Source organism: Mus musculus, chromosome 17, assembly GCF_000001635.26.
Source record: "Mus musculus strain C57BL/6J chromosome 17, GRCm38.p6 C57BL/6J".
In the NCBI taxonomy this organism is placed as follows: domain Eukaryota; kingdom Metazoa; phylum Chordata; class Mammalia; order Rodentia; family Muridae; genus Mus; species Mus musculus.
In genome coordinates, this window is record NC_000083.6 from 18,077,350 (window position 1) to 18,149,438 (window position 72,089).

General features: G+C 37.8%; 1 protein-coding gene across 2 annotated transcripts; it reads left to right on the forward strand.

Moving 5' to 3' along the window:
- The first annotated feature begins 7,707 nt into the window (after positions 1-7,707).
- On the forward strand, positions 7,708-59,294 carry Vmn2r91 (vomeronasal 2, receptor 91). Of its 2 annotated transcripts, none has more exons than NM_001104540.1 (6): positions 7,708-7,928; positions 27,994-28,288; positions 28,622-29,413; positions 30,105-30,320; positions 32,631-32,754; positions 58,372-59,294. In NM_001104540.1, the coding sequence occupies exons 1-6, from the start codon at positions 7,708-7,710 to the stop codon at positions 59,292-59,294; spliced, it is 2,571 nt and encodes an 856-aa protein (NP_001098010.1). The 2 variants fall into 2 exon arrangements, with proteins under 2 accessions (NP_001098010.1, XP_030105846.1); XM_030249986.1 differs by having other exon boundaries at positions 58,375-59,294.
- The last annotated feature ends 12,795 nt before the right edge of the window (positions 59,295-72,089 follow it).

Here is a 72,089-nt window from a genome sequence, read left to right on the forward strand (position 1 = left end):
TTGGAGGATTCTCTGCAATTGTGATTAATGTGTTTGGGAAATGATAATGTGCTTTTTATTCTATGATTGTAGCTAGAAAAATTAATATTCTCTTATTGGTCTAAATGTAACTGCTTCATTTGTTTTTGTTTTTTTTTTTATTGGTAATGTGCTCTGAGTGTTTTCACAATCAGCTCATAAGTTATTGGTTAAGATTAAATAATTGCTACATTGCTAACAGATGGTTAGCCTTAAAATTGGTAACTCAGGTTTGGAGTCTTTCCAACACATGGCATAAGGCAGACCAAGAGTCTGGGTCTCTAAGGATACTTCTAGTTGAGATAACAATTAATGTGATTCTTGTCCTAGAAAGTAGAATTAAAGATAAAATTTAAAACAATGTCTCTTTAATGAAGCATTATAGCTTGCATGTATACATACGTATTAATTGGCAGCCAAACTTCGTAATATGATAGTAATGCTTCTAATATTAATTCTATAAGTGATAAATTGTTTTAAAGTTGGGTTTTACTTTTCCAAAGTTAATGTTGCAAAAGAAACTTAGTAATTCTTTACAGATCTAGCCAGATGCTGTTTTAATAAAGTTCAAATTCATAGTTTATAAAGAGTCAAGCAGACCGTAAAATTTATCAAGGCATTACAATCTGGCTTGCCTACCTTTTATATAGTTATTATAGATCTAAAAGTTTGTTTCCTTTTTTCTCTCTCTTAGCATCTTAATGGTTGTAAAGGTTTTGCTTTTAGTGAGTTTGTAATAACTGGAGTATTTTGTCTCTAGTATGGCTAAATATTGATCTACATTATGTGAAAATTTTTTATCATTTCTGCTTCTATACAAGAAGCCAAGAGTTTTAATCTTTCAATGTATATTTTTTTCCTAAGTGGAAAATATTTTATTAGCTAATGCTTCTCAAGGGAAGTTTACTTTAAATCCTTGCTCTCACCCAGAAATTCAGAGGCAATATCCTTTTATTACTTAGGGTTTTAGTTTACTACAGAAGTCTTTACAGAAAATAAAGAAAGCTTTTACAATTGTTATTAATTATAATCAATGATTATTAAATATTAGCTGTGCCCAAAACAATTCTTTGGCAAGAAAAATCATTATTGTAAAGTCATTTTTCTCACCCTCCCAGCCGATCGTTGGCCCATGAGGAGCCAGCTAGCTGCTGGCTACTGTGGGATAGGGCCTTAGGGCACACAGGACTTCGAAACTGCCACTTAACATCACACACACTGCTTCCGTTTCAGAGATGCGGGGTTCAACAGCAGGTTAAAATCCACAGTACTTTTCAGAGTAACTCTGCATGCCAGGGTGGCAGGTGGCCAGGGCTGAGGAGGACTTAAGACATACAGACCCCTCCGAGGTACCCTGTGGGTGACAGGCCCAAGGCCTTGGAGCCACAACAAGGCTGAGGGTAAACTAGGTTGAGGTGGCTTTCACCTCAAAACACAGTTTCAACGTCCCATTAGAACCACTGTGGTACTAATAAAGAATTGTAAAGTATATTCGTGTATTTTTAGAAAACTTATAACAAAAACTGTGTCTTAAAAGCCTGACTGTATATGTTCCTTGTTCAAAACAGCAATTTATTTGGCTATTACAAAATATTAATAATTGACCTATTACATACCATCATTTTAAATAGATTGACAATCAATATCCCAAAGACGAATTAAAAATTGTTTTTATGCATGATTTTATATCTTCTATAAATTCATACTTACATACATCCCAGTTATTGTGTTTGAAAACAACCCCTATATGAGAAGTAAGTACATGTGAATTAGATCACATGCTTATTCTTTTGAGTTTCCCCTGTTTCAGCACAGATAATCTAGTTGTGTGCTGTAGGTGGTGTTTTAAAATGCTGAACAATCAAACCTTACATTGTATATTAATAGTCAAAGTTATATCTCAGAGCTCACAATTACTTAAGATTATTCGTCCCTCAGATGCTGTTAATTCTCAAATTTGCAATTGCTTATACAACTTATACGTATACAACTTATACGTATACTTATGCGTATACAACTCATAGAAAAAATGCTGTCCTTTTAAGAAGGCGGTTTTTAGACATTTATTAAATTGTTCTAGATTGCCTGGACATCTTAAAACAATGCCATTTATATGCTAGATTTATATCTCAGGCAGTCTATAAGTCGTACATATAAGATAGATTGGATATATAACCTCGTTATTTGTATATTCAAAACAGTTATGGTTTAAAATAATATTTTAGTATTCTTGAAAATTGTGCATGTATAATTCTTTCCTTTTAGTGTCCTCAGTTACTACTTGTTTCCACATAATAGTTTTAATTCTTGAGGACTTTTACTTAATAAATTGCTACAAATAAATGCTCTTATTTCTAGATAATAAATAAATAAATAAATTATGCACATGTGACTCTTAATAACTTTTCAAGCTTTCTAGTTACAACCTCTCCTTAAAAGAAACATTTGAAAGTGCAATTAGTCACTGCCCCTTTTTACATGAATACAGTCAAGTATTTGAAATGTTTTGTCAACAAGTTATTAATTCTAAGGATTAGATATTGTCAAACTTTAAAACTTTAACTTCTTAAAAGACAAAGAAGGGGAAATTATATCCCTGTGCATACTAATAAGTGCATTCTCATGCACACTATTTAAATCATACTTTATTTTCGAATTTTGAAATGTAGATGTCAAAAAATTTAAGAAATGCTTTATAATATCTTAAAAGGATATACTTATTGGCTTATGATTTGATCCTAAACAGCTACCTTATTAGGGAAGGGAAAAACATAGGTTCTCTCCACAGAATGCTGCAGAAGCATGATGGTTAATTCGTGCAACAAGCTGGCAGGTGAGTTGACTCAGTGCCCTGATTGAAGTGAGTAGGAAACTAAATTGGGTACATGTTTTAGATCCATCCTTGCTTGTCATTTTACCAGTTTGGACTAGCTTCAGGCCTTTTAACTTTATGGCAAAACAATATCAGAGACTGTATATTCTGACTTAGTAAAATTAGTCATTTAATAGAGTCATAATGATTTTTCTCTTTTCTTCAATGTGACCAGTTATTCTAACTCAATCTTAGACTGGTCTAATATTTAGTCCAATATTAGAGATTCCAATTGTAGATATCTAAAATTCTTAATTACCTACCAAAGTTAATTCAGAGCACAGCCTCCTCTTCCAGAGAATCTCTGGCCTTTTTACTAATCCTAAAACTCAGGAATTCAAAGAACATACCTAAACATAATAAAGGCAATCTATAGCAAACCAGTAGCCAACATCAAATTAAATGGAGTGAAGCTGGAAGCAATCCCACTAAAATCAGGGACTAGATAAGGCTGCCCACTTTCTCCCTACCTATTCAATATAGTACTTGAAGTCCTAGCCAGAACAATTTCTCAACAAAAGGAGGTCAAAGGGATACAAATTGGAAAGGATGAAGTCAAAATATCGTTATTTGCAGATGATATGATAGTATATATATATATATATATATATATATATATATATATATATATATATATGACTCAAAAATCTCACCAGAGAAAACCTAAACCTTATAAACAGCTTCAGGGAAGTAGCTGGATATAAAATTAACTCAAACAAATCAATGGACTTTCTCTACACAAAGGATAAACAGGCTGAGAAAGAAATTAGGGAAACAACACCATTCACAATAGTCACAAATAATATAAAATACGTTAGTATGACTCTAACTAAGAAAGTAAAGATCTAAATGACAAGAACTTCAAGTCTCTGAAGAAAGAACATGAAGAAGATCTCAGGAAATGGAAAGATCTCCAATGTTCATGGATTGGCAGGATTAATATAATTAAAATAGCTATTCTTCTGATAGCAATCTACAGATTCAATGCAATCCTTTTCAAAATTCCAAGTCAATTCTTCATTTAGTTAGAAAGGGCAATTTGCAAATTCATCTGGATTAATAAAAAACCTATGATAGCAAAAACTATTCTCAACAATAAAAGAACCTCTGGTAGAATCACCATGCCTGACCTCAAGCTGTACTATAGAGCAATTGTGATAAAAACTGCATGCAAAAGCTCAAGAAGCTAGACTCCAGAAATTCAAATAACCCCATTAAAATGGGGTGCAGAGCTAAAAAAGGAATTTTCAATTGAGGAATACCGAATCGCTGAGAAGCACCTTAAAAAATGTTCAACATACTTAATCATCAGGGAAATGCAAATCAAAACAACCTCATACCAGCCAGAATGGCTAAGATCAAAAATTCAGGTGACAGCAGATGCTGGTGAGGATGTGGAGAAAGAGGAACACTCCTTCATTGCTGGTAGGATTGCAAGCTTGTACAACCACTCTGGAAGTCTGTCTGGAGGTTCCTCAGAAAATTGGACATAGTCCTAGTGGAAGATCCAGCAATACCTCTCCTGGACATATACCCAGAAGATGTTCCAACTGGTAATAAGAACACATGTTCCACTATGTTCTTAGAAGCCTTATTTATAATAAGCAGAAGCTGGAAAGAACCCAGATGTCCCTCAACAGAGGAATGGGTATAGAAAATGTGGTACAATTACACAATGGAATACTACTCAGCTATTAATAACAATGAATTTTTGAAATACTTTGGCAAATGGATGGATGTGGAGGATATCATCCTGAGTGAGGTAACCCAACAGAAAAGAAGTAATTTGATATGCACTCACTGATAAGTGGATATTAGCCCAGAATCTTAGAATAAATACCCAAGATACAATTTGCTAAACACAAGAAAATCAAGAAGGAAGACCAATGTTTGAATACTTCATTCCTCCTTTATCCCGAGCTTTTGTCCCTGCCGGCCAGAACACACTCAGGACAACCGGAATCTTCTGGGGCAAAGCTTTTATTGCTTACTTATCAGGAGGGAAGACCCTGAACTGGGAAAATGGAGCTGCTTATATAGCCCGCAGCGTGACTTTTCAGCACCTGATGTGGCATGACAGCTCGTGATTCGTTGCTAGCCCATCACCCCATTACTAAGCCACAAGATAGGCAGTGACTAGGCGTGAGTTCACTCTTGCACTTGCGCATAAGGCTTATTTACTAGTTAGGCGCAGTGGAAGCCAGCACCCTCTTATAATGGCGATTGCTCACGGCAGGCACGTGATTGCTCGCAGCACTGCTCTCCCTGCTCTCCACACTCCTTAGAATAGGGAACAAAATACCCATGGAAGGAGTTACATAGACAAATTTTGGAGCTAAGAGGAAAGGATCGACCAGCCAGAGACTACCCCACCCAGGGATCCATCCCATAATCAGCCACCAAACCCAGACACTATTGTGTATTCCAGAAAGATTTTGCTGAAAGGACCCTGACATAGCTGTTTTGTGTGAGGCTATGTCAGTGCCTGGCAAACACAGAAGTGGATGCTCACAGTCATCTATAGGATGGAACACAGGGCCCCCAATGGAGGAGCTCGAGAAAGTAGCCAACAGCTGAAGGGGTCTGCAACCCTATAGGTGGAACAACAATATGAACTAACCAGTACCCCCAGAGCTGGTGTATCTAGCTGCATATCTAGCAGAAGATGGCCTAGTCGGCCCCTTGGTCTTGCAAACTTCATATACCCCAGTATAGGGGAATGCCGGGGCCAAGAAGTGGGAGTGGGTGGGTAGTGGATCAGGGCTGGGAGAGGGTATAGGGAACTCTTGGGATAGCATTTGGAATGCAAATAAAGAAAATATCTAATAAAAATATAATTAAAAGAAAAAGAAGGGTGCTGCTTGCTAAAAAGGGAGTAATTCTCTCAACTCTGGGAAGAGGAACTTGTACCCCTTCTATTAATATAGGACTGGTATCGATTGCCATGTTAAAGTCAATGCTGGTTACTAGAACTTCTCCTGGAAGACCGTTTTTGCAAATTAAAAATACCCTTTCCCCTTTAACTCATGTAGTGATTATTTTTATTTCTTTATTGTGCCTTTTTTTCATGTTCAGTTAAGTGGCATGTCTCATTATGGACTATGCCAATGATTCAATGTTTAATTTGATAATAAAGTATCTTGAATTTAAAATCCTTATTTTAAATATATACACTTAAAAAAGCTACTCTTATAAATTGTTAGTAATAATTACGATATTCACGTTGGAAGTCCCTCACCTTATAAACAATCAAATCCTTTAGTGCATTCAGAATTATTATTGTTGCTATGCTTAGAATTGATGCACTTAATTATGAGAATAAGACTAACTCCGTCTGCTGTATATGTTTTGAAGTTTAAGCTTAGAATGACCTAAAAGAAACAAGCACAGTTTTTCTATTTCGATAGACTTTAGACAGATACGTATTTCTCACAAACTTCATAGATATTGAGAATGTGGCATTTAAGGTATTTTAATGAAAATGCTTTTTGTGATAGAGAGTCACATTAAGGAAGGCAAAACTCTCAATCTCTTCCAAAGAAGATGATGGGCAAAAATCAGTCTTCACATTAAGTTTGCTAGAAGTATGTTAAAACTGGCCACTAGGCGATAAAGTACCCTTTAACTTTACTGACATCAGTAGAGTCCAAACTGTTTACAAGGAAGATACTAGATAGGCAATTACCCCACATTTCCTAGACAAGGTAAGAGATTCCTTCAAATTTCTGCTTCATTGTCAGAACTTCTGGGCATCATTGCCAAAATGGATGTCTCCACTGACACGGATACACTTTTGGTGACTTTCCCAGGAACCAGTATGTATTTGTCTTTTTATTTAAAACAGAAGCTTCTTAGTATGTATATCTTGTTTACTCAGGTGAAATGTTTCTCTCTCAGATATTTGATGGGTATGAAAAGTACATTGATGATAGTGATTCCTAATTCCAGAGCTTAACATTACTTAGCAACGTTCTGATAATTTTATCTTAGTCACAAACCCCAAACCAAACATTTCCTTAGGTTGTCTTTTAAGTATCAATTTAAATGCACTCTTCCTTGTGCTTTTTTGGCATAAAACCTTTAGAGAACTTTGGACTAAATAAGATAGAATAGAAGTAATTTATTAAAAGTTGTAAATACAAATGAACTAGACATTGTAATAACAATCCTTACCCTGAAAATTCTCTTAAGTGTTCTTATTGTATAAAGCTTACAGATATTAGAAATAAAGTCTCTTTCTTGGAATAAAAGCAGGAAATGTTGGTATAATGTACTCTAATGTATATTGTATAAACTTGATTGGTAGTTGTTTCCTATAACTCACACTTGTTAATTGCCAACTAAAGCGCTGCAATATATAAATTTTGAGTGGTCAGTCCTTCAGTGCTTTCTTTTTAGCCTTTTCCTTTTCCACTTAGTTTGCCTCCTCTGATGTAACCTGTAGGGTTACATCAGCCTAAATTGTTTTTCATATTAAAAGTTTCTTGTTTCACATGGTTAGCCAATTCATCCCAAGAGAAGATCAAACTTGAGCTCTTGCTGTTTGTAGTCTTTGCTGAAGTCATAGGGCCTTTGGGTAGTGAAGAATATGAAGAAACATATTTCCTAACTTGTTTTTCACTTGAATAGAGGGCTTCAGAAGCAGAGTCCATGGGAAGGATAGTTTTAAAATTCCCAATTGGATTCTCAATCCCTTGGAATAATTAGTGTGACAGACTGAGTCATCAACAAATACAAATCATGGTCACAAAAATAAGAACCAAGCATACATGTACTGGACACAGTTTTTTCTGCATCAAGCAGATCCATGTAATAATATGATGTCCTCCTGGATTTTAATCTTCTGGCTCTTGCAAGTTCCAAAATTTTTCTCTGCTATTATGTTTAATATCAGTAGATGTTATTACATAATTACTGAAGAATTTCATCATGAAGGAGATGTTCTGATTGGTGCATTTTTCCCTCTTCATACTTTCTACACTGGGAAGAAAATGCCAAATTCAGCTGTACCATATCAATATTTGGATAATTACATACAGTAAGTAAAATTATTTATATTTTTAGTTCAGAATTCTTATGACTTTGAGGGTAAAATCATTTAAACTTACTTATTTTTTTTGACAAATTCACTCTTAGAGTTTCTAAAATTTTTTCATCAGTTTTATTTTCTTCTTGGATTATTTTCCTCACTGAGGGTGGGGGAGGTAGGCAGGAGTAAATAGAAACTTTGACTGTATTCACTTTAGTTTTCTCATTTTATAATTAACAATAACCTCTTATTGGCTATTCTTATTATGCCGCAATATCTGAATATATTAAAGTGTTATGATTTCAAGGAAGGATGATTTATTCTAAGCCTTACCTTGTTGTTTTTGGTGATTTGGAGGTACTCACCTGCAGTATTAGACGTTGTCATGAAATGCAGTAAGTTCTTTGTGTTCGTTGGGATTTTTCAGTGAAGAAAGAGGCTATGTGTGTTACATGCATCTGTTTCCAGTTTTAACAGTGTCACAATTAGAAGTTGTGAATACTTCTGCTCTCCTAAGATATTTCATCTATCTCACTTTTATTATAAGTGGTTGTCTGAGGTGTTTGTTTGTTTGTTTTTCAAGACAGCGTTTCTCTGAGGAACTCTGGATGTCCAGGAACTCACTCTGTAGACCAGGCTGGCCTCAAACTCAGATATCTGCCTGCCTCTGCCTCTGCCTCTGCCTCTCTGCCCCTCTGCCCCTCTGCCCCTCTGCCCCTCTGCCCTTCTGCCCCTCTGCCCCTCTGCCCCTCTGCCCCTCTGCCCCTCTGCCCCTCTGCCCCTCTCCCCCTCTCCCTCTCTCCCCCTCTGCCCCCCTGCCCCTCTGCCCTCCCACTCTGCCTCTCTGCCTCTGCCTCTCTGCTTCTGTCTCTCTGCCTCTGCCTCTCTGCTTCTGCCTCTCTGCCTCTGCCTCTGCCTCTGCCTCTGCCTCTGCCAAGTGCTGGAATTGAAGGCATGTGCCACCGCCGCCCGGCTTATAAGTGGTTGTTGATAATTTACTTTTTATTTTCACACAGCTTTCTGGTGTTTCCACATTTACTCCATTGGTTTGTAGTATGTATTCTTATTTTATATATGTGTCTACCAAGTCTTAGTGACTATGAGAGTTTTATCTTGGTGCTGTTTCTTAGCTTTAATTAAATAATCCAGGTTAATGGATTGTGTCAGACAGGTATTGCTGAGTTGGACAGAAATATTCATGTATGTTTCTTAATAAAGTAAATACATTGTTTTTATCCAAGTCTGACTTTCCTTTCCCAAGAATACTTTCTAATATCTGTATGGAGTAGTTAGTATGGCATGGAAATAGAACAATAACTTATAAATTCCTGTGAATACATGAAGACATGTGTTAGAAATCAACAAGCAGACAATGTTCCAAAGAAATACCTGAAAAATTTTAGAATCTCTAAAATTATATTGTCAAAATAACAATAAAAAAACAAATAAAGTATAAAGGTGAATTACGCTCTATGAGATAATACTCTGTGCTTGGTAAAATCTTTTGTGGTATTAAGGCATTAAATCAAAGACAGTAGAGTTGAAAAATGTTTAGATATATATTAAAACTTAATGGTTAATTTGTTTGACAATTTATTTTGAATTTTAAAAACATCAAATGTAAGTGTATAAAATTTGTTATTTGGATAAATATTTAATGTTATTTTTAAATTTTTAGGGAATCATATTTTGACTCAATTGAAATCATAGTACATTTTCATGTGCTGAGTAGATGGGGCAACTTTGGTTGTTGGGCAGGGCCTCTTATATTTCATTATAATTAATGCTCCATATAAATGAACTTTTCTGATGCCCTCCCTCTCAGCAGTTCAGGTATCAATGTGTATGTGTGTTTCTCTTTATTTTGTACAGCAACAAACCATTCGTTGCAAAGTCTGTACTTGCTGATATGTGAAAAACTAGTCCGGTTTAGTCATTATAAATAAGAGGATTGATTCCTATGAAAAACAATGAACTTGCATAAAATCAGAAAAACTAAGCTAAGTTAATGTCAAAATTCAGTCACTTTTATTATAATGTATTAAGCATATTTGTTGTATAGTGTGTTCCTTATGAGTGTGGAATACTTTTAAGAGAAAGGTGGCTTATTTTATACTCACATTCATAGTACAGTCTTTTCACATTTCTTATCACATCCATTATTTGCATGTGTGGACATACTTTTGTAGTAGCCCACATTTGCAAGTGAAGGTAAAACTGTTCAAACAAATGTTGTCATCCTCAATGTGTGTGCAAAGATCAAGATCAGATTCCCAGGTCCATCATTAGGATTCTGAAATGCATAAGTCATACTATTGGCCAATATGTTCAATCCTTTGGTTGATGTATCTTGAATCTTTCCCAGTCAAATTCAAAATTTTCTCTATGGGTTTATGAGAGAGAATTATTTTCCTTTATAGCAAGTAAAATATGGGTTTGAACATATACATCGAAATTAATTTCATCAAATATCTATTCAATTTTACTCTTCATAGTTTGATAAAATTGATGTATCATCAGAATTCAGTTCAAGGCAATTTTGTTTTTAATGTACTTTGCTATTTTACTGGAGCTATGCACCATTGCAAGCAATTTTACATAGTAAATGACAAACTCATTTTCTAGAACATTTCTCATGTATATAATGCCATTCTGGATTCTTTCTACCATGTCTTCCCTCATGTATATTAGCAGTGAATATGGCTCCATTCTTAATTCTGTTGTGATTCTGGAATGGCTTTATAATTGATCTCATCCTTTCTTTGAATTTCAACAATGCAGTTTTTCAGTACAAAAACACTGACTGATTTTGAATGCAAACACAAATATTTCATGGCCTTATTTTTGTTTGAATTAACTACAAAAGTTCTTCCTTGGTGTCTACCCTGTTGTAACCACTGACCATCTTTCATTCCATTTGCACTTTTCATTGGCACTAATGTCTTTTTTTTTTGTGAGATCCCCTTTTATCTGTGTGTATTCAAAGGAAGACATAATCTTCAGAGGTAGAGTCGATCAAATTTAAAAATACAAACAAAAGCAGCTCATAGCATGTACTGCAGGTGTTGTTGCATACATTTGTTTGGCAAATTCTCACTGTGGTATTGACTGATGGTCCTTATTGTCAGCACTGTATGGATTATTTTACCATTCATCTTATAGTGGTGGATGTATGCATCCAGCTAAAGTATTAATATTCTGGAAGTAATAAGACAGATATAGATTAATTTTATATAAATCCTTACTGGGGAAAATTATAATCTTTCCTATGGAAGAATATTACACCTAGGGTAACATGTTTCACAGCATTCATTAGTTACCAGCAATTGTGTGTATGTGTGTATGTGTGTGTGTGTGTGTGTGTGTGTTTGTGTGTGTGTGTGTGTGTCTGTTGTGTAAGTTTAAGTCCTGCTGGGCAATTAATTCAAGTTGAGTCCCTGAAATTAAAATGAGAAAGGAAGTGCATAAGAATTTGCATAAAGAATGGAAGAGGAAAATGATACAATCATTTTAGAATCTTAAGAAACAAATGATATAGTTTTCATTTTCAAAATATATTTACTAAAAGCATGAACTTTAAAAATTTGGTTTGCAAAAAAGATTGAGCAAATCTGTTTTTTTATTAGATATTTTCTTCATTTACATTTCAAATGCTATCCCCAAAGCCCCTTACACTCCCCCACACTCCCTCCTGCCCTGCTCCTCAACCCACCCACTCCTGCTTCCTGGCCCTAGCAGTCCCCTATACTGAGACATATAATCTTCGCAAGACCGAGGGCCTCTCGTCCCATTGATGGCCGACTAGGCCATCCTCTGCTACTTATGCAACTAGAGACACAGCTCTGGGGGGTACTGGTTAGTTCATATTGTTGTTCCTCCTATAGGGTTGCAGACCCCTTTAGCTCCTTGGGTACTTTCTCTAGCTCCTTCATTGCCTTTGATCATTGTTCCATGACTGTAGATTTTGAGTTCCTCTGCTCTATTACTAGTGATTATTACTTAATTCCTCACATGTATGGAATCCTCAAAAATCATATGTATCCTTAAATGTTTATATGTATTTATTTGAATATATAATATTTATACATGAGAAAATATCATTGATCTTATTTCTGAAATTAAACATCCTAATTATCAATTCTTTTCCTTTGGACTATATTATTTCATTTATATTTTTATCTATCCTCTTTCATTTAAAATTAATATTTGTCATTTCAGATTGTGATATCAAAGAACTTTATTAATCATTCAAGTAAAACTTTCAGTTAATTCCAAATACAGGCATGTATTCACAATGTATCATTATAATTAATTTCATAGATATACTCAGGTAGGTACAATAAGCAATTTTCCTACTGCCAAGTTGCCATCTTGTTGACCTTGCTTTTTATGTTTTAACATATCTATTGCTTGACATTATACTGATATTATTATAATTACCCTTTCTCTTTCTTTTTGTGGGTATTTATGTATGACTATATTAGCCTATCATGTTTGTATGTATTGAGTCCAATACTTGTATTAGATTCTCAAGGTTTGGATGTTTGTGAGCTGCCTACTTATATTTCTGAGAATCAAACTTAGATTCTCTGGAAAAATCACACCCTTAATTGCTGAGCAAGTCCTCCTCCCCACCATAAAAATTTTTCCTTGAAAATCTTAATAATGATAATATATTTACACTTATTAGAAATTCAGTGCATTTATCATATTCTCCAAAGCCCCCAACCTAGTTCAGTATCCACCCTCTCAGCCCATATCTCTCATCCCCAACTTTAAGTATGGTCAGGAGCTATCATAGGCCAAGCTAATAAGTAATAGGTGATCTTCCTGAAATGACTTTGCTTTAGATTATATCTATAACAAAGCTCCAATAGGCAAGGAATAGGAATAAGTCTTTTAGGAAAGACTCCTGCTGTAAATATGCTTTTCCTTTTATTTTTGAACACAAATAACAATCAGTAGGTATTTTCCCACTTCTTTGAGCAGATCTCTGCAGATCCAGAAAGATGTATGTCTAATGCTATAGAGACAAATGGATGGCTTCTTAATTCTTAATGATGATCCTATAAGAATCCCTAAATTTATTTTCGTGTTTATAAAGCTTTTTTTTTAATAGTTGAACTCCTATTAGGTCCTTTTATGACGGTCATAACTGCACTGAGAATTCTGCCAAACTCTCATTTGTCACCAGTTTATTGCTTCTAGATAGTAACCAGACTTTCTAATACTCATAGCCTGTTCCAAGAGGTTGTAAAACAATTAAGCAAAGGTATAAGAGGGCAACTATGATTTATTATAGGTGATAGGACAGAAGATAAAATATTGAATGAATTTATTTATACAAAACATCACTAATAACTTAGTTATGCTTTTAAACTTTTCAAGGAACCTATGGAGCTGTGACAGGTGATGAATGTTTAGGCAGATAGTTACTTTTAAAGGATACATATGTAAATATTTTCTGCTGTAAACGTGTATTTCAATTTATGGTTTGATTTTTTTTTCCATTTTTTATTAGGTATTTAGCTCATTCACATTTCCAATTCTATACCAAAAGTCCCCCATATCCACCCACCCCCACACCCCTGCCCACCCACTCCCCCTTTTTGGCCCTGGTGTTCCCCTGTACTGGGGCATATAAAGTTTGCAAGTCCAATGGGCCTCTCTTTCCAGTGATGGCCGACTAGGCCATCCTTTGATATATATGCGGCTAGAGTCAAGAGCTCCGGGGTACTGGTTAGTTCATAATGTTGTTCCACCTATAGGGTTGCAGATCCCTTTAGCTCCTTGGCTACTTTCTCTAGCTCCTCCATTGGGAGCCCTATGATCCATCCATTAGCTGACTGTGAGCATCCACTTCTGTGTTATGGTTTGATTTTATGTGTGAACTTGTGATTAAGTTTTTACCATGAGATCATGTACCTTGAAAGATGTATACGTGCTGAGTACCAAGAGACATGGCAGAGGAACTGAGATGAGGAGATTTTTTTTGGATAGAACACTTCTTAGACAAAGAGGAGGAGAAGGAAGAAAAAATTTTCACTTGGACACTTAGGACCTTTATGTTTTTCCGGATTTTTAGATAAATTTCATCAGTATCCCTTTTTCTTCCTGAGACATCCAACTTGGAGAGTGAAAGTTAGGGATGAGCAGTTCATGTTGAGATAGATCAAAGGCCACATTACTTAATCTCTAATTGCCAGGCAATAGATGTCAATCTCCTAAACCAGCTCTTTCTTGCTCTTTCACCCTCAGAAAGAGCAAGAAAAATTTTAGGACATTTTAGAAGTTATCATCAGCATTTCAGTATATTTGGAAAGCTAGAATGTCCAGAGACCCTCAGATTTAAAGCCACACTAGAGTACTACTCTGTACCCTGTCTCTACCTTCTCTAGTTTGGGAGGCTTGCAGAACCTAAAATGTCACCCTGGAAGAGGATCTTTGAATAATGTATATCTACACAGATAGGACTCTCACCTGGACCTTGCAAAACCATTGGCCAGGGAGTGCTTGTTTATGGAGGGTGATAATTAGGAGTCGATATTGCCTACTGCCATCAGCTGAAGCTGATATTTGGTACCATCAGCACCTGATTTACACCAGAAGCCATTAGTTCTGTCTTGAAATTGCCTGCTGACATCAGCAGAGGCCAATAGTAGGAGCCATCAACACCTGGTTTGCTTGATAGAATACAGTCAGTGCTCAAGGTAGGTCAGGAGCCATCAGCTTTAATTGGCTTTAATTACCTGCTGTCAACAGTCAATTCTCCCAGCAGTTCTGTTGGGAGCTTTCAGCATCAACCTTTGATCAGGAGCCATCAGCTTTGGGTTGTGTGCATTTTGTGTTATCACTTACGATGGGATAAAGTTATTCTGCAGACAGAGAGTTCTTTTTTTTTTTTTTTTTCCATTTTTTATTAGGTATTTAACTCATTTACATTTCCAATGCTATACCAAAAGTCCCCCATATCCACCCACCCCCACTCCCCTGCCCACCCACTCCCCCTTTTTGGCCCTGGTGTTCCCCTGTACTGGGGCATATAAAGTTTGCAAGTCCAATGGGCCTCTCTTTCCAGTGATGGCCGACTAGGCCATCTTTTGATATATATGCAGCTAGAGTCAAGAGCTCCGGGGTATTGGTTAGTTCATAATGTTGTTCCACAGAGAGTTCTTTACAGATGTTATTAAGCATACTCTTAAAGAATATAGTCATTAAGATTAGCACTAGCCAGCTGACTGACTGACTTCAGTTTTTACAAATGGTCAGTCCTTGGTTTCTGGAGAAAAGAACTTTAGATATGGACCCATGGGAGAAAACAGGGTTAGATATTAACAATTTGATTACAGAGAGTAGAGGATTAGGCTTGCCCCTTACAGTGTTTGCTATTTGGACTGTGATTAGGAAGGCATTGGGTGATAAAAACAAACAAACAAACAAACAACCCCCCAAAAAACCCAAAACAAACAAACAAAAAACATATGTGTGTAGAAGACAGTAGATTCACCTCATTGTTTGGGGAATCCTTTAGTACTGTCTCAAATAGAATCTAAGAACAAAGTTTATTCTTCAACCTAAATATCTGAGAAAAGTAACTCAGAAGAAGTTAGTGGTAAATAAAAACAGTAAATATCAACCTGGGAGGTAAGAGACTCTTAGGTGAAATGCCCAGCAGTAGGGAGAGGGGATTTATAGAGCCTACCTCTCTAGGAAGAACAATCAAGTGAGAGAGTGTGTTTCCAACCCACAGTCACAATTCTGACCCATAATTGTTCCTTTATGAAAGAATTACAGGGATAGAAATGGAGAGGATCCTGGGGAAAAGAAGGTTCAGTGACAGGCCCAAAGGGGGATCCAGCTCAAGGGAAGGTCCCAAGGCCTCACAGTATTTCTGAGACTATGAAGTGCCCACAAAAAGGGGCCTAGCATGAACGCACTCTGGAACAACAAGCAGCTGAAAGAGTCAGATACAGATATTTGCACCCAACCAATGGACAGAAGCTGCTGACCTCTTGTTTAATTAGGGAAGGCTGAAAGAAGCTGAGGAAAATGGTGATCCTGCAGGAGGACCCACAGTCTCAATTAATCTGGACCCCCAAGATTTCTCAAACACTGAACCACCAAACAGGCAGCATATACCAGCTGATATGTGGCCCTCAACACACATACCGTAGAGGACTGCAGGGTCTGTGTTCATTCAAAGATGATGCACTCATCCCTCAAGAGACTGGATGCCCCAGGGAGTTTAGAGGTTAGGTGGGGTGGGAGGTGGGGACATCCACGTGGACACAGGAGAGTGGGAAGGAGTTATGGGATATGGAACAGTCTGAGGGAGGTGGGGGATAAAATATGGAGTGTAAAAAAATTATTTAATAAAAAATTAGCAGCCTCAACTCTAGAAGCATGGAGATTCTTGCCCAGTAGTGATACAAATACCAAAAGCCTTGCTAATATAATACAGAAAGTAAAAAAAATATTTGAGGACTCTTGCTCAGCTGATAGAGGCTCTGAAGCAAAAGATACTGTTGTAAAACATCTGGCCTTTGAGAATGCTACACCCACTTGTCAATCTCTTCTAAAGACAATTTAAAAATCTGGAAATGTATTTAAAGCATGTGTTTACTACTTCATATTTTCAAGGAATATCCATTACAACAACCTCTCAAGACCAGAACACTATCCGAAATCTTAGTCGTCAAGGACAGAAAAAAATTAATTAGGCTTGGCTCACAAAATTATTCAAGTAACAAGTCTGGACATATCAGAAAACAATGTCCCAGAATGGTAAGAGGTGCCATAAATTTCAATGCTCCTTTCCCTCTCAGAGCAGAAATCTAACTGTATCTTCCTTGTCTGAAAGGGTCTTACTGTAATTAAGATTTCCAAACTATCTATCATAAAAATGGCACTGCTTTATCTGGTGCTACTGTAAACCGTAATAATACAGGAACCTTATCAAACCAGGGATACTGTATAATGAACCTACCTCAGGCCTCTCAAACAATAGAGATAATACAACAGCCTCAGGCAATCAATTTATTTGTCAATGGAGAACTATAAAACAGTTGTTGCAGCAGGCAACCACTGGCAGTACAGGATTTAAGCTCCACTGAAATATGTGTACTTGACTTCTTCACAAACAAGTTACCTTAATTATTAAGACCTAAAAGTGATGTTTTTTACATAAGAAACATTTGCATAACAAATGAAGCTAATGACAATTATTATTGTCTTTTCAGAGAGAGAGACAGGGAGAGAGACAGAGAGAGAGACAGAGAGAGAGACAGAGAGACAGAAAGAGAGACAGGGAGAGAGACAGGGAGAGAGACAGAGAGAGAGAGACAGAGAGAGAGAGAGACAGAGAGAGCCATAACATACCAATTAGAGAAGCATTGGGGTGATTTCATGGGAAAATGTTATTGATATATTTATTTAGTATTTTTAAATGTTGGCAGTATTTTTAGTGAAGTACAAGAAAAAACAATCCTTCCTCACTAGGAACATATTTTCAGACCTTAAGAACAAACAGTTTCTTTGTTGACTGCATCTCATTTTTTGTGGCAATGATTGCTTTATGCAAATTTATGAGGAAACAGCATCAATAAAATGTGTGTGGTAACATCTGCCTGAAAAAAAATTATTATTGTCTTTTAAATACTAAGGACAAACCACTTTTAAAAACTCTGTGTCACTCCTTTCCATAGATATTTTATCCCCAACTCTCAGAATTACAAATCTTGCTTCAATTTAGAAATTTCCCAGTCTTCCTGCAGAGGTGGGCTTTATCAGTTCCCTGTCCCTACTTCCTGGCATTTCATCTAAGGTCCCTCTCTTTGAGTTCTGAGAGCTCCTAGGTCTCTGGTGCATTCTGGAGGGTTTCCCCAACCTCCTACCTCCCAAGGTTGCCTGTTTCCATTCTTTCTGCTGGCCCTCAGGCCTTCAGTCCTTTTTCATCAGAATCTGCTCTCCATGCTCCCCTCCACTTTCCCTCCTAGGTCTCTCCCTCTCACCCCACTTGTCATTGTTTTCTTCTCTCTCCCAAGTGAGGCTGAGGAATCCTTACTTGGGCACTTCAGCTTGTTGAACTTTTTGAGTTCTGTGTCCTGTATCTTGGGTATTCTGCACTTTTTGGGCTACTATTCATTTATTAGTGAGTACATACCATGCATGTCCTTTTGGTTCTGAGTTACCTCACTCAGGATGATATTTTCTAGATCCATCCATTTGCCTGTAAACTCAGGATGTCCTCATTCTTCACAGGTGAGCAGTAGTCCATTGTGTAAGTGAACTACATTTTCTGTATCCGTTCTTCTGTTGTGGGACATGTAAGTTGTTTTGAACTTCTGGCTATCACAAATAAGGCTACTATGAACATAGTGGAACACTTGACCCTGTGGCATTGTGGTATATCTTTTGGGTATATTCCCAAGATTGGTATTGCTGGGTCTTCAGGTAGATCTATTTTCAATTTTCTGAGGAGCATATTGTTCTTCAGATTGATTGTGTCAGTTTGTCATCACACCAGCAATGGAGGAGTGTTCTTCATTTTCCACATCCTCTTCGACATGTGTTGTCACCTGAGGTTTTGATCTTAGCCATTGTGGTTGGTATAAACTGAAATCTCAGGGTTGTGTTGATTTGCATTTCTCTGATCACTAAGGACTTTGAACATTTCTTTAGGTATTTCTCAGGCATTTGAGATTTCTAGTTGTGAATTCTTGGTTTAGTTCTATATCCCATTTTTTTCATTGGGTTGTTTGTCTTTTAGTGATTAACATCTTGAGTTCTTTATATATTTAATATATTAGCCCTCTATCAGATTCGGGGTTAGTGAAGATTTTTCCCAATCTGTAGGTTGCTGATTTGTCTTATTGACTATGCCCTTTGCTTTACAGTTTCATAAGATTCCATTTATCAATTCTTGATCTTAGAACATGAGCAATTGGAGTTCTGTTTGGTAAATTTCCCCTGTGCCAATGACTTCAAGGCTCTTTCTCACTTTCTCTTCTATTAGATTCAGTGGATTTGGTTTTATGTTGAGGCCCTTGATCCATGTTGCCTTTTCTCTATTGGACATGTTCAAGTTCCTTCTATTCTTTCTGTTCCTATGCATGAAGAAGGTAAGGTTAAATTTAACTCACTGACAAAATATTGTTGCTTTTTCTAGGAAGGTAACTTAGCAAAATCTTACAAAAACATCAAATCACCTCTGCACTCAGATAAACTTTTCCTGACAAAGTTTAATACAATTCTCAATCAAGATCATTTTGTGTTGCCTTAGTAATTTTGAGGTGGGGCCATCCCAGAATATGACTTGTCCAGAAGAAATCACATTATTTAGGAAACCTGACTTTTCTTCTAGAAGTTATCAAATTAAATAAAAATATAAATAAATAGCAAGATTTTTGTGCTTTTAGTAGAAACGGGCACCATAGACTCTTATGTGTGAATGCCTGGGCATATTGAGTAGCATTGTTGGAGTAGCTGTGGACTTGGTAGAGTTAGTGTGTCCCTATGCAAGGGTGGTTTAGAACTCTAAGAAGCTCAATTTTGCTCAGGTTCTTCACTTCTGTTTCTTGTGGACAAAAATGTAGAACTCTCAAGTTCCTTGTCCAAGACCGTTTCTGCCTGCACACTGCAATGCTTCCCACTATGCTGAAATGGACAAGATCTATGAAATTGAAAGTTTTCCTTCATAATACTTTTTATGGTCATTGTGGTTCTTCACATCCACTAAACATAAGGAAGACAGAAGTTGAAATTAAAGAAAGGCTTATTCCTTTGTTTTTGTGTTTATTGGACTATTGATTTTGTGACTTTTTTTTTTTTTAGAAAAGCAGTTAAACCTGTAAAGTGTTGCTTAATGAGCCAACCATGGAAGAATGTGGAAAAAAGTCTTGCTGAGTGTAATTTGATCTTTGCAATCCTCCTCCATTGGACAGAGGATATGAATATTAGTGTTTTCCAGAGATTGCTCTTTAGTTATCTTGGAAAAGAATGATGCTACATTTTTTTTATGGGGTATTTATTTCATTTACATTTCCGATGCTATCCCAATAGTCTCCCACACGCTCCTCCACCCACTCCCCTACCCACCCACACCCACTTCTTGGCCCTGGCTTTCCCCTGTACTGAGGCATATAAAGTTTGCATGACCAATGGGCCTCTCTTTCCACTGATGGAGGACTAGGCCATCTTCTGATTCATATGCAGCTAGAGACACAAGCTCGGGGGGGGGGGCGGGCATATTGGTTAGTTAAGATTGTTGTTCCACCTATATGATTGCAGTTCCCTTCAGCTCCTTGGGTACTTTCTCTAGCTCCTCCATTGATGGCCCTGTGATCCATCCAATAGCTGACTGTAGCATCCACTTATGTGTTTGCTAGGCCCCTGCCTAGTCTCACAAGAGACAGCTATATCTGGGTCCTTTCAGTAAAATCTTGCTAGTGTATGCAGTGGTGTCAGCATTTGGAATCTGATAATGGGGTGGATTCCTAGATAAGGCAGTCTCTAGATGATACATCCTTTTGTCGCAGCTCCAAACTTTGTCTCTGTAACTTCTTCCATGGGTGTTTTGTTCCCAATTCTAAGAAGGGGCAAAGTGTCCACTCTTTGGTCTTTGTTCTTCTTGAGTTTCATGCGTTTAGCAAATTGTATCTTATATCTTCGGTATTCTATGTTTCTGGGCTAATTTCCACTTATCAGAGAGTACATATTGTGAGAGTTCTTTTGTGATTGGGTTACCTCACTCAGGATGATGCCCTCCAGGTCCATCCATTTGGCTAGGAATTTCATAAAATCATTCTTTTTAATAGATGAGCTGTACTCCATTGTGTAACTGTATCACATTTTCTGTATCCATTCCTCTGTTGATGAGCATCTGGGTTCTTTCCAGCTTCTGGCTATTATAAATAAGGCTGCTATGAACATAGTGGAGCATGTGTTCTTCTTACCAGTGGGAATATCTTCTGGATATATGCCCAGAAGAAGTATTGCAGGATCCTCCGATAGTACTATGTCCAATTTTCTGAGGAACTACCAGACTGGTTTCCAGCGTGGGTGTACAAGCTTGCAATCCCACCAACAATGGAGGAGTGTTCCTCTTTCTCCACATCCTCGCCAGCATCTGCTCTCACCTGAATTTTTGATCTTATCCATTCTGACTGGTGTGAAGTAGAATCTCAGGGTTATTTTGATTTGTATTTCCCTGATGATTAAGGATGTTGAACATTTTTTCAGGTGCTTCTCAGGCATTCAGTATTCCTCAGGTAAGAATTCTTTGTTTAGCTCTGAGCCCCATTTTTTAATTGGATTATTTGATTTTCTGGAGTCTACCTTCTTGAGTTCTTTATATATATTGGATATTAGTCCCCAATCTGATTTAGGATAGGTAAAGGTCCTTTCCCAATCTGTTGGTGGTGTCTTTTGCCTTGCAGAAGCTTTGCAATTTTATAAGGTCCCATTTATGGATTCTCAGTCTTACAGCACTAGCCATTGCAGTTCTATTCAGGAATTTTTCCCCTCTACCCATATCTTCGAGGATTTCCCTACTTTCTCCTCTATAAATTTCAGTATCTCTGGTTTTATATGGAGTTCCATAATCCACTTAGATTTGACCTTAGTACAAGGAGATAGGAATGGATCAATTCACAATCTTCTCCATGATTACCTCCAGTTGTGCCAGCACCATTTGTTGAAAATGTTGTCTTTTTTCCACTGGATGGTTTTGGCTGCCTTGTCAAAGATCAAGTGACCATAGGTGTGTGGGTTCATTTCTTGGTCTTCAATTCTATTCCATTGGTCTACTTGTCTGTCTCTATACCAGTAACATGCAGTTTTTATCACAATTGCTCTGTAGTACAGCTTTAGGTCAGGCATGGTGATGCCACAAGAGGTTCTTTTATCCTTGAGAAGAGTTTATGCTATCCTAGGTTTTTTGTTATTCCAGATGAATTTGCAAATTGCCCTTTCTAATTCATTGAAGAATTGAGTTGGAATTTTGATGAGGATTGCATTGAATGTATAGATTGCTTTTGGCAAGATATCCATTTTTACTATATTTATCCTGCCAATCCATGAGCATGGGAGATCTTTCCATCTTCTGAGATCATCTTTAATTTCTTTCTTTAGAGACTTGAAGTTCTTATCATATAGATCTTTTACTTACTTAGTTAGAGTCACGCCAAGGTATTTTATATTATTTGTGACTATTGAGAAGGGTGTTGTTTCCCTAATTTCTTTCTCAGCCTGTTTATCTTTTGTGTAGAGAAAGGCCATTGACTTGTTTGAGTTAATTTTATATCCAGCTACTTCACTGAAGGTGTTTATAAGGATTGGGAGTTCTCTGGTGGAATTTTTAGGGTCACTTATATATACTATCATAGGATCTGCAAAAGTGATATTTTGACTTCTTTCTTTCCAATTTGTATCCCTGAGGTGTTCTTTTGTTGTCAAATTGCTCTGGCTAGGACTTCAATAGAATGTTGAATAGGTAGGGAAAAAGTGGGCAGCCTTGTCTAGTCCCTGATTTTAGTGTGATTGCTTCCAGCTTCTCAAAATTTACTTTAATGTTTGCTCCTGGTTTGCTGTAGATTGCTTTTATCATGTTCAGGTATGGGCCTTGAATTCCTGATCTTTCCAACACGTTGATCATGAATGGGTGTTGGATTTTGTCAAATGCTTTCTCTGCATCTAACAAAATGATAATGTGGTTTTTGACTTTGAGTTTGTTTATATACTGGATTACTTTCATGGATTTCCTTATATTGAACCATCCCAGAATCCCTGGGATGAAAGCTACTTGGTCAGGATAGATGATTGTTTTGATGTGTTCTTGGATTCGGTTAGCGAGAACTTTATTGTGGATTTTTGCATCGATATTCATAAGGGAAATTGGTCTGAAGTTCTCTATCTTTGTTGGGTATTTTTGTGGTCTAGGTATCAGAGTAATTGTGGCTTCTTAGAGTGACTTCGGTAGAGTACCTTTTGTTTCTATTTTGTGGAATAGTTTGTGAAGAACTGGGATTAGATCTTCTTTTAAGGTCTGGTAGAACTCTCCACTAAACCCATCTGGTCCTGGGATGTTTTGTTTGGGAGCCTATTAATGACTGCTTCTATTTCTTTAGGGGATATAGGACTGTTTAGATCATTAACCTCATTTTGATTTAACATTGGTACCTGGTATCTGTCTAGAAACTTGTCCATTTCATTCAGGTTCTCCAGTTTTGTTGAGTATAGCCTTTTGTAGAAGGATCTGATGGTGTTTTGGATTTCTTCAGGATCTGTTGTTATGTCTCCCTTTTCATTTCTGGTTTTGTTAATTAGGATGCTTTCCCTGTGCCCTCTAGTGAGTCTGGCTAAGGGTTTATCTATCTTGATGATTTTCACAAAGAACCAGATCCTCCTTTGGTTGATTCTTTGAATAATCTCCTTGTTTCCACTTGGTTGATTTCACCCCTGAGTTTGATTATTTCCTGCTCTCTACTCCTCTTGGGTGAATTTGCTTCCTTTTGTTCTAGAGCTTTTAGATGTGTTGTCAAGCTGCTTATGTGAGCTCTCTCTAGTTTCTTTTTGGAGGTACTCAGAGCTATGAGATTTCCTCTTAGAAATGCTTTCATTGTGTTCCATAAGTTTGGGTATGTTGTGGCTTCATTTTCAATAAACTCTAAAAAGTCCTTAATGTCTTTCTTTATTCCTTCCTTGACCAAGGTATCATTGAGAAGAGTGTTGTTCAGTTTGCACGTTAATGTTGGATTTCTATTATTTATTTTGTTATTGAAGATCAGCCTTAGTCCATGGTGATCTGATAGGATGCATGGGACAGTTTCAATATTTTTGTATATGTTGAGGCTTGTTTTGTAACCAATTATGTGGTCAATTTTGGAGAAGGTACCATGAGGTTCTGAGAAGAAGGTGTATCCTTTTGTTTTAGGATAAATTGTTCTATAGTTATCTGTTAGATCCATTTGTTTCATCACTTCTGTTAGTTTCACTGTGTCCCTGTTTAGTTTCTGTTTCCATGATCTGTCCATTGGTGTAAGTGGTATGTTGAAGTCTCCCACTATTATTGTGTGAGGTGCAATGTGTGCTTTGAGTTTTACTAAAGTTTCTTTAATGAATGTGCCTGTCCTTGTATTTGGAGCATAGATATTCAGAATTGAGAGTTCCTCTTGGAAGATTTTACCGTTGATGAGTATGAAGTGCCTCTCCTTGTCTTTTTTTGATGACTTTGGGTTGGAAGTCGATTTTATTAGATATTACAATGGCTACTCCAGATTGTTTCTTCAGACTATTTCCTTGAAAAAATGTTTTCCAGCCTTTCATTCTGAGGTAGTGTCTATCTTTTTCCCTGAGATGGGTTTCCTGTAAGCAGCAAAATGCTGGGTCCTGTTTGTGTGGCCAGTCTGTTAGTCTATGTCTTTTTATTGGGGAGTTGAGTCCATTGATATTAAGGAAAAGTAATTGTTGCTTCCTATTATTTTTATTGTCAAAGTTGGCATTCTGTTCTTGTGGCTGTCTTCTTTTAGGTTTGTCGTGGGATTACCTTATTGCTTTTTCTAGGACGTGGTCTCTGTCCTTGTATTGGTTTTTTTTTTTTTTTCTGTTATTATCCTTTGAAGTGTGGGATTCGTGGAAAGATAATGTGTGAATTTGGATCTGTCATGGAATACTTTTTTTTTCTCCATCTAAGGTAATTGAAAGTTTGGCTGGGTTTAGTAGCCTTGGTTGGCATTTGTGTTCTATTAGTGTCTGTATAACATCTGTCTAGGGTCTTCTGGCTTTCATAGTCTGTGGTGAAAAATCTGGTGTAATTCTGATAGGCTTGCCTTTATATGTTACTTGATCTTTTTCCCTTAGTGCTTTTAATATTCTATCTTTATTTAGTGCATTTGTTGTTCTGATCATTATGTGTCTTGAGGAATTTCTTTTTTGGTCCAGTCTATTTGGAGTTCTGTAGGCTTCTTGTATGTTCATGGGCATCTCCTTTTTTTATGTTTGGGAAGTTTTCTTCTATACTTTTGTTGAAGATATTTGCTGGCCCTTTGAGTTGAAAATCTTCAGTCTCATCTACTCCTATTATCTGAAAGTTTGGTCTTCTCATTGTGTCCTGGATTTCCTGGATGTTTTGAGTTAGGATCTTTTTTCATTTTCCATTTTCTTTGATTTTTGTGCCAATCGATGTTCTCTATGGAATCTTCTGCACCTGAGATTCTCTCTTCCATCTCTTGTATTCTGTTGCTGATGCTCATATCTATGATTCCATATTTCTTTCCTAGGGTTTCTATCTCCAGCGTTGCCTCAATTTGCGTTTTCTTTATTTTGTCTACTTTCCTTTTTATGTCTAGTATGGTTTCATTCAATTCCATCATCTGTTTGGTTGTGTTTTACTTTTTTTTTTTTTTTTAAGGGTTTGCACCTCTTTCGCAGTGTTTTCCTGTATTTCTTTGAGTGAGTTATTAAAGTTTTTCTTGATGCCGTATACCATCATCATGAGATATGCTTTTAAATCTGGGTCTAGCTTTTCAGGTGTGTTGGAGTGCCCTGGACTGGGCGAGGTGGGAGTCCTCGGTTCTGATGATGGTGAGTGGTCTTGGTTTCTGTTAGTAAGATTCTTATGTTTACCTTTCACCATCTGGTAATCTCTGGAGTTAGTTGATTTAGTTGTCCCTGGTTAGAGATTGTTCCTCTCGTGATTCTGTTAGCCTCTATCAGCAGACTTGGGAGACTATCTCTCTCCTCTGAGTTCAGTGGTCAGAGCACTCTCTGCAGGCAAGCTCTCTTCTTACAGGGAAGGTGCACAGATATCTGGTGTTTGGACCTCCCTCCTGGCTGAAGTTGAAGGCCCAAAACTGGACCTTTCCCAGAAGCTGTGTTGCTTCAGCCTGTCATAGAAGCTGTTAGCTTCTGTAGTCCACACCCTCACCTGTGCAGAATACTCTTGGCAGAGTCCCGGAATCAAGATGTCTGCTGCCGATGCTCAGGCAAAGCCCTCCCCGGCCGGGCAGATACCTATCCTCTGGCTGGGAAAATGCCCAGATGAGCTACATTTTGACCTAGTTCAAAAAGCAACCCTGAAGCTAAAGTGTAGGGTTATAGATTTATTCCATTGGCAAAGAAAATCTCAACACTGCCTCTTATTGACACTGCCATGCTGTCATTAGTATTTAAACATATGAAGTTATATAAAGAAAAGTACAGAGCTGAGAAATGAAAGTGCACAATTTACAGATTGAGGAGAAAATAGTACTACAATCTACCATTACTAATTCCTGTGTCCAAGTACATTCAGATACCAATGGAAAATCTGATGCTAAATGAAAATTTAGTAAAAAGGAGTATAAGGCCACTAACATTGTCTACTGATAGAATTTCAGATTATCACAATTTAGAAAGTAAAGCAAAACAGAAAGAACAGAAAACTGGTAAAGATTTAATTTTATAGGAGAGCCATGTTACTGCCCTAGCATGGAACATAACTTGTCCGGTTCAGTCATGTTGTTCTGGCAGTAAGAGTCAAGGACTGAAGAAAGGTATTCTGGCATCTTTCTCTGTGACTAAAGTCATCTGTTAAGGGCAGGATTATATCAGGGATGTCTGTGCATGGAGACCTAGAGGAACCATTATGTCAAATTCTAAATGAGAAACTTGGATTTCCTCATGATGTTGAAGATGCCAGAGCTGTGGTATAACTGCCCAGGGCACTACCCAAAGGGAATGGAAAAATGTCCAAGAGAAAGATATGTTTTGAAGTCAAAAGAGAAGAAAGGAATTGGAGATGTAGAGAATACTTTGAAATCAGACATGGAGTTGCAGAGTTTGCTCAGCTTGTTTTTGATCTTGCTTTAATGTAGTATTTTCTGACTATGTTCTTTTTTCTCAAAATTCAAATATTACTGTAAATTCTGTGCCATTATATGTTGGGAGTTATCCCCTTTCCTGATTTCCCCTCTGAAAATCCCCAATCCTGTCCCATATCCTCCTGCTCACCAATCAACTAACTCCTGCTTCCCTGTCCTTGCATTTCCTTACACTGGAGCACTGAGCCTTCACTGGACCAAAGGCCTCTCCTCCCATTGATTTCCAATAAGGCCATCCTCTATTGCATATGCAGCTGGAGCCATGGGTCCCTCCATTGTACTCTTTGGTTGGTGGTTTAGTCCCTGGGAGCTCTTGAAATATTGGGTGGTTCATATTGTTGAGTATGCAAACCTTCAGCTCCTTGGGTCCTAGCCATTTCTTTAGATCCTCCATTTGGGACCCTGTGCTCCGTCCAATGGTTGGGTGAGAGCATCCACCTCATGTGCTATTTGAGATGTGCTATTTGTCAGGTACTGGAAGAGCCTCTCAGGAGATGGCTATGTCAATCTCCTGTCAATAAACACTTGTTGAAATCCACAATAGTGTCTGGGTTTGGTGACTATATATGGGATTGATCCCCAGGAGGGGCAGTCTCTGTATGGTCTTTTCTTCAGTCTCTGCTCCACAATTTGTATCTCCTCCCATGGTTATATTTTTCCTCTATCCAAGAAAGACCAAAGTAACCATACTTTGGTCCTCCTTTTTCTTGAGAGAAGCAGGCTTTTCAAGGACACTAGTAATTCCATGCTACCATACTCAAAAAACTGTATCAGAGAAATAGCAACAATGTCCACATGCAATGAAATGAACTTCATGATATTATTTAATTAATATACTGTTATTAAAAGTTGGGTGGATAATAAAATAGATGATTTTGATATGTGAAGATCACAGAAGGCTAAATATCTACATTCAAACAGATGTGCTATTTGGGGGAAAATGATTCCTTTTTTTTCCTAATCAGAATGTGTAAAGAATAACCTATGAAATGCAAATAATATATGCTTTGAGGGTCTATAAACAATGAGTAGTAATGGTAAATGTGCTTGCCTAAATCTAACGTATTCATCTAATCTAGTTCATCTATTGTTGGTGAAGAAATTAAATTACATGTTTTATAGATTCAAAGTTAAACCATATAATTTACTATACTAGATATGTATATTGTGTGGCATATTTGGTCATCCTCTTATGTGTTTTTATGCCAATTACACAGGTATAACTTTAAGAACTACAGATATATTCTCGCTCTGCTATTTGCCATTGAGGAGATCAATGGGAACCCCAATCTTTTACCCAACACATCTCTTGGATTTGATTTCTACAATGTCAGATTCACTGAAAAGGACACTCTTGATAATGTTTTTATATGGCTCTCAGCTCTTGTTCAGAGAAATTATTTACCTAATTACAATTGTAAAAAGAGAAACTTCACTGCTGCACTCACAGGAACATCATGGAAAACATCTGCCCAAATTGGGACATTGCTTCAATTCCTTAAATTTCCACAGGTGAGAAAATTTGGATTGTGGGAACTGAGAGTTAGTTTTCTTTGTTCATACTTTAGGTGTCTTTAAATGGAAAGAGTGATTGATCAATTATCCAAACATCAAAGCAATATCCAGACACATAGAATTTAATCCAGATTTCTCTTGGTTGTAAGAGAAAGGTTGGTGTTGTCAATGAGCCAGGTAAGTCCTTGAAACTTGCAGGCCTAACAGAAATTTCTGTAAAATGTAGTAATTGGAATGTGCCTTTAAAATGCTCTCCTGTTATTATCTACTGCTTCAGGAATGAAATTTTTTGATGATAATATTCTTCCTCTTTTTTCCAATTTGCTTCAGATTACTTTTGGACCTTATGATCCTCTCTTGAGTGACCATAGTCAGTATCCTTCTCTCTACCAAATGTCCCCAAGGGACACATCTCTTTCACTTGCCATTGTTTCACTGATGGTTCATTTTCGGTGGTCTTGGGTTGGTCTCATCATCCCAGATGACCACAAAGGAAATAAAATTCTATCAGACTTTAGGGAGGAGATGGAGAGAAAGGGAATCTGTATAGCTTTTGTAAAAATGATCCCAGAAACATGGAATTTATATTTTGCCAAATTCTGGGAAAATATGGATGAGACAAATGTAATAATTATTTATGGTGACACTGATTCTCTAGCAAGTCTAATGAGAAATATTGGGCAAAGGTTATTGACATGGAATGTCTGGGTCATGAACATTGAACATCATGTTATAGACACAGCTGATTATTTCATGTTAGACTTATTCCATGGAAGCCTAATTTTTAAGCACCATTATAGGGAGAATTTTGAATTTACCAAATTTATTCAAACAGTTAATCCCAATAAATACCCAGAAGACATTTATCTTCCTAAGCTGTGGTATTTCTTCTTCAAGTGCTCATTTGCTGGCATTAATTGTCATGTTTTGGCCAACTGTCAAACCAATGCCTCTTTGGATATTTTACCTAGTCACATATTTGATGTGGCCATGAATGATGAGAGCAGAAATATTTACAATGGTGTATATGCTGTGGCTCACAGCCTCCATGAGATGACACTTCAGCAAATTCAAATGCAACAGTTTAAGAATGGTGAAGGGATGGTGTCCTTTCCATGGCAGGTAAAATCCTTCCTACTGTATTTTATTGTCAGCACTCTGACATAAGAGATTTACAACAATACTAATTTAGGTATTGTAAAATTCAGTTATCTTGTCCACAATCGCAGAATTTTTTGTGTTTCTATTCTTACCTAGGAGTAAAGATAATTTAAACTGTACGATGTTGTAAAATGGTGTGTAAGATACCAGGGACAAATATGCTTAGTCAAAACTAAGTTCTTGTCATCAGTATCTAGCTGTACAGACTTCTCATGAAAATAGTTGCAATTAAAAAACTTATTGCTTTATATATTTGTTACAAGAGAAATTAAAACAGGGATACTTAAGTGAAACAATGAGAGTGGTTTATATAGAAACAATACATTTTAATTAATTTCTAGATATGAACACCCTCATTTTCAACACTGGAGCTCTGAATATATTCTAAAAGCAAGTAAGTCTTCCTAGCTTTAAAAAAGTTTATCTTTTCATAGATGAGTAATCATGGATTGCTTATTTGAGCTTGAGTTTAAATAATAATTCAGAAGCAGAATGGTATTCTGAACATTCAGATTTTCAATTAGTCATCAGTAATGGAATCTAAATTAATGTTGATGTACACATCAGAAATTAAGAATACTAGGATTTCTAAAACCATTATTTATTCTGCTCCTTCTGCACAATGTAATATAAAATTATATTTCTCTTTCAGCTTAACACTTTCCTGAAGGACATTGAAGTGAGAGACAAAAAGAGTTTAGGTTGGAGACAGACAATAGATGAAGAATATGACATTCTTAACCTTTGGAATTTACCAAAGGGTCTTGGATTAAAAGTGAAAATAGGATCCTTTTCTGTAAATGCTCCCCAGGGTCAACAGCTGTCTTTATCAGAACAGATGATACAATGGCCAGAAATATTTTCAGAGGTGGGTAATTTATTATCTAAATACTTTGTGTTCATATTACTAACACAATTATGTTTTCTGTTATAATGATGCTTGACTCATTATATCAGTTCCATTACACTTTGAGTATCAGTATAAAATAACACAAACTAATTTTAGAATACTGGCTTTGGATTTTCCTTGATTCAGATCAATAGAAGTATACATTGTTCAATAAGTCCCTCATTGCTAACTTATATGAGGATTAGGTTTCCTCCAATTGTTACGAATTAGGGATGAGACCCGTGGTAAGAGGAAATTTTCATTTCCAAATGACTCATGTGTTAATGTACTGGAGAAAAATCTCTCATTTTGGATTAATATCATAGAACAATATCAAATTTATGTTTTAATTTATGTTCAAAAAACCATGACCAAATATGAATTTTATAAAAATGACTATATTTTGTTTTATGGTTCTTTAAGTATCATTGTCTACCAAGATTGCAAGTATGACAACAAGTGGTCATACTCGACACAGGCATAGGAAATTGAAAGAAAATGTTTCTATACACATGTATTAACAGTAAATAAAATTAGAAACCTGGAATTGAGGAAATAGTATAGTCTTTCAATTCCCAACCATTGTGCCATAATTTCATCAGCAAGTCTGAATCCCCCATAGTTTCAGTAACTTCACATATAATATCACCAACAAGAAGTAAGCACTCAAATGAATTAACATGCATGGAATATTTTTCTTTCAAAATACTATATGCTAACTCCATTAGCATCCCTTAATTGTTCCTTGATTCTCAATGTGTCCTACCTCTTTCAATGTTTAATAATAACTTGAAAGAACTTAGAGAACTATTTGAGGGTGTAGTGCATTATATTGGAAAATGCATGATTTTCAAATATAAGAGGTTGCTGATGATATAATATCCTCTGCAGGAAGCAATGAATAACACAGCTCTCATTTATCTTTTCTCCAATTGGGATATTTTTACAATAATTAGTGACACTTAAAATTTAACTGAATCTTTTTGTCTTAGCTAAATTTATCTATATATTTCTTCCTACAAATATATGTTTATTTACTTCCATTTTAAGTATAAATCCTCTCAAATTGACAGTCCAAATTCACAGTAATGGTAGAAATTGAGATGCTCAACACAGGTGTCAGAAAGTACAAAGGTAGTGAGAGACTAGATGGGCCCAATGAACTCCTATTTTCATATTCCTAATCACTGATGTTTCACTAACTTGTCCTTAACTCATTAAGATTCCAAATTTTTTAATACTATGATAATCCTCAGGCCAAAATTTAAACAATATTTGCCTTCTTAAGGGCAAAATTTTTATTTCTTTTTGAAAAAAATTTATTGGTTATTTTATTTAATTACAGTTCAAATGTTATCCCCTTTCCTGGTTTCTGATCTGCAAACCCCATATCTCATCTCCCAGTCCAAGCTTCTATGAGGGTGTTTCACCCCCAATCTTCTGCCTCATCACCATAGCTAGCATTCTCCTATGGTGGACATCAAGCTTTCAGAGGACCAAGAGCCTTTCCTCTTATTGATGCCAGATATGGGCCTCCTCTGTAACATATGCTGCTGGAGCCATGGATCCTACCATATGTATTCTTTGGTTGGTGATTTAGTCCCCGTGAGCTCTGGACATTCTAGTTCATTGAAATTGTTGTTCTTCTTATGGGGTTGCAAACCCGTCAGCTCCTTTAGTCATTAACTCCTCCACTGGGGTCCCTGTACTCAGTCAGATGGTTGGCTGTCAGCATCCTCATCTGTATTGTTAAGGCACTGGCAGAAGTTCTCATGAGACAGCTATATCTCGCTCCTGTCAGCAAGCACTTCTTGGCATAAGCAGCCGTGTTTGTGTTTGGTGACCATATATAGGATAGATGTCCAGGTAGGGCAGTCTCTGGATGACCTTTCCTTCAGTCTCTGCTCCCCTTTTTGTCCCTATACTTCCTTTAGATAAGAGCAATTCTGGGTTAGTATTTTTGATATGGGTTGGTGCCCCCATCTCTCAGCCAGGGGCCTTGTCTAACCTATAAATATGGTCTCAACAGGTTTTCTCTCACATTTGTGGGGTATATCAGCTAAAGTCATCCTAGATGGAATCTGGGAGTTTCTAGCTTTCGTGGCACCTGGAACTTTATGGTGGCTAACCCTAGTTTCCCATCCTTTATTACTACAACTAATCTTTACATAAGTCTAGGTGTTAACAACAGTACTTTGCTTTTCAGTGTATGATCTTCAAAAACTCTGTTTATATAATTTTTTCCATAAAACTCTAAGCATTAGATAACATTCTTTTCATTCTTCACAGGTCCCTCGGTCTTTCTGCACTGAGAGTTGTGGGCCTGGATTCAGGAAAGTAACCATGGAGGGCAAGGCCATCTGCTGCTACAAGTGCACTCCTTGTGCAGACAATGAGATTTCTAATGAGACAGGTAAATGTAATTTTATGGAATTCTTCCTATTTCTCCACTGAATTCTATATTCTGCTAGCAAATAAAAAAGTTCTTAGTAAAAGTCAAATATTATTTTTATTTCTTATTAAAAGGAATTTAAATCCCAAATTCATCATCATCCCCTTGAAATAGCTCAAAATAGCCATTGCAAATCATTCTTGATTATAGCTTTAATCTATTGTCAATATTGGTATTTGAAGATACAATATATCTCCCCATACTTTTCAATGCTTTACATTGGACAGTGCCACTTAACATGTATTAATAAGGGATCAAAGTTTTTTTTAATTAGTTTTTTATATATAGTTTTTTTCTTACATTTCAAATCCCATCCCAAAGACCTCTACACCCTCCAAACGCCCTGCTCCTCAACCCACACACTCTGACTTCCTGGTCCTGGAATTCCCCTGTACTGGTCCATATAATCTTCACAAGACCAAGGGCCTCTCCTCCCATTGATGGCCGACTAGGCCATCCTCAGCTACATATGCAACTAGAGACAGAGCTCTGGGAGCGGGGAGAGGGATAGTTCGTTCATATCATTGTTCCTCCTATAGGGTTGCAGACCCCTTTAGCTCCTAGGGTACTTTCTCTAGCTCCTCCATTGGGGGCCCTGTGTTCCAACCAATAGATGACTGTGTGCATCTACTTCTGTATTTGCAAGGCACTGTCATAGCCTCACAAGAGACAGATCATGGTACTGTCAGCAAAATATTTCAGGCATATGCAATAGTGTCTGGGTTTGGTGGTTGTATATGGGATGGGTCCCCGGGTGGAGGAGTCTGTGGATGGTCTTTAGTTCCATCTTAGCTCTGAACTTTGTCTCTGTAACTCCTTCCAAGTGTGTTTGGTTCCCTATTCTAAGAAGGAAGAAAGTATCCACACTTTTGTCTTCCTTCTTCATGAGTGTCATGTGTTTTGCAAATTGAATCTTCGGTATTCTAAGTTTCTGGGTTAATATGCGCTTATCAGTGAGTACATACTATGTGTGTTCTTTTGCGATTGGGTTACCTCACTCAGGACGATATCCTCCAGATCCATCCATTTGCCTAAGAATTACATGACTTAATTGTTTTTAACTGCTAAGTAGTACTCCATTGTGTAAATGTATCACAATTTCTGTACCCATTCCTCTGTTGAGGGACATCTGGGTTCTTTCCATCTTCTGCTATTATAAATAAGTCTGCTATGAACATAGTGGAGCATGTGTCCTTATTACAATTTGGAACAACTTCTGGGAATATACACAAGAGTGGAATTGCTGTATCTTCCGGAAGTAGTAAATCCAATTTTCTGAGGAACCTCCAGACTGATTTCTAGAGTGGTTGTACCAGTTTGCAATCTCACCAACAATGGAAGAGTGTCCCTGTTCCTCCACATCCTTGCCAGCATCTGCTGTCACCTGAATTTTTGATCTTAGCCATTCTGATTGGAGTGAGGTGGAAATACAGGGTTGTTTTGATTTGCATTTCCCTGATGATTAAGGATGTTAAACATTTTTTTTCCTGGTGCTTCTCAGCCATTTACTATTCCTCAGGTGAGAATTCTTTGTTTAGCTCTGTACCACATTTATTAATATGGTTATTTGATTTTCTAGAGTTCATCTTCTTGAGTTCTTTATATATATAAATTGGATATTAGTCCCCTATCTGATTTAGGATTGGTAAAGATCCTATCCCAATCTGTTGGTGGCCTTTTTGTCTTATTGACCGTGTCTTTTGCCTTACAGAACCTTTGTTGATTCTCGATCTTATAGTACAACCATTGATGTTCTGTTCAGGAATTTTTCTCCTGTGCCCATATCTTTGAGGCTTTCCCCCAATTTCTCCTCACAAGTTTCAGTGTCTCTGGTTTTACATGGAATTCCTTGATCCACATGGACTTGACCTTAGTACAAGGATATAAGAATGGATCAATTACCATTCTTCTACATGATAACTGCCAGTTGTGCCAACACCATTTGTTGAAAGTGCTGTCTTTTGTCCACTGCATGGTTTTAGCTCCCTTGTCAAAGATCAAGTGACAATAGGTATGTGGGTTCATTTCTCAGTCTTCAAATGTATTCCCTTGATCTACCTGTCTGTCTGTGTACCAGTACCATGGAGTTTTTTTTTTTTTTTCTTTTCACATTTGCTCTGTAGTACAGCTTAATGTCAGGCATGGTGATTCCACCAGAGTTTCTTTTATTATTGACAAGAGTTTTTGCTATCCTAGGTTTATTGTTATTCCAGATGAATTTGCAGATTGCCCCTTCTAATTCATTGAAGAATTGAGTTGGAATTTTGATGGGGATTCCACTGAATCTGTAGATTGCTTTCGGCATGATAGCCAGTTTTACTACATTGATCCTGCTAATCCACGAGCATGGGAGAACTTTGCATCTTCTGAGATCTTCAATTTATTTCTTCAGAGACTTGAAGTTCTTATCATACAGATCTTTCCCTTCCTTAGTTAGAGTCATTCCAAGGTATTTTGTATTATTTCTGACAATTGTGAATGGTGTTGTTTCCCTAATTTGTTTCTCAGCCCGTTTATCAGTTGTGTAGAGAAAGGGCATTGATTTGTTTGAGTTAATTTTATATCCAGCAAATTCACTGAAGCTGTGTATCAGGTTTAGGAGTTCTTTGGTTGAATTTTTAGGATCACTTATATATACTATCATATCATCTGCAAATAATGATATTTTGACTTCTTCTTTTCCAATATATATCCCCTTGATGTCCTTTTGTTGTTGAATTGCTCTGGCTAGGACTTCAAGTACTATTTTGAATAGGTAGGAAGAAAGTGGGCAGCCTTGTCTAAAATCCCTGATTTTAGTGGGATTGCTTCTACCTTCACTCTATTTACTTTGATGCTGGCTACTGGTTTGCTGTGTATTGAGTTTATTATGTTTAGGTATGGGCCTTGAATTCCTGATCTTTTGAAGACTTTTATCATGAATGGATGTTGGATTGTGTCAAATGCGTTCTCAGCATCTAATGAGATGATAATGTGGTTTTTGTCTTTAAGCTTGTTTATATAGAGGAATATGTTGATGGATTTCTGTACATTGAATCATCTCTGCATCTCTGGGATGAAGCCTACTTGATCATGATGGATGATCATTTTGATGTGTTCTTGAATTCAGTTTGCAAAGATTTTATTGAGTATTTTTGCATCGATGTTCATAAGGAAAATTGGTCTGAAGTTCTCTTTCTTTGTTGGGTCTTTATGTGGTTTATGTATCAGAGTAATTGTGGTTTCATAGAATGAATTGGGTAGAGTACCCTCTGCTTCTATTTTGTGGTATAATTTGGGTAGAACTGGAATTAGGTCTGATAGAATGCTGAAATAAACCCATCTGGTCCTGGGCTTTTTTTGGTTGGGAGAATATTAATGACTGCTTCTATTTCTAGAGGGGATATGGGATTGTATTGGTCATTAATCTGATCCTGATTTAACTTTGGTTCCTGGTTTCTGTCTAGAAATTTTTCTATTTTATTCTGGTTTTCCAGTTTTGTTGAGTATAGTCTTTTGTAGTAGGATTTGATGATGTTTTGGATTTCCTCGGGTTCTGTTGTTATTTCTCTCTTTTCATTTCTGATTTTGTTAATTAGGATACTGTCCCTGTGCCCTGTAGTGGGTCTGTCTAAGTGTTTATCTACCTTGTTGATTTTCTCGAGAACAAGCTCCTTGTTTGGTTAATTGTTTGAACAGTTCTTTTTGTTTCTACTTGGTTGATTTCAGCCATGAGTTTGATTATTTCCTGCTGTCTACTCCTCTTGTGTTAATTTCCTTCCTTTTGTTCTAGAGCTTTTGGTGTGCTGTCAAGCTACTAGTGTATGCTCTCTCTAGTTTCTTTTAGGAGGCACTCAGATCTATGATTATTTTTTTCTCTTAGGACTGCTTTCCTTGTGTCCCATAATTTTGGGTATGTTGTGGCTTCAATTCATTAAGCTCTAAAGAGTCTTTAATTTCTTCCCTGAAGAAGTTATAATTGAGCAGACTGTTGTTCAGCTTCCATGTCAATTTTGGCTTTTTATTATTTTTGTTATTATTGAAGGTCAGTCTTAGTCCATGGGGATCTGATAGGGTGCATGGGGTAATTTCAATATTTTTGTATTAGTTGAGCCCTGTTTTTTTTGACTAATTATATGGTCAATTTTGGAGAAAGTACCATGAATTTCTGAGAAGAAGGTACATTCTTTTTTTTTAGGGTAAAATATTCTGTAGATATCTCTTAAACCCATTTGTTTCATAACTTCTGCTACTGTTCATGTGTCTCTGTTTAGTTTCTGTGTCTAGGATCTGTCCATTGATGAGAGTGGAGTGTTTAATTCTCCCACTATTATTGTGTGAGGTGCAATATCTGTTTTGAGCTTTACTATAGTATCTTTAATGAACGTGGCTGCCCTTGCATTTGGAGCATAGATATTCAGAATTGAGTATAAATTCTGGAATCTATTTAGAAGATTTTACGCTTGATGAGTATAAAGTGCCCCTCCTTGTCTTTTTTGAAAACTTTGGGTTGCTAGTCAATTTTATTCAATATTAGAATGGCTACTCCAGCTTTTTTCTTCAGACCATTTTCTTGGAAAATTGTTTTCCAGTCTTTTACTCTGAAGTAGTGTCTGTCTTTTTCCCTGAGGTGGGTTTCCTGTAAGCAGCGAAATGTTGGTCCTTTTTGTTTAGCCAGTCTGTTAGTCTATATATATATATATATATATATTTTTTTTAATTTGGGAATTGAGTCCATTGATATTAAGAGATATTAGAGAAAAGTAATTCTTGCTTCCTGTTATTTTTGTTTTTAGAGTTGAGATTCTGTTCTTGAGGCTGTCTTCTTTTAGATTTGTTGAAGGATTACTTTCTTGCTTTCTCTACAGCATAGTTTCTATCCTTTTGTTGGTGTTTTCTCATTATTATCCTCTGAAGTTCTGGATTTGTAGAAAGGTATTGTGGATCCCTGGATATGGCAGTCTCTAGATGGTCCATCCTTTCGTCACAGCTCCAAACTTTGTCTCTGTAACTCCTTCCATGGGTGTTTTGTTTCCAATTCTAAGGAGGGGCATAGTGTCCACACTTCGGTCTTCATTCTTCTTGAGTTTCATGTGTTTAGAAAATTGTATCTTATATCTTGGGTATCCTAAGTTTCTGGGCTAATATCCACTTATCAGTGAGTACATATTGTGTGAGTTCCTTTGTGATTGTGTTACCTCACTCAGGATGATGCCCTCCAGGTCCATCCATTTGCCTAGGAATTTCATAAATTCATTCTTTTAAATAGCTGAGTAGTACTCCATTGTGTAAATGTACCACATTTTCTGTATCCATTCCTCTGTTGAGGGGCATCTGGGTTCTTTCCAGCTTCTGGCTATTATAAATAAGGCTGCTTTGAAATGCTGACACCATTGCATACACTAGCAAGATTTTGCTGAAAGGACCCAGATATAGCTGTCTCTTGTGAGACTATGCCGGGGCCTAGCCAACACATAAGTGGATGCTCACAGTCAGGTATTGGATGGATCACAGGGCTCCCAATGGAGGAGCCAGAGAAAGTACCCAAGGAGCTAAAGGGATCTGCAGCCCTATAGGTGGAACAACATTATGAACTAACCAGTACCCCAGAGCTCTTGACTCTAGCTGCATATGTATCAAAAGATGGTCTAGTTGGCCATCACTGGAAAGAGAGGCCCATTCGACAGGCAAATGTTATATGCCCCAGTACAGGGGAATGCCAGGGCCAAAAAATGAGAATGGGTGGGTAGGGGAGTCGGGGGGGGGAAGGGTGTGGGGGACTTTTGGGATAGCATTGGAAATGTAATTCAGGAAAATATGTAATAAAAAAATATATATAAAAAGAAAGGTATTGTGTGAATTTGGTTTTGTCATGGAATATTTTGGTTTCTCCATCTATGGTAACTGATAATTTTGCTGGGTATTATAGCCTGGGCTGGCATTTGTGTTTTCTTATGGTCTGTATAACATCTGTCTAGGATATTCTGGCTTTCATAGTCTCCAGTGAGAAGTCTAGTGTAATTCTAATAGACCTGTCTTTATATGTTACTTTACCTTTTCCCTCACTGCTTTTAAAGATATTCTATCTTTATTTAGTGCATTTGTTGTTCTGATTATTATGTGTCAGGAAGAATTTCTTTTCTGGTCCAGTCTATTTGGAGTTCTGTAGGCTTCTTGTATGTTCATGGGCATCTCTTTCTTTAGGATAGGGATGTTTTCTTCTATATTTTTTGGAAGATATTTGTTGTCCCTTTAAGCTGAAAATCTTCATTCTCCTCTACTCCTATTATCCGTAGGTTTTGTCTTCTCATTGTGTCCTGAGTTTCATAGATGTTTTCGGTTAGGATCTTTTTGCATTTTGCATTTTCTTTGCTTGTTCTGTCCACATGTTCTCTATGGAATCTTTTACACCTGAGATACTCTCTTCCATCTCTTGTATTCTGTTGCAGATGCCCATATGTATGGTTCCTGATTTCTTTCCTAGGTTTTCTATCTCCAGAGTTGTCTCCTTTGGGTTTTCTTTATTGTTTCTTCTTTCATTTTTAGATCTTGAATGGTTTTGTTGAATTCAATCACCTGTGTGGTTGTGTTTTCCTGTAATTCTTTGAGGGATGTTTGTGCTTCCCCTTTAAGGGCTTCTACCTGTTTAGCAGTGTTCTCCTGTATTTCTTTCTTATTTATTTATTTATTATGTATTTTCTTCAATGACATTTCCAATGCTATCCCAAAAGTCCCCCATACTCTCCCCCCCACTTCCCTACCCACCCATTCTCATTTTTTTGGCCCTGGCGTTCCCCTGTACTGGGGCATATAAAGTTTGTGTGTCGGATGGGCCTCTCTTTCCAGTGATGGCCGACTAGGCCATCTTTTGATACATATGTAGCGAGAGTCAAGAGCTCCGGGGTACTGGTTAGTTCATAATGTTGTTGCACCTACAGGGTTGCAGATCTCTTTAGCTCCTTGGATACTTTCTCTAGCTCCTCCATTGTGGGCCCTGTGATCCATCCAATAGCTGACTGTGAGCATCCACTTATGTGTTTGCTAGGCCCCTGCCTAGTCTCACAAGAGACAGCTATATCTGGGTCCTTTCAGAAAAATCTTGCTAGTGTATGCAGTGGTGTCAGCGTTTGGAAGCTGATTATGGGGTGGATTCCTAGATAAGGCAGTCTCTAGATGATCCATCCTTTTGTCGCAGTTCCAAACTTTGTCTCTGTAACTCCTTCCATGGGTGTTTTGTTCCCAAATCTAAGAAGAGGCACAGTGTCCACACTTTGGTCTTCATTCTTCTAGAGTTTCATGTATTTGGCAAATTGTATCTTATATCTTGGGTATCCTAGGTTTTGGGCTAATATCCACTTATCAGTGAGTACATATTGTGTGAGTTCCTTTTTGATTGGGTTACCTCACTCAGGATGATGCCCTCCAGGTCCATCCATTTGCCTAGGAATTTCATAAATTCATTCTTTTTAATAGCTGAGTAGTACTCCATTGTGTAAATATACCACATTTTCTGTATCCATTCCTCTGTTGAGGAGCATCTGGGTTCTTTCCAGCTTCTGGTAATTATAAATAAGGCTGCTATGAACATAGTAGAGCATGTGTCCTTATTACAAGTTGGAACATCTTCTGAGTATATGCCCAGAAGATGTATTGCTGGATCCTCCTGTAGTAGTATGTCCAATTTTCTGAGGAACCACCAGACTGATTTCCAGAGTGGTTGTACAAGCTTGCAATCCCACCAACAGTGGAGGAGTGATCCTCTTTCTCCACATCCTCGCCAGCATCTGCTGTCACCTGAATTTTTGATCTTAGCCATTCTGACTGGAGTGAGGTAGAAATACAGGGTTGTTTTGATTTGCATTTCCCTGATAATTAAGGATGTTGAACATTTTTTCAGGTGCTTCTCTGCCATTTGGTATTCCTCAGGTGAGAATTCTTTGTTCAATTCTGAGCCCCATTTTTTAATGGAGTTATTTGATTTTCTGGAGTCCACCCTCTTCAGTTCTTTATATATATTGGATATTAGTCCCCTGTCTGATTTAGGATAGGTAAAGATCCTTTCCCAATCTGTTGGTGGCCTTTTTGTCTTATTGACAGTATCTTTTGCCTTGCAGAAACTTTGCAGTTTCATGAGGTCCCATTTGTCGATTCTTGATCTTACAGCACAAGCCATTGCTGTTCTATTCAGGAATTTTTCCCCTGTGCCCATATCTTCGAGGCTTTTCCCCACTTTTTCCTCTATAAGTTTCAATGTCTCTGGTTTTATGTGAAGTTCCTTGATCCACTTAGATTTGACCTTAGTACAAGGAGATAGGAATGGATCGATTCGCATTCTTCTACATGATAATAGCCAGTTGTGCCAGCACCATTTGTTGAAAATGCTGTCTTTCTTCCACTGGATGGTTTTAGCTCCCTTGTCGAAGATCAAGTGACCATAGGTGTGTGGGTTCATTTCTGGGTCTTCAATTCTATTCCATTGGTCTACTTGTCTGTCACTATACCAATACCATGCAGTTTTTTCCTGTGTGTCTTTAAGTGAGTTATTAATGCCCTTTTTAAAATCCTCGACCACCATCATGATATATGATTGTAAATCAGTCTTTCTTTTCGGGTGTGTTGGGGTATCCAGGATTCGCTGTAGTGGGCATACTTGGTTTTGATGATGCCCTGTGGTCTTGGTTTCTGTCTTTCACAATCTGGTAATCTCTGCTTTTAGATGTTCTAGCTGTCTCTGGCTGGAGCTTGTTCCAACTGTGATTCTTTAGCCTCTGTCAGCACTCCTGGGAGACCAACTCTCTCCTGCATCCCAGTGGTCAGAACACTCTCTGCAGGCAAGCTCTCCTCTTACAGGGAAGGTGCACAGAAGTCTGGGGCTCAGATCCACCTCCTGGTTCCTGAGGTCAGAGCCTTCCCTGGAGGCTGACTCTCCTCTGGCATGGAAAGTATCCAGAGGTCTGGGTTTCAGCTCTGTTCTTGCTGAGGGTGAAAACCTGAAGGGACCCTGTCCAAGAAGCTCTGTTGCTTTTGCTGCCCACGTGCTCTCCTGCTTTGACCCATCTCAGTGATCCCAAGATTCTGGGTGTGGTAGGTCCTGTCTTTGTCCTTTGACCCTGTTGCTGCTAGCACAAGACCCTCTGGATTTTTTGGAACTGATGTTGCGTTCCAATCTCAAGGTCCCGGGTTTGCTAGGGTGCCTGCAGTGTGGAGAATCCTCTCAAGATAGTTTGTCAAAATGTTTTTCAATGATTTTTAAGAGCCATATAAGGCTCAGATCTGTTGCACCTTCATAGTTATTATTAACAGCTCATTTCTCATTTTTATTTGTTTGATAATTTCATACGTTTTTACACCACCTTCACTGCTCATACTCCTCCCAGATTTATTTCCCCATTCCATAACTTCCAATATTTGTAATTAAACTATCTAAAACAGTTCATGATACCCATTTATTCTTATGTGTGTGCTTGTCACATAAAGGTTGTTAACAAACCAGGTTCTGCACACAAAATAGAAAACTGATTATCCTCCCATTAGCTATCATTTGGTAATATTCATTTTCTGAATATGGGAGTCTCTTTATGACTAACTCTAACATGTATGCTGAAATTTCTCTGGGTTAAGCCTGCAACCTTCTAACACATTTTCACATGTGTCATGAATTAATGGGAGCAATTTCTCTGTTCAGAAATGTGGGGAGCCGCCCTCACATTCGCCGTTGCAAGATGGCGCTGACATCCTGTGTTCTAAGTGGTAAACAAATAATCTGCGCATGTGCCAAGGGTAGTTTTCCACTACATGTGCTCTGCCTTCCCCGTGACGACAACTCGGCCGATGGGCTGCAGCCAATCAGGGAGTAATACGTGCTAGGCAGAGAATAATTCTCCTTAAAAGGGACGGGGTTTCGCCATTCTCTCTCTTGCTCTGGCTCTTGCGCTCTGGCTCCTAAAGATGTAAGCAATAAAGCTCTTGCTCGCTTGCACTCTTGCTCTCTTGCTTTTGCTCTTGCACTCTTGCTCTGGCTCTTGCTCTCTTGCGCTTTTGCGCTCTGGCTCCTAAAGATGTAAGCAATAGAGCTCTTGCTCTTGCACTCTTGCTCCTGAAGATGTAAGCAATAAAGTTTTGCCGCAGAAGATTCTGGTTTGCTGCGTTCTTCCTGGCCGGTCGCGAATGCGTGTAAGAGTTGGTGCTGAGACCCGGGACAGGACGAGAAGACCCGGGACAAGAAGACCTGGGACGAGAAATCCCGGGACGAGAAAACCTGGGACAGTTACCATCACCGGCGCAAGGAAGATCCCTCATTCCAGAACCAGAACTGCGGGTCATGGTAATGAAGTGTTCCCGTAAAACAGACTGTTGAGAAGGATTCAACTGCGTGAATTCAGAACTCTTCAGCTGGGGAATGGTGGTAATGAAGTGTTCCCATAACACAGACTGTTGAGAAGGATTCAACTGCGTGAATTCAGAACTCTTCAGCTGGGGAACAGGGTACCCATAAGTATAGCTTTACAAGGTAAGTCTGGTCTTGAACTTTCTAACGAAATTCAAGACAGTCTATCAGAAGTAAAGTGGGGAATAGCTTTACAAGGTACGCCTGGCCTTGAACTTTCTAACGAAATTCAAGACAGTCTATCAGAAGTAAAGCGGGGAATAGCTTTACAAGGTACGCCTGGCCTTGAACTTTCTAACGAAATTCAAGACAGTCTATCAGAAGTAAAGTGGGAAATAGCTTTACAAGGTATGTTTGGCCTTGAACTTTCTCTAGTGTTAGGAGCCTTTTTGTTCCTTTTCACATGTTATCAAGTGGTTAAGGCAGGGCTGAAAATTCTGGATGAAATTCAGGGCAATCTATCAGAAGTAAAGCGGGGAGAGAGAGTAGGAGCAAAGAGGAAATATGGTTCACAAAATAAGTATACAGGCCTTTCCACGGGTCTTGAACCCGAGGAAAAGTTTAGGTCAGGTAAGAATACCTGGGGAGAGATTAGAAGGAAGGAAAAGAAAAAAGAAAAGAAAAAAGATCAATTAGCGGAGGTCTCTAGGAGAAGAAGCCTATACTCATCACTAGATGAGCTCAAGGAGCCAGTTCTTAGTAGTTCTGAATCAGATGAAAAGGCTATTAGGGCCTGGAAGGCGCTCTCCCAAGCAGGTGAGGCCACTAGACAACTAACAAAGATCGTCCAGGGACCTCAGGAGTCATTCTCAGATTTTGTGGCCAGGATGACAGAGGCAGCAGATCGTATTTTTGCAGATTTGGAGCAAGCTGCACCTCTGGTAGAATAGCTTATTTATGAGCAAGCCACGCAGGAATGCAGAGCGGCATAGCCCCAAGAAAGAACAAAGGTTTACAAGACTGGCTCAGGGTTTGTCGGGAGCTTGGGGGACCTCTCACCAATGCAGGCTTAGCGGCCGCCATCCTCCAATCCCAAAAATGCTCCATGGGCAGAAATTAATCAACTCATAGATCTTGTCCAGAAACAACTAAATGTATTATGGCAAATAGCTCAGCTGGGATGTGAACAAAAGTTTCCGGGATTGTGCGTTACTTCCATTCAGTATGAGAAATTTACTAGGGCAGCTAATTTGTCAAAAAGTCTTTCTCAGTATATGTTACAGAATTGGACGGCTGAATTTGAACAGACCCTTCGGGAATTGAGACTTGCCATCATTCAGGTCAACTCCACGCGCTTGGACCTGTCCCTGACCAAAGGATTACCCAATTGGATCTCCTCAGCATTTTCCTTCTTTAAAGAATGGGTATGGGTGGGATTATTTGGAGATACACTTTGCTGTGGATTAGTGTTGTTTCTTTGGTTGGTCTGTAAGCTTAAGGCCCAAACTAGGAGAGACAAGGTGGTTATTGCCCAGGCACTTGCAGCTCTAGAACATGGTGCTTCCCCTGATATATCTATGCTTAAGCAATAGGTCGCTGGCCATTCAGCTCTTGCACCCCACGAGGCTAGTCTCATTGCACGGGATAGAGTGAGTGTGCTTCAGCAGCCTGAGAGAGTTGCACGGCTAAGCACTGCAGTAGAAGGGCTCTGCGGCATATATGAGCCTATTCTAGGGAGACATGTCATCTTTCAAGAAGGTTGAGTGTCCAAGTGTCCTTCTCCCCAGGTAAAACAGAAACAGTATTATTTTGAGCTTTTTTCTACACAGAAGATTTGGTAACTTTCTAGCTTATCTTAGTTTAGAGTTTACAGAATTTTTTTTTAAATAAATGTAACCATAAGGAAAGATTAGGGGTAGTGGTATTTTATGGGGAGTTGTAGAGCTAGGGACTTGCTTTAAGTTTTACATTTCAATGTGACATCCGGTATCTTTTTACTGTATTTTATTTTTCTGTTGTTGCCTTCAAATCAGGATATTAGCATTTAACTTGTATTCTAGTGTGTTCTATCTCTGGCTGCTTCTATGCTTCCTGCTATTATGGAATTGAACAAATACTAAATCTATAAGGACACACCATGTTTAATGAATGCATTTATTTGTTTACTATCTAGTCATGGTACCCAGTCGGTGGCCACCATGCCACCATCCCACAGTTTTTTAACTCATTACTTTACACCTATCTTGGCCTTTCTGCTTCTTAAAATTCCTGAACTCTGTGGCTTTTATCCTAGGTGTTCTCTCTCTCTCTCTCTTTGTATGTGTGTTTTTACTAATATGAACTTATTAGTGAATACATATGATGTATGTCCCTTTAGGTCTGTGATACCTCACTCAGGATGATATTTTGTAGTTTCATGATGACCTTGATTTTAATAACTGAGTAATATTATATTGTATAAATCTGCCACATATTCTGCATCCATTCTTCTGTTATAGGACATTTGGTTTGCTTCCAGCTTTTGGCTCTTACTTTTAGGCCACTATAAGCAGAGTTGAGCACATGTCCCTGTGATATCTTCTGGCATTTTGGGGGGTATATATCCAATAGGGGTATAGTTGGGTCTTCGGGTAGCTCTATTTCCAATTGTGTCAGGAAATGCCAGAGTGATTTCATGAGTGGTTGTACAGGTTTGCAATCCCAAAAGCAATAGTGGAGTGTTCCACTTTCTCCAGTATGTGATCCTTATAGCATGTGATCTCACTTGAGGATTTAATCTCAGGCATTCTAGTTAGTATAATGTGAGGGTTGTTTAGATTTGCATTTCACTGTTCAATAAATCTGAGGGTTGTTTAGATTTGCATTTCACCTATCAGTAAGGATTTTAGTTCTTAAGTGCTTTTTAGCCTTTAGAGATACCTCTTTTGTTTAGACCAGCACTGTTCATTGAATATGCTTTCTTTTTATTGTATGTTTTTGGCTTCTTTTTCAAATATAAAATGTCCATGTGTATGTGGGCTTATTTCTGGGTCTTCACTTCAACTCCATTGTTTGACCTGTCTTTATATGTTCCAATACAAAATGCTTTTTTAAATCACTATTGCTGTGTAGTACAGCTCAAGGTCAGGGACGGTAATTCCTCCAGTAGTTCTTTTGGTGTTAAGAATTTTTTGCTAAGCTGGGATTTTTGTTTTTACATATGAAATTGAGAGTTGCTCTTTCAATGTTTGTGAAGAACTGTATTGGAATCTTGATGGGGATTGCATTGAATCTGTTGATTGCTTTTGGTAGGATGGCTATATTTACTATGTTAATTCTACCAATCTATGAGCATGGAAGACCTCTTCATTTTCTGAGGTCTTTTTCAAATGCTTTCATGAAAGACATGGAGTTATTGTCATATAGATCTTTCATTTACTTGGTAAAAGTTACACTAACATATTTCATACTATTTCTGCCTATTGTGAAGAGTGTCGCTTTTTCTATTTTTTTTTCCTATCCTGTTCATCTTTCATGTAGCAGAAGGCTAGAATTTGTTTGATTTAATTTATTATCCATCTACTTTGCTTAAGTTCTATATTAGCTGTGGATGGACTCTGGTATATTTTTTGAGGTCACTTATATGAAATGAAATATCATCCACAAATTGTGGTACCTTGACTATTTCTTTTCAATTTTTTGTCCCTTAGATCTACTATTCTTGTCTTATTGCTATATCTAGAACTTTGAGTATTATATTAAGTAGATATTGAGAGAGTGGTCATCATTGTTTTTTCCCTTAATTTAGGAGGATTGCTTCAACTATCTCTCTGTTTAATTTGAGGTTGGTTGATGGTTTGCTGTATGTTGATTTTATCATACTTAAGTAAGGGACATGAATTCTTTTTTTTTTTTTTTCTAATTTCCCTAGGAATGAATTCTCTGCTTAAGCATTTCCCTTCAGTTTCCCTTGATGATTGCAGCATACATTACCTTGACCCTCCCAACACCATGTGAAATATATCTCCTTCTACTTTAAAGATGTGCTTCACCCTTATGTCTTTTTTTTTTTTAATTAAAAGGAAATTTAGGCTATCTTTGCTTTTTATTTTTTTCCATTTTTATTAGGTATTTAGCTCATTTACATTTCCAATGCTATACCAAAATTCACCATACCCCCCCCCACTCCCCTACCAACCCACTCCCCCTTTTTGGCCCTGGCATTCCCCTGTACTGGGGCATATAAAGTTTGCAAGTCCAATGGGCCTCTCTTTGCAGTGATGGCCGACTAGGCCATCTTTTGATACATATGCAGCTAGAGAAGAGCTCAGGGGTACTGCTTAGTTCATATTGTTGTTCCACCTATAGTGTTGCAGTTCCTTTAGTTCCATGGGTGCTTTCTCTAGTACCTCCATTGGGGGCCCTGTGGTCCATTCAATAGCTGACTGTGAGCATCCACTTCTGTGTTTGCTAGGCCCTGGCATAGTCTCAGAAGAGACATCTATATCTGGGTCCTTTCAGCAAAATCTTGCTAGTGTATGCAATGGTGTCAGCATTTGGAAGTTGATCATGGGATGGATCTCTGGATATGGCAATCACTAGATGGTCCATCCTTTCGTCACACTTCCAAATTTTGTCTCTGTAACTCTTTCCATGGGTGTTTTGTTTCCTATTCTAAGAAGGGGCAAAGTGTCCACACTTTGGTCTTCGTTCTCTTGGGTTTAATGTTTTTAGCAAATTATATCTTATATCTTGGGTATCCTAAGTTTCTGGGCTAATATCCATTTATCAGTGAGTACATATTGTGAGAGTTCCATTGTGATTGTGTTACCTCACTCAGGATGATGCCCTCCAGGTCCATCCATTTGGCTAGGAATTTCATAAATTCATTCTTTTTAATAGCTGAGTAGTACTCCATTTTGTAAATGTACCACATTTTTTGTATCCATTCCTCTGTTGAGGGACATCTGGGTTCTTTCCAGCTTCTGGCTATTATAAATAAGGCTGCTATGAACATAGTAGAGCATGTGTCCTTCTTATCGGTTGGGGCATCTTTTGGATATATGCCCAGGAGAGGTATTGCTGGATCTTCCGGTAGTACTATGTCCAATTTTCTGAAGAACCGCCAGACTGATTTCCAGAGTGGTTGTACAAGCTTGCAATCCCACCAACAATGGAGGAGTGTTCCTCTTTCTCCACATCCTCACCAGCATCTGCTGTCACCTGAATTTTTGATCTTAGCCATTCTGACTGGTGTGAGGTGGAATCTCAGGGTTGTTTTGATTTGCATTTCCCTGAAGATTAAAGATGTTGAACATTTTTTCAGATGCTTCGCTGCCATTCTGTATTCCTCGGGTGAGAAATCTTTGTTCAGTTCTGAGCCCCATTTTTTAATGGGGTTATTTGATTTTATGGAGTCTACCTTCTTGAGTTCTTTATATAGATTGCATATTAGTCCCCTGTCCAATTTGGGATAGGTAAAGATCCTTTCCCAATCTGTTGGTGGTCTTTTTGTCTTATTGACGGTGTCTTTTGCCTTGCAGAAGCTTTGCAATTTTATGAGGTCCCATTTATCGATTCTTGATCTTACAGCACAAGCCATTGCTGTTCTATTCAGGAATTTTTCCCCTGTGCCCATATCTTCCAGGCTTTTCCCTATGTTCTCCTCTATAAGTTTCAGTGTCTCTGGTTTTATGTGGAGATCCTTAATCCACTTAAATTTGACCTTAGTACAAGGAGATAGTACTGGATCAATTCGAAATCTTCTACATGATAACAGCCAGTTGTGCCAGCACCATTTGTTGAAAATGCTGTCTTTTTTCCACTGGATGGTTTTAGCTCCCTTTTCAAAGATCAAGTGACCATAGGTGTGTGGGTTCATCTCTGGGTCTTCAATTCCGTTCCATTGGTCTACTTGTCTGTCACTATACCAGTACCATGCAGTTTTTATCACAATTGCTCTGTAGTACATCTTTAGGTCGGGCATGGTGATTCAACCAGAGGTTCTTTTATCCTTGAGAAGAGTTTTTGCTATCCTAGGTTTTTTGTTATTCCAAATGAATCTGCCGATTGCCCTTTCTAATTCGTTGAAGAATTGATTTGGAATTTTGATGGGGATTGCATTGAATCTGTAGATTGCTTTTGGCAAGATAGCCATTTTTACTATATTGATCCTGCCAATCCATGAGCATGGGAGATCTTTCCATCTTCTGAGATCTTCTTTAATTTCTTTCTTCAGATACTTGAAGTTCTTGTCATAGAGATCTTTCACTTCCTTAGTTAGAGTCACGCCTAGGTATTTTATATTATTTGTGACTATTGAGAAGGGTGTTGTTTCCCTAATTTCTTTCTCAGCCTGTTTTTCCTTTGTGTAGAGAAAGGCCATTGACTTGTTTGAGTTAATTTTATATCCAGCTACTTCACTGAAGCTGTTTATGAGGCTTAGGAGTTCTCTGGTGGAATTTTTAGGGTCACTTATATATACCATCATATCATCTGCAAAAAGTGAAAATTTGACTTCTTCCTTTCCAATTTGTATCCCCTTGATCTCCTTTTGTTGTCTAATTGCTCTGGCTAGGACTTCAAGTACAATGTTGAATAGGTAGGGAGAGATTGGACAGCCTTGTCTAGTCCCTGATTTTAGTGGTGTTGCTTCCAGCTTCTCACCATTTACTTTGATGCTGGCTACTGGTTTGCTGTAGATTGCTTTTATCATGTTTAGGCATGGGCCTTGAATTCCTGATCTTTCCAAGACTTTTATCATGAATGGGTGTTGGATTTTTCAAATGCTTTCTCGGCATCTAATGAGATGATCATGTGGTTTTTGTCTTTGAGTTTGTTTATATACTAGATTACGTTGATGGATTTCCTTATATTGAATCATCCCTGCATCCCTGGGATGAAACCTACTTGGTCAGGATGGATGATTGTTTTGATGTGTTCTTGGATTCGGTTAGCAAGAACTTTATTGAGGATTTTTGCATCAATATTCATAAGGGATATTGGTCTGAAGTTCTCTATCTTTGTAGGGTCTTTTTGTGGTTTAGGTATCAGAGTAATTGTGGCTTCATAGAATGAGTTGGGTAGAGTACCTTCTGTTTCTATTTTGTGGAATAGTTTGTGAAGAACTGGGATTAGATCTTCTTTGAAGGTCTGATAGAACTCTGCACTACACCCATCTGGTCCTGGGCTTTTCTTTTGGTTGGGAGACTATTAATGACTGCTTCTATTTCTTTGGGGGATATCGGGCTGTTTAGATCATTAACCTGATCTTGATTCAACTTTGGTACCTGGTATCTGTCTAGAAACTTCTCAATTTCATCCAGGTTCTCCAGTTTTGTTGAGTATAGCCTTTTGTAGAAGGATCTGATGGTGTTTTGCATTTCTTCAGGATCTGTTGTTATGTCTCCCTTTTCATTTCTGATTTTGTTAATTAGAATGCTTTCCCTGTGCCCTCTAGTGAGTCTGGCTAATGGTTTGTCTATCTTGTTGATTTTCTCAAAGAACCAGCTCCTCGATTGGTTGATTCTCTGAATAGTTCTTCTTGTTTCCACTTGGTTGATTTCACCCCTGAGTTTGATTATTTCCTGCCGTCTACTCCTCTTGGGTGAATTTGCTTCCTTTTGTTCTAGAGCTTTTAGGTGTGTTGTCAAGCTGCTAATGTATGCTTTCTCTAGTTTCTTTTTGGAGGCACTCAGAGCTATGAGTTTTCCTCTTAGGAATGCTTTCATTGTGTCCCATAAGTTTGGGTATGAAGTGGCTTCATTTTCATTGAACTCTAAGAAGTCCTTAATTTCTTTCTTCATTCCTTCCTTGACCAAGGTATCATTGAGAAGAGTATCGTTCAGTTTCCACGTGAATGTTGGCTTTCTATTATTTATTTTGATATTGAAGATCAGCCTTAGTGCATGGTGATCTGATAGGATACATGGGACAATTTCAATTATTTTGAATGTGTTGAGGCCTGTTTTGTGACCTATTATGTGGTCAATTTTGGAGAAGGTACCATGAGGTGGTGAGAAGAAGGTATATCCTTTTGTTATAGGATAAAATATTCTGTAGATATCTGCCAGATCCATTTGTTTCATCACTTCTGTTAGTTTCACTGTGTCCCTGTTTAGTTTCTGTTTCCATGATCTGTCCATTGGTGAAAGAGGTGTGTTGAAGTCTCCCACTATTATTGTGTGAGGTGCAATGTGTGCTTTGAGCTTTACTAAAGTGTCTTTAATGAATGTGGCTGCCCTTTTATTTGGAGCATAGATATTCAGAATTGAGAGTACCTCTTGGAGGATTTTACCTTTGATGAGAATGAAGTGCCCCTCCTTGTCTTTTTTGATGACTTTGGGTTGGAAGTCAATCTTATCAGATATTAGGATGGCTACTCCAGCTTGTTTCTTCATACCATTTGCTTGGAAAATTGTTTTCCAGCCTTTCATTCTGAGGTAGTGTCTATCTTTTTCTCTGAGACGAGTTTCCTGTAAGCAGCAAAATGTTGGGTCTTGTTTGTGTAGCCAGTTTGTTAGTCTATGTCTTTTTATTGGGGAGTTGAGACCATTGATATTAAGAGATATTAAGGAAAAGTAATTGTTGCTTCCTGTTATTTTTGTTGTTAAAATTGGCATTCTGTTCTTGTAGCTATTTTCGTTTAGGTTTGTTGAGGGATTACCTTCTTGTTTTTTCTAGGGCGTTGTTCCCGTTCTTGTATTGGTTTTTTTCTGTTATTATCCTTTGAAGGGCTGGATTCGTGGAGAGATAATGTGTGAATTTGGTTTTGTTGTGGAATACTTTGGTTTCTCCATCTACGGTAATTGAGAGTTTGGCTGGGTATAGTAGCCTGGGCTGCAATTTGTGTTCTCTTAGTGTCTGTATAACATCTGTCCAGGCTCTTCTGGCTTTCATAGTCTCTGGTGAAAAATCTGGTGTAATTCTGATAGGCTTGCCTTTATATGTTATTTGACCTTTTTCCCTTACTGATTTTAGTATTCTATCTTTATTTAGTGCATTTGATGTTCTGATTATTATGTGTCGGGAGGAATTTCTTTTCTGGTCCAGTCTATTTGGAGTTCTGTAGGCTTCTTGTATGTTCATGGGCATCTCTTTCTTTAGATTTGGCAAGTTTTCTTCAATAATTTTGTTGAAGATGTTTGCTGGTCCTTTGAGTTGAAAATCTTCATTCTCATCCACTCCTATTATCCGTAGGTTTGGTCTTCTCATTGTGTCCTGGATTTCCTGGATATTTTGAGTTAGGATCTTTTTTCATTTTCCATTTTTTTTTTTGATTGTTGTGCCGATGTTCTCTATGGAATCTTCTGCACCTGAGATTCTCTCTTCCATCTCTTGTATTCTGTTGCTGATGCTCAAATCTATGGTTCCAGATTTCTTTCCTAGGGTTTCTATCTCCAGTGTTGCCTCACTTTGAGTTTTCTTTATTGTGTCTACTTCCCTTTTTAGATCTAGTATGGTTTTGTTCATTTCCATCACCTGTTTGTGTGTTTTTTCCTCTTTTTCTGTAAGGACTTCTACCTGTTTGATTGTGTTTTCCTGTTTTTCTTTAAGGACTTGTAACTCTTTAGCAGTGTTCTCCTGTATTTCTTTAAGTGAGTTATTAAAGTCCTTCTTGATGTCCTCTACCATCATCATGAGATATGCTTTTAAATCTGGGTCTAGGTTTTCGGGTGTGTTGGGGTGCCCTCGACTGGGCGAAGTGGGAGTGCTGGGTTCTGATGATGGTGAGTGGTCTTGGTTCCTGTTAGTAAGATTCCTATGTCTACCTTTTGCCATCTGGTAATCTCTGGAGTTAGTAGTTATAGTTGACTCTGTTTAGAGATTGTTCTTCTGGTGATTCTGTTACTGTCTATCAGCAGACCTGGGAGACAGATTCTCTCCTCTGAGTTTCAGTGCTCAGAGCACTCTCTGCTGGCAAGCTCTCTTACAGGGAAGGTGTGCCGAAGAAGAAGGCCCAAAACAGGGCCTTTCTCAGAAGTTGTGTTGCTTTGGCAGTTCCCAGAAGCTGTCAGCTTCTGTGGTGCAGACTCTCACCTGTGCAGACTAAATTCCTAAGTTCCAGGGAGTCCCGGAACCAAGATGGCGACCGCTGCTCCTGAGGCTGAGGCCACCTCCCAAGCCAGGCGGACACCTGTCCTCTGGTCCGGCCGGCGGCCAGCTGTCTTTGGCCTACAAAGGGTGCTGCCTTAGCGGCTCTGTGCCTCCGCCTGTCCCAGAACCTGTCCGGTTCTGTGGCGCACCCTCTCACCTGCTCAGACTAATTTCCTAAGTTCTGCGGAGTCCTGGAACCAAGATGGCGACCGCTGCTCCTTAGGCTGAGGCCGCCTCCCGAGCCAGGCGGACACCTGTCCTCTGGTCCAGACGGTGGCCAGCTGTCTTTGGCCCGCAAAGGGTGCTGCCTCAGCGGCTCTGTGCCTCTGCCTGTCCCAGAAGCTGTTCCGTTCTGTAGGGACATGAATTCTTGATCTGCCCAATACTTTTAATATGAAGGGGTGTTTTATATTGACAAATGCTTTTTTTCAGCTTCTATTGAGGTAATCACATGATTTTCCATTAGTTTATTTACATAGTGGATTTTATTAATGTACTTTTGTACATTGAACCATCTCTGTATCCCCAAAATTCTTCACGAGAATTCCTACAGCTGATATAACTACTCAATAATGTAGTTGTATACAAAATTAACTCAAAGAAATTAGTACCAACCTATACATAAACAATAAAAGGTCTGAGAAGGGAGTTAGAGAAACAATATTGTTGACAATAAACACAAATAACAGCAACTTCATGTAGCTCTAACCAAGTAAATGAAGGATCTGTATGATACAAACTTCAGGTCTCTGAAGAGAGAAATTGCGAACGATATCAAAAGATGAAAACATCTCCCTTGCTTGTAGTTCAGTAGAATTAACACAGAGCAAATGACCAGCTAACCAACAGCAATATCCAGATTCAAATTAAATTTCCAACACAATTCTTCACAAATTTTGAAACAACAATTATCAACTTCAAATGGAGGCTTCTGATTCTTATGAAGTGTCCACACTATTTTCTTTTAATACCAACTTTGAATAATAATAATTTTTACTCTAAAAATTTCACCCAAGTGAAATACTTACACACACACACACACACACACACACAGAGACAAACACACAAACACACACACATGAATATATAAATGAAAATTTGAATTATCCTATGTGTCCATATAAAGAGTTATTCACAAACTAAGAACAAATCTGGCCAGTGTCTATTAATTTATTATATTGTACAACAGTATGCAGCACAAAGAAATGATAAACACTAAATTTGAAAGTATTGCTTATCGAAGTTGAGCAGTAAGGTAATACTATTCTTTATATATTAAAATATTAATTCAATGTTATTAAATAAAATTGACACTCTGTCAATTATATTTTAAGAAATATAAAAATATCATGTTAGACACTGTCTTGGGGTTTTACTGCTGTGAACAAATACCACGACAAAGGCAGAACATATAAGCACATTTAATTGGGACTGGTTTACCAGTCAGAGATCTAATCAATTATCATCAAGGTAGGAGCATGGCATCATCCAGTCAGGCATGATGCAGACAAGTAGAGAATTCTACATCTTCTTCTGAAGGCTGCTAATTAAAGACTGGTATCTTTGTACATGAGACAAGGCACTTAAAGACCATGCACACAATGACACATTTCCTTTAAGAACATACCTACAAATAGTGCCAACCATATTTAAACTAGAACTTTATAGTCCCTGGGTCCCATAGGCATGTTAAACACTTGAGACTCTGGAGGCAATAACCAGGCACAGCATTATTAAAAAAAATACCTTTTGTCCAACTGACAACATACAAATATTTTATAACAGTTTCAACAATGTTAAACATCCAAGTTCAAAGTCTCCTCAGAGATTAAGTCAAACTATTCAGTGTAATCACAAAGCAAGACACAAACCAGTTGGGCAAACTGCAGACTCCTGATCTCCATGTTTGATGTCAAGGAGGTGATCAGATGTCCACTAGTTTTTCATCTTTGTTGACTGCAACAAACTTCTTTTTCCTGGGCTACTTCCAATATCTGTTAGCAGAATTCCTCAAAAGATATCCCATGGCTTGGGAATGTTGAACATTTTGGAATTTCCAAGGCAGCTTCAACATTAATGCTTCTTCTTCCAATGACTGGGATCTACACATGATCTTCTAGGTTTCTCCAAAGAGCTTGTCTTATGTCTCCAGCTCTGCCCTCTGTAGCACTCAAGGCTCTGGTAAACTCCATTCTAGTTTGGTAGTAGTTTTGGTGATCATCCCATATTATTGACATCTCCAGTACACTGGAGTCTTACACTGAAAGTAGGCTTTAACAATAACCTTTAATAGGCTCTCTTCATAGTTCTAAGCCTCCACTTTCTTGCATGACCCCTCTAGTCCTGGGCTATCAACTTAAACTGAAGTTTTACCTTCACCAATTAAACTTCCTAGCTTCTCACAGCTCCAAGACTTAGCTACACACCATGACCCATTCGTAGTTTCAAACCTAGTAACACCTGTGTGACTCTAACCCTAAGTCAAGCTGGAGACCGAGGTATAAGCTTTGCTCTTTGTAACACACCTTTTTTACTTTCAGAAAAACAGTTCTCAAATGATTTCACCTCAGTGATGCTAATCTATTCTAAATTATTGCTAATTTCTTACCTCTAGATAATCAGCACCCTTTGTTCTGGTAGTCACCTTATCTTATTGATTCATAAGTCAGAGCCACATGGCCAATACGCCTGAGTTTGGCTGAGTACTACGGCTGGAATATGGCTCCTCCTTATTCTATTACCAGCTTTTGTTTTACAATTCTCTAACTGCATAAACTTGTCTGTCCTTGGACTTGCTCTGTACATTGAGTTTGAACTCAAAGATCATTATGACTCTGTCTTAAGAATGCTGATATGTAATGCATGTAGTATCACTCCTAGGTTTAAGCTTATCTCTACTTGGAACTTGCTGTGTCACAGGCTGGCCTTAAACTCAGAGATCTGCTTTTCCTTGTTTCCTGGTATTAAAGTAGTATAACATTATGCCTTGGCTTAAGATTCTCATAGCCACTGTTTTCCAAAATCCGGGTCAAGAAGCTGAATCGGCCAACCTCAATTTTCTAAACAGATACCACATACCAAAGTTAAACCAGGATCAGATAAATATTCTAACAGTCCCATATCCCCTAAAGAAATAGAAACAGTCATTAATAGTCTCCCAATCAAAAAAAGCACAAGACAAGATGAGTTTAGTCCAGTGATCTATCAGACCTTCAAAGAAGACCTAATACCATTACTCCTCAAACAATTCCACAAAATAGAAACAGAAGGTACTCTACCCAGTTTGTTCTATGAAGCCATAATTACGCTGATACATATACCACATAAAGACCCAACAAAGAATGAATTTCATACCAATTTGCCTTATAATTATCGATGCAAAAATCTTCAATAAATTCTGGCAAACTGAATATACTGCTTTCCAAGATCAAAATCTCAAAATCCACACTCTTCCAACCAAAATATGGCCAGGCATATCATGGAAATATTTCACTACGGGTACTAACTTATGTCTTAATTAGGGTTTTACTGCTATAAACAATCACTTTGACACAGTCAAACTTTTTTTTTTGTTTGTGTTTTGTTTTTTTCAAGGCAGTGTTTCTCTGTATAGCCTTGGTTGTCTTGGAACTCACTCTGTAGACCAGGCTGGCCTCGAACTCAGAAATCCACCTGCCCTGCCTCCCAAGTGCTGGGATTAAAGGCGTGTGCCACCATGCCTGGCCCACAGTCAACTTTTATAAGGACAACATTTCATTGTGACTGTCATACAGGTTCAGAGGTTCAGTAAATTATCCTCAAGTCTGGAGAATGAGAGCATCCAGGCAGACACGTCACAGGAGGAGCTGAGAATTATATTTTCAGGTGAAATCTTCTAGGAAGACTGACTTCCGTGCATCTAGCATGAGTATCTTAAATCCCACCTCCCCAGTGACATACTTCTTTCAACAAGGCCACACTTCAAAACAGTGCCACTTTCTGGGCCAAGCATATTCAAACTACCATACGAATATCATATATTTTATAAATCTTTGTACATCTATTTTCTGTTATTCATAATATTTATGAAAATATTTAAAAGTTCCAGAGCAGAGGATTATAATTTTTTCAAAAATCCCTCACATATTCTAAGAATATTCTATCTATATAAAAATACATGCTTGCTTCAACTGTTATGAAAACATATTATTGGGTGATATTCAGCAATATCTAATGTCCCATATCCCCTAAAGATTTAGAAACAGTCATTAATAGTCTCCCAATCAAAAAAAGCACAAGACAAGATGAGTTTAGTCCAGTGATCTATCAGACCTTCAAAGAAGACCTAATACCAATACTCAAATAATTCCACAAAATAGAAACAGAAGGTACTCTACACAGTTTGTTCTATGAAGCCAAAATTATGCTGAAACATTGCAGAAACTCCAGCAGAGAATGAACAGAATTTGAAACCACAGGAGTTTTAAGGAAAAAAGTAAATTTAGTATTCACATATAAGAAAGCATTATCTGAAAAACTTTGCAAACATATTTTCTCTAATCTAGATTTCCCATGTTTTAGTTAAAAAGGATCTGTGAATTATGAGTACTGTCAGGGCCACAGTAGATTTTTGCAATGTAACTTAGTATTGAAGTTACTTTCAAAAGAGATACAGCATTATCAATAAAGGCAGAGAAATAATGTATGTAAAGAGATCAAAGGTATTTAGGTAATAAAGTTTAAATCACAATGAAGAAGATTTTTAAGGAATTTACTGGAAGTTGATAGTTATCTGAAAAAATTTAATACTGTTCTTTAAAAAGTTAGGGCTTGACAGTCTACATATTTTCCCACTGAAACCATTCCAAGTTGTACATATACTGGCTACACATTGGATATTAACATGTAAAAGGTAGATATAGGGAGAACAAGGATTTGTGAATAAAAACTGAGGGAAGCAAACGTGTGTGCTGGTAAGATTAAAAAATTGCATAAAATCCTATTATATTTGAAAATAAATATGGCAAGAAATATGTAAGGATCAAGGTGCAGATTATAAATGTAGAATTTTTCATACCAGTGTTCTAATTATTTTGTCTCTGAGAAAACAAAGTGCCATGACTTCTGAGATAGTCCCTGTAATTAGAAATATCTCATAAAAAAAAAAAAGAATTGTCATAGTCTGGACTTCTGCTGTCATGATAACCTATATTTCTGAGCAGATGTAGACCAGTGTGTGAAGTGTCCAGAGGGTCATTATGCAAATACAGAGAAGAACAACTGCTTCCAAAAATCTGTGAGCTTTCTGGCCTATGAAGACCCCTTGGGGATGGCTCTAGCCAGCATAGCTTTGTGCTTATCTGCACTCACTGTCTTTGTTATTGGCATATTTGTGAAACACAGAGACACACCTATTGTCAAGGCCAATAATCGAGTACTGAGTTACATTTTGCTGATCACACTCACCTTCTGTTTCTTATGTTCTTTGAACTTCATTGGTCAGCCCAACACAGCTGCCTGCATCCTTCAGCAGACCACCTTTGCAGTTGCTTTCACTGTGGCTCTTGCCACTGTGTTGGCCAAAACTATTACAGTGGTTCTTGCTTTTAAGGTCAGTTTTCCAGGGCGAATAGTAAGGTGGTTAATGATATCAAGGGGTCCAAACTACATCATTCCTATCTGCACCCTGATCCAACTTCTTCTTTGTGGAATATGGATGGCAACTTCTCCACCATTCAATGACCAAGATGCTCATTCTGAATATGGACACATCATCATTTTGTGCAACAAGGGCTCAGCTGTTGCCTTCCACTCTGTCCTGGGATACCTCTGTTTCTTGGCCCTTGTGAGTTATACCATGGCCTTCTTGTCTAGAAATTTGCCTGATACATTCAACGAATCCAAGTTTCTGTCATTCAGTATGCTGGTGTTCTTCTGTGTCTGGGTCACCTTTCTTCCTGTCTACCACAGCACTAAAGGGAAGGTCATGATTGCTATGGAAGTATTCTCTATCTTGGCTTCCAGCACAGCACTCCTTGCCTTTATATTTGGTCCCAAGTGTTACATTATCTTGTTGAGACCAGAGAAGAATTTATTTCGTCATACCAGGAAAAAAAATCACATTCCAGTTGCTAAAATATAGTTTAGAAATGAATTTAGCTTTTTTGTTAATAACTTCATAAGGATGATCATTCATCTATCAATCTAAAATGTGTTATACAATTATAGTTTGAATACAATTTTATCACGTTTTATTCTTGTATCCAATGATATAATTTTGTTATTGTCTGAAAGCCATTTATTGTCCATGTTGGAAAACCATAATTGTTCTAGTGATTCAACTTCTCTTAATCTAAGACCAGATGGCTCCATTCCTGGATCATGTCTAATGTTTCTGTCCTTTCTTGATAGAAACTCATCTTTTTCATTTATTGTTTTAATTTCATTAAAATTCTTGAGTATTGTACCTTCTGCCTGAAATAGGAAAACATTTTCTCTGGAAAGTCCATTGGAATATGATTTCTTACTGTACATTAATTAATCTTCCTAAAACTTAATTGACATATAAGTAATATTTAAAGTTATTATACCTTTATTTTTAATGTACCATATTTGAAAATGAACAACATGTAGTATGGAAAGCTTTCATGGCATTTAATTAATTTATAATTAACTGTTTTCACTTTTTTATATTGAAACTACCACCCATCATAATTTCAATGAAAATTTTTATAACTTTATAACTTTTTAGTTCATGGCATTATGTTTTGCATACTAAGTTAGTGTAAAGGTTCATTTTGAAATGTATTTTACTACCCAAAGTTAGCCATGTGCCCACCAGAGCAATCCACTTAGAGCCCACATTCATAGTTTGAGAAAATCTGTGACATGTCCAGATGTTTGAAAGTTAGCTGATTTAGCTCTCATGCATTTACGTTTAGACATTGACACATATATTATGTAGTATTTACATTTCTGGCGCATCAAATCATCTGAGAATTGTAGGTGTTAAAACTTGTTCATGTTGAATTTTTGTATTGTTATTTGATATAAATTTTTCATTTGATTTTTATTCACTTAATTTTCTCTCATCTAATTTTTATTAAATTGGTATAAAATACTCAATCAAAATCCAAAATCATGTATAGTCTTCTATTGCATTACTACCTATTCCTCTATGATCCAATATTATTTGTAAAAATAATAGACACTATACTCAAATAATCTTTTTCTGTCTGCATTGTTATATGAAGAAAAACATAAAATTGTTATAAAAATAGCATATGACTTTTCCCTCAGTCATGATCTATTTTTCCTCTTATCACTATATCCTTGGCTATACTGTTTCAAGATTTTCTTGGTAACTTTCCTATTTGGCTGAAGACTAGCTCAACTAGAGGAAAACTAGTATATCTTCAGTGGAAATCTATTTATGTCTACCCAGTGGCAGAAATGTCATGAGTCTTGGAGGGAAACATACACCTCCCATATAACACTGGCACATCCATATCTATTGGGAACAGACTTCCATGTTAAGATCATGGAATTGTTCCCAATTCTAGAATTGGGAGCAAAACACCCATGGGAAGGAGTTACAGAGACAAAGTTTGGAGCTGTGACGAAAGCATGGATTATCTAGAGACTGCCATACCCGGGGATTCATCCCATAATCAGCTTCCAAACCCTGATACCATTGCACACACTAGCAATATTTTGCTGAAAGGACACCCAGATATAGCTCTCTCTTGTGAGACTATGCCGGGGCCTAGCAAACACATAAGTGGATGCTCACAGTCAGCTATTGGATGGATCACAGGGCCCCCAATGGAGGAGCTAGAGAAAGTACCCAAGGAGCTAAAGGGATCTGCAACCCTAAGGGTGGAACAACATTATGAAAAAACCAGTACCCAGGAGCTCTTGACTCTAGCTGCATATGTATCAAAAGATGGCCTAGTCGGCCATCACTGGAAAGAGAGGCCCATTGGACTTGCAAACTTTATATACCCCAGTACAGGGGAATGCCAGGGCCAAAAAGTGGGAGTGGGTGGGTAGGGGAGTGGGAGGGAGGGTATGGGGGACTTTTGGGATAGCATTGGAGATGTAAATGATAAAGATACCTAATAAAATATTTAAAAAAATTTAAATCGGAAAAAAAAATATCATGGAATTGAACAAAACCATCCAAGATCTAAAAATGGAAGTAGAAATGTAACCCCCCCCCAGCCTGAAATCTGGCTGATCAGGTTTCACTGTTAGCATAAAGAGAGCATTGGGGTGGAGCCTGCCACCCTATTGTTCTGCCACACCCACTGCTACTGCCTGCTGCCTAGCTGTTCCAGAGCTATCACGTGGTCACCTGAAACTCACTCCAAGGATGAATTGGCAGGAATGGGCCCCTTTCCCTTTTTCATAACCCAGTGTCTGGGAATAGTAAAATTGAACCTTGAGCAGACTATTTGTCTTGGTTCCATTCTATCTTGAGCCGTCTAACTCCCTCTTTTCTTCCAGATTCCAGGATGCCTCCCAGGCTAGAACCCAGACAGGTGAGCCGCTGGCTGTCCGCAACAGATTTGGTGAACCAACACGGGACTGGGAATTAGCAGAGGATATTTGGAAGAAGCACTGCTGGTTTGGAGCTCCATGGAAGAAGAAAATAATTAAACAGAATTCGTACCGGAGAATGTTGGTATGGTCTAAGTTGAAACAGTGTTAAACCTGCGTGCTATATTCACATAGGTTCAGCAGTGAGATGCTAGGAACCTAAAAGGCAGTTAGCTGTAGCTCCCAGAAGCTACATTTTTAGGCGTGAGAAAAGAAATTGTTTAATAAAAGGGATTTAATAATCAGGCAGATGGCCACAGTTAGAAACTGCATCATGCAGGAGGAAAATGTCCCAGAAACAAAGAGAAATTTCAGGAGTGCCCTGCTTTGTTCTCTCTGGGCCTTACAGCAGAAGTTCTCTGCCCTCTTTGTGTTTTTGTGTTTGTGTTTTTGGCTAATGTCTGGTGCACCAATCTGTTCACGTGTTCAATCCATATATGTTCGTGTCCAGTCTGAATGAATGAATGTACTATGTTTTATGTTGGATAATAAAGATGACTAAAAATCTTTATCTGGTGGTTGATCAAAGCATGAGTGGCCACATGCTTTAACCAGGAAACAGGCATACAGCAGAAGAGTCCCTGCTGGAGAAACTGTTGCTTATAGGAAAAAAAGAGAGTCTACAGCCTCTTAGTTTTGGGGTAAAAAAGCTGATAAATGTTTTTTTCTTGGAGGGTTCTCTGCAATTGTGATTAATGTGTTTGGCAAATGATAATGTGCTTTTTATTCTATGACTGTAGCTAGAAAAATTAATATTCTCTGATTGGTCTAAATGTAACTGCTTCATTTGTTTTTATTGGTAATGTGCTCTGAGTGTTTTCACAATCAGCTCATAAGTTATTAGTTAATATTAAATAATTGCTACACTGCTAACAGATGGTTAGCCTTAAAATTGGTATCTTAGGTTTGGAGTCTTTCCAACACATGGCATAAGGCAGACCAAGAGGCTGGGTTTCTAAGCATACTTCTAGTTGAGATAATAATTAATGTGATTCTTGTCCTAGAAAGTAGAATTAAAGATAAGATTTAAAACAATGTCTCTTTAATGAAGCATTAAAGCTTGCATGTATTCATAGGTATTAATTGGCAGCCAAGCTTCATAATATGATAATAATACTTCGAATATTAATTCTATAAGTGATAAATTGTTTTAAAATTGGGTTTTACTTTCCCAAAGTTAATGTTGCAAAAGAAACTTAGTAATTCTTTACAGATCTAGCCAGATGCTGTTTTAATAAAGTTCAAATTCATAGTTTATAAAGAGTCAAGCAGACCATAAAATTTATCAAGGCATTACAATCTGGCTTGCCTACCTTTTATATAGTTATTATAGATCCAAAAGTTTGTTTCCTTTTTTCTCTCTCTTAGCGTCTTAATGGTTGTAAAGGTTTTGCTTTTAGTGAGTTTGTAATAAATGGAGTATTTTTCCTCTAGTATGGCTAAATATTGATCTACATTATGTGAAAATTTTTTATCATTTCTGCTTCTATACAAGAAGCTAAGAGTTTTAATCTTTCAATGTATAATTTTTCCTAAGTGGAAAATATTTTATTAGCTAATGCTTCTCAAGGGAAGTTTACTTTAAATCCTTGTTCTCACCCAAAAATTCAGAGGCAATATCCTTTTATTACTTAGGGTTTTAGTTTACTACAGAAGTCTTTACAGAAAATAAAGAAAGCTTTTACAATTGTTATTAATTATAATCAATGGTAATTAAATATTAGCTGTGCCCAAAACAATTCTTTGGCAAGAAAAATCATTATTGTAAAGTCATTTTTCTCACCCTCCCAGCCGATCGTTGGCCCATGAGGAGCCAGCTAGCTGCTGGCTACTGTGGGTTAGGGCCTTAGGGCACACAGGACTTCGAAACTGCCACTTAACATCACACACACCGCTTCCGTTTCAGAGATGCGGGGTTCAACAGCAGGTTAAAATCCACAGTACTTTTCAGAGTAACTCTGCATGCCAGGGTGGCAGGTGGCCAGGGCCGAGGAGGACTTAAGACATACAGGCCCCTCCGAGGTACCCTGTGGGTGACAGGCCCAAGGCCTCGGAGCCACAACAAGGCTCAGGGTAAACGCGGTTGAGGTGGCTTTCACCTCAAAACACAGTTTCAACGTCCCATTAGAACCACTGTGGTACTAATAAAGAATTGTAAAGTATATTCGTATATTTTTAGAAAACTTATAACAAAAACTGTGTCTTAAAAGCCTGACTGTATATGTTCCTTGTTCAATACAGCAATTTATTTGGTCATTACAAAATATTAATAATTGACCTATTACATACCATCATTTTAAATAGATTGACAATCAATATCCCAAAGACGAATTAAAAATTGTTTTTATGCATGATTTTATATCTTCTATAAATTCATACTTACATACATCCCAGTTATTGTGTTTGAAAACAACTCTTATATGAGAAGTAAGTACATGTGAATTAGATCACATGCTTATTCTTTTGAGTTTCCCCTGTTTCAGCACAGATAATCTAGTTGTGTGCTGTAGGTGGTGTTTTAAAATGCTGAACAATCAAACCTTAAATTGTATATTAATAGTCAATGTTATATCTCAGAGCTCACAATTGCTTAAGATTGTTCGTCCCTCAGATGGTATTAATTCTCAAATTTGCAATTGCTTATACAACTTATATGTATACAACTTATACGTATACTTATGCGTATACAACTCATAGAAAAAATGCTGTCCTTTTAAGAAGGTGGTTTTTAGACATTTATTAAATTGTTCTAGATTGCCTGGACATCTTAAAACAATGCCATGCTAGATTTACATCACAGGCAGTCTATAAGTCGTACATATAAGATAGATTGGATATATAACCTTGTTATTTGTATATTCAAAACAGTTATGGTTTAAAATAATATTTTAGTATTCTTGAAAATTGTGCATGTATAATTCTTTCCTTTTAGTGTCCTCAGTTACTACTTGTTTCCACATAATAGTGTTAATTCTTGAGGAATTTTACTTAATAAATTGCTACAAATAAATGCTCTTATTTCTAGAAAATAAATAAATAAATAAATAAATAAATAAATTATGCACATGTGACTCTTAATAACTTTTCAAGCTTTCTAGTTACAACCTCTCCTTAAGAGAAACATTTGAAAGTGCAATTAGTCACTGCCCCTTTTTACATGAATACAGTGAAGTATTTGAAATGTTTTTTCAACAAGTCATTAATTCTAAGGATTAGATATTGTGAAACTTTAAAACTTTAACTTCTTAAAAGACAAAGAATGGCGAAATAATATCCCTGTGCATACTATTTAGTGCATTCCCATGCACACTATTTAAATCATACCTTTATTTTCAAATTTTGAAATTTAGATGTCAAAGAATTTAATAAATGCTTCATAGTATCTTAAAAGGATATACTTATTGGCTTATGATTTGATCCTAAACAGCTACCTTATTAGGGAAGGGAAAAACATAGATTCTCTCCATAGAATGCTGCAGAACCATGATGGTTAATTCGTGCGACAAGCTGGCAGGTGAGTTGACTCAGTGCCCTGATTGAAGTGAGTAGGAAACTAAATTGGGTCCATGTTTTAGATCCATCCTTGCTTGCCATTTTTCCAGTTTGGACTAGCTTCAGGCCTTTTAAGTTTATGGCAAAACAACATCAGAGACTGTATATTCTGACTTAGTAAAATTAGTCATTTAATAGAGTCATAATGATTTTTCTCTTTTCTTCAATGTGACCAGTTATTCTAACTCAATCTTAGACTGGTCTAATATATAGTCAAATAGTAGAATTTCCAATTGTAGATATCTAAAATTCTTAATTACCTACCAAAGTTAATTCAGAGCACAGCCTCCTCTTCCAGAGAATCTCTGGCCTTTTTACTAATTCTAAAACCCAGCTCCCCCACAAGGAAGCCAGAGACTGAGCTTGATCCTTGCTAATTTGCAACTGAATAAAGTACCTGAATTTCCCCAAAAGTAGCATTGTATTGTTACCTTCTCATTGTCTGGATCTTCTTTTTCAAGCAGGTCAATGAACACCCTTTAGCCTGACTGCTGTGGGCTTACATCCCTGCCCCCAAGAGAGTGCAGGTGGCAGCTACTAATTTTCATTCTAAAGGCATTCCAGCAGGTATTGTGGCTTTCTGTCTGAATATGAGATTAAGGTTTGCTACAAGGGCTAGAAAGGTGGAAATTTCAGATATTAGAAGAATATGTTTGTTATTCTGATAAGACAGGCTTAGTCCCTTAGCTGGTCTCTGGTTTTCCATCCTTGCTGCTATTGCAAGGTCCCCTTGATTCCTCAGGCAGTGCAAATATTAGAGATGAGGAAGGTGACCTCCAGCTCCTATTATAGTCTATGAACCACAAATTGTGGTGTTACTAGTGACATACTTCTTTTAGAGGCCTTGCTGAATTTGAGGTTGACAATTCTCCCTTGGGATCTGCACAGTACTCAGAACTGTGCATGCTGATTCATGATAATATGAATACAGTATGGGCATCAGCTTGGTTGCAGGCAAAGCACTGGAGGGGAAGGTCCAACTTGACCATTTCTGAGTTCCCTGAGAGACACACCCAGTTTGGATGGAGGTTAGTATCTAGTTCCAGTTAAAACCAAAAATATCTTTCTAAGGCTCTGCTTTCCCTCCCCAAAAGATACCAAGATCCATGACTGTGGGTCTTGACAGCACCCACGGGAGGAATCGGGTCAATGCTACCCCAGCCATGGTTAAAGCCTACTCATTCAAGAATGAGGAAATCATTTGATCACCTCAGTTAAGTGTGGCCTTATTAAGCTTAATTCAAAGGGGGAAGAGAGGTTGGAGACCATACCGTGAAAAGGGCAAGCCCTTCACAGCCTCTCAACCTAACAAGCCAAATGGCCTTTTGCTAAGGAGCCAGTTGTCACCTCCTCCTCTCTGTTCCCCACATGTCATCCAAGGCTGTTGAGGAGGAGGATCCGCATACTCTACTTCAGTGTTATCATACTATAGTGCCTTTCAAAATCATACAGTTAGTCTTCACCAGTGTTCCAACACCCTAAAAAGACCATGTAGCTGACTACTTGGTATTCAGTAAGAATTCAACTAGGAAGTTACCTATTCAGTAACTAATTAGCATTATAAAAGACAGAGCCAACAGCTCAGGGCTAGTCTGCAAGTTTTTTTTACTAGGACAGAAAGGACAGACTTATCCAAATAGGGTTTTCTGTGAGAAAAGTTAGGAAATCCCACTGAGACAGGTTTCTTCATTAGGCCCTAAGAATTCAGGCAGAACTATAGATCATAAATAAATTTTATGCCTCAGCCCAGCCTTGTCTTTATATATTAACAACAGGGAAGAGATGTAACCTCCCCCCCATAAGCCTGAAACCTGGCTGATCAGGTTTCACTGTTAGCACGAAGAGAGCATCAGGGTGGAGCCTGCCACCCTATCGTTCTGCCACTACCACTGCTACTGCCTGCTGCCTAGCTGTTCCAGAGCTATCACGTGGTCACCTGAAACTGGACTCCAAGGATGAATTGGTGGGAATGGGACCCTTCCCCTTCTTCATAATCCAGTGTCTGGGAATAGCAAAATTGAACCTTGAGCAGACTAGTTGTCTTGGTTCCATTCTCTCTTGTGCCGCCTAGCTCCCTCTTCTCTTCCAGATTTCAGGATGCCTCCCAGGCTAGAACCCAGACATGTGGGCCGCTGGCCAGCTGCAACATAGAAACAATAAAAAAAAAAGGGAGACAAATCTGGAGATAGATACCCTAGGAAAGAAACCAGGAACCATATATGTGAGCATTGGCAACAGAATACAATAGGTGGAAGAGAGAATCTCAGGTGCAGAAGTTTCCATATAGAACATGGACACAATAATCAAAGAAAATGCAAAATGCAAAAAGATCCTAACTCAAAACTTCCAAGATATCCATGACACAATGAGAAGACCAAACCTACGGATAAGAGGAGTAGATGAGAATGAAGATTTTCAACTTCAAGGGCCAGCAAATATCTTCAACAAATTATAGAAGAAAACCTCATAAACCTAAAGAAAAAGATGCCCATGAACATACAAGAGGCCTACAGATCTCCAAATAGACTGGACCAGAAAAGAAATTCTTCCTGACACATAATAATAAGAACAACAAATGCACTAAATAAGGATAGAATATTAAAAGCAGTAAGGGAAAAAGGTCAAGTAATATACAAAGGCAAGCCTATTAGAATTACACCAGACTTCTCACCAGAGACTATGAAAGCCAGAAGATCCTGGACAGAAGTTCTACAGATACTAAGAAAACAGAAATGCCAGTCCAGGCTACTATACCCACCCCCCCAAAAAAAACCTCTCAATTAACATAGATGGAGAAACCAAAGTATTCCATGATAAAAACAAATTCAAACAGTATCTTTCAATGAATCCAGCCCTTCAAAGGATAATAAAGGGAAAAAACCAACAGAAGGATGGAAACTACACCCTAGAAAAATAAAGAAAGTAATCCTTCAACAAACATAAAAGAAGACAGCTGCAAGAACTGTCTTGAAAAGAATCACAACTCTAACAACTAAAATAACAGGAAGCAACAATTACTTTTCTTTAATTTCTCTTAACATCAATGTACTCAATTCCCCAATAAAAAGACATAGACTAAAAGACTGGCTACATAAACAGGACCCAACATTTTGCTGCTTACAGGAAAACCATCTCAGGGAAAAAGACAGTCACTACCTCAGAGTAAAAGGCTGGAAAACAATTTTCCCAGCAAATGGTCCGAAGAAACAAGCTGGAGTAGCCATTCTAATATGGAATAAAATTGACTTCCAACCCAAATTTATCCAAAAACACAAGGAGAGGTACTTCATACTCATAACAGGTACAAGATGAACGCTCAATTCTGAATATCTATGCTCCAAAAGCAAGGGCAGCCACATTCATTAAAGAAACTTTATTAAAGCTCAAAGCACACATTGCACATCACACAAAAATAGTGGAAGACTTCAACACCCCACTCTCACTAATGGAAAGATCATGGAAACAGAAACTAAACAGAGACACATGGACACTAACAGAAGTTATGAAACAAATGGATTTAATAGATATTTACAGAACACTTTATCCTAAAACAAAAGGATATACCTTCTTCTCAGCACCACATGGTACCTCCTCCAAAATTGACCATATAATCGGTCACAAAAAAGGCCTCAAAAGATACAAAACTATTGAAATTATCCCATGCATCCTAACAGACCACCAAGGACTAAGGCTGATATTCAATAACAGCATAAATCCCAACATTCATGTGGAAACTGAACAGCACTCTACTCAAAGATACCTTAGTCAACAATGAAATAAAGAAAAAAATTAAAGACTTTTTAGGGTTTAATGAAAATGAAGCTTCAACATATCCAAACTTATGGGACACAATGAAGGCAGTCCTAAGAGGAAATCTCATAGCCCTGAGTGCCTTCAAATGAAACTAGAGAGAGCATACACTATCAGCCTGAAAGAACACCTATAAGCTCTAGAACTAAAGGAAGAAATTTCACCCAAGAGGATTAGAGAGCAGGAAATAATCGAACTCAGGGCTAAAATCAACCAAGTGGAAACAAAAAGAACTATTCAAAGAATCAGCTAACCCAAGAGCTGATTCTTTGGGAAATCAACAAGATAGATAAAACCCTTAGCCAGATTAACAAGAAGGCACAAGGACAGAGTTCTAATCAACAAAGTCAGAAATGAAAAAGGAGAAACAACAGAACCAGAGGAAATCCAAAACATCAACAGATCCTACTACAAAAGGCTATACTCAACAGATTGGAAAACCTGGATGAAATGGACAACTTCCTAGACAGATACCAGGTACAAAAGTTAAATCAGGATCAGATTAACAATCTAAACAGTCCCATTTCCTCTAAAGAATTAGAAGCAGTCATCAATAATCTCCCACCCAAAAAAAGCCCAAAACCAGATGGGTGTAGTGCAGAGTTCTATCAGACCTTCAAAGAAGACCTAATTCCAGCTCTCCTCAAACTATTCCACAAAATAGAAACAGAAGGTACTATACCTAATTCATTCTATGAAGCCACAATTACTCTGATACCTAAACCACCCAAAGATCCAATACAGAAAGAGAACTTCAGACCAATTTCTCTTATGAATATTGATGCAAAAATACTCAATGAAATCCTTGTCAACTGAATCCAAGAACACCTCAAAATTATGATCCATAATGACCAAGGAGGCTTCATCCCAGAGATCAAGGAATGGTTTAATATATGGAAATCCATCAACATTATATAAACAAACTCAAAGACAAAAACCGCATGATCATCTTGTTAGATGCTAAAGAAGCATTTGACAAAATCTAACACCCATTCATGATAAAAGTCTTCGAAAAGTCAGGAATTCAAAGAACATACCTAAACATAATAAAGGCAATCTATAGGAAACCAGTAGCCAACATCAAATTAAATGGAGAGACGCTGGAAGCAATCCCACTAAAATCAGGGACTAGATAAGGTTGCCCACTTTCTCCCTACCTATTCAATATAGTACTTGAAGTCCCAGCCAGAACAATTTCTCAACAAAAGGTCAAAGGGATACAAATTGGAAAGGATGAAGTCAAAATATCGTTATTTGCAGATGATATGATAGCATATATATATATATATATATATATCCCAAAAATCTCACCAGAGAAAACCTAAACCTTATAAACAGCTTCAGGGCAGTAGCTGGATATAAAATTAACTCAAACAAAACAATGGACTTTCTCCACACAAAGGATAAACAGGCTGAGAAAGAAATTAGGGAAACAACACCATTCACAATAGTCACAAATAATATAAAATACGTTAGTGTGACTCTAACTAAGAAAGTAAAGATCTATATGACAAGAACTTCCAGTCTCTGAAGAAAGAACATGAAGAAGATCTCAGGAGATGGAAAGATCTCCAATGTTCATGGATTGGCAGGATTAATATAATTAAAATGGCTATCCTTCTGAAAGCAATCTACAGATTCAATGCAATCCTTTTCAAAATTCCAAGTCAATTCTTCACTTAGTTAGAAAGGGCAATTTGCAAATTCATCTGGATTAATAAAAAACCTATGATAGCAAAAACTATTCTCAACAATAAAAGAACCTCTGGTAGAATCACCATGCCTGACCTCAAGCTGTACTATAGAGCAATTGTGATAAAAACTGCATGCAAAAGGCTCAAAAAGCTAGACTCCAGAAATGCAAATAACCCCATTAAAATGGGGTGCAGAGCTAAAAAAGGAATTTTCAACTGAGGAATACCGAATGGCTGAGAAGCACCTTAAAAAATGTTCAACATACTTAATCATCAGGGAAATGCAAATCAAAACAACCTCATACCAGTCAGAATGGCTAAGATCAAAAATTCAGGTGACAGCAGATGCTGGTGAGGATGTGGAGAACGAGGAACACTCCTTCATTGCTGGTAGGATTGCAAGCTTGTACAAACACTCTGGAAGTCTGTCTGAAGGTTCCTCAGAAAATTGGACATAGTCCTAGTGGAAGATCCAGTAATACTTCTCCTGGGCATATACCCAGAAGATGTTCCAACTGGTAATAAGAACACATGTTTCACTATGTTCTTAGAAGCCTTATTTATAATAGCCAGAAGCTGGAAAGAACCCAGATGTCCCTCAACAGAGGAATGGGTATAGAAAATGTGGTACAATTACAGAATGGAATACTACTCAGCTATTAATAACAATGAATTTTTGAAATACTTGGGCAAATGGATGGATCTGGAGGATATCATCCTGAGTGAGGTAACCCAACAGAAAAGAAGTAATTTGATATGCACTCACTGATAAGTGGATATTAGCCCAGAATCTTAGAATAAATACCCAAGATACAATTTGCTAAACACAAGAAAATCAAGAAGGAAGACCAACGTTTGAATACTTCATTCCTCCTTTACCCGAGCTTTTGTCCATGCCGGCCAGAACACACTCAGGACAACCGGAATCTTCTGGGGCAAAGCTTTTATTGCTTACTTATCAGGAGGGAAGACCCTGAACTGGAAAAATGGCGCTGCTTATATAGCCCGCAGCGTGACATTTCAGCACCTGATGTGGCATGACAGCTCCTGATTCGTTGCTCACCCATCACCCCATTACTAAGCCGCAAGATGGGCAGTGACTAGGCGTGAGTTCACTCTTGCACTTGCGCATAAGGCTTATTTACTAGTTAGGCGCAGTGGAAGCCAGTGCCCTCTTATAATGGCGATTGCTCACGGCATGCATGTGATTGCTCACGGCACGGCTCTCCACACTCCTTAGAATAGGGAACAAAATACCCATGGAAGCAGTTACATAGACA

Coding starts and splice junctions, on each gene's coding strand:
- Vmn2r91 (NM_001104540.1), top strand. CDS start 7,708: ATGATGTCCTCCTGGATTTTAATCTTCTGGCTCTTGCAAGTTCCAAAA. Junction 28,289..28,621: donor AATTCCTTAAATTTCCACAG/GTGAGAAAATTT, acceptor AATTTGCTTCAG/ATTACTTTTGGACCTTATGA. Junction 30,321..32,630: donor GGCCAGAAATATTTTCAGAG/GTGGGTAATTTA, acceptor CATTCTTCACAG/GTCCCTCGGTCTTTCTGCAC.